The sequence below is a fragment of the Rhagoletis pomonella genome, unplaced genomic scaffold, assembly GCF_013731165.1.
Source record: "Rhagoletis pomonella isolate Grant_MI unplaced genomic scaffold, Rhpom_1.0 Rhpom_scaffold_00004, whole genome shotgun sequence".
NCBI classification, from domain to species: domain Eukaryota; kingdom Metazoa; phylum Arthropoda; class Insecta; order Diptera; family Tephritidae; genus Rhagoletis; species Rhagoletis pomonella.
In genome coordinates this window covers 16,895,415-16,949,392 of record NW_023458558.1, presented here as the reverse complement: position 1 = coordinate 16,949,392, position 53,978 = coordinate 16,895,415, and the positions used below count along the sequence as shown (strand labels likewise).

General features: G+C 35.5%; 5 protein-coding genes across 8 annotated transcripts in view; 2 read left to right on the top strand and 3 right to left on the bottom strand.

Annotated features, from left to right (window-relative positions):
* Nucleotides 1-4,441: 4,441 nt before the first annotated feature.
* On the bottom strand, nucleotides 4,442-9,373 carry LOC118737130. The gene is made up of 3 exons (XM_036467435.1): nucleotides 8,931-9,373; nucleotides 5,517-5,699; nucleotides 4,442-5,442 (listed from the first exon to the last, which is right to left on the bottom strand). The coding sequence occupies exons 1-3, from the start codon at nucleotides 9,353-9,355 to the stop codon at nucleotides 4,578-4,580; spliced, it is 1,473 nt and encodes a 490-aa protein (XP_036323328.1). The 5' UTR covers nucleotides 9,356-9,373; the 3' UTR covers nucleotides 4,442-4,577.
* A 4,595-nt stretch (nucleotides 9,374-13,968) lies between these two features.
* On the bottom strand, nucleotides 13,969-16,512 carry LOC118737129 (organic cation transporter protein-like). The gene has a single exon (XM_036467434.1). The coding sequence runs from the start codon at nucleotides 16,384-16,386 to the stop codon at nucleotides 14,674-14,676; it is 1,713 nt and encodes a 570-aa protein (XP_036323327.1). The 5' UTR covers nucleotides 16,387-16,512; the 3' UTR covers nucleotides 13,969-14,673.
* A 12,743-nt stretch (nucleotides 16,513-29,255) lies between these two features.
* On the bottom strand, nucleotides 29,256-32,822 carry LOC118737128 (organic cation transporter-like protein). The gene has a single exon (XM_036467433.1). It carries the CDS (start codon nucleotides 31,305-31,307, stop codon nucleotides 29,487-29,489), a length of 1,821 nt encoding a protein of 606 aa, XP_036323326.1. The 5' UTR covers nucleotides 31,308-32,822; the 3' UTR covers nucleotides 29,256-29,486.
* Nucleotides 32,823-41,131: 8,309 nt separating this feature from the next.
* On the top strand, nucleotides 41,132-43,413 carry LOC118737127 (ferrochelatase, mitochondrial). Its single transcript, XM_036467432.1, has 6 exons — nucleotides 41,132-41,297; nucleotides 41,386-41,785; nucleotides 41,841-41,942; nucleotides 42,007-42,328; nucleotides 42,388-42,504; nucleotides 42,565-43,413. Exons 1-6 carry the CDS (start codon nucleotides 41,270-41,272, stop codon nucleotides 42,757-42,759), a joined length of 1,164 nt encoding a protein of 387 aa, XP_036323325.1. The 5' UTR covers nucleotides 41,132-41,269; the 3' UTR covers nucleotides 42,760-43,413.
* A 1,078-nt stretch (nucleotides 43,414-44,491) lies between these two features.
* The window catches only part of LOC118737126 (solute carrier family 52, riboflavin transporter, member 3-A), a 16,367-nt gene continuing 6,880 nt past the window's right edge, over nucleotides 44,492-53,978 (top strand). The window contains exons 1-3 of one of the 4 annotated variants that reach the window (XM_036467428.1): nucleotides 44,492-44,732; nucleotides 44,906-45,158; nucleotides 45,215-45,518. In XM_036467428.1, coding sequence (XP_036323321.1) covers nucleotides 45,238-45,518 — 281 coding nt within the window. In that variant the 5' untranslated portion in view covers nucleotides 44,492-44,732; nucleotides 44,906-45,158; nucleotides 45,215-45,237. Of the gene's footprint in view, nucleotides 45,159-45,214; nucleotides 45,519-53,978 lie in introns of those variants that run through there. The other 3 variants (XM_036467429.1, XM_036467427.1, XM_036467431.1) reach the window with 3 other exon arrangements.

Below are 53,978 nucleotides of genomic sequence, written 5' to 3'. Positions count from 1 at the left end.
TACATACATACATACATACATGCATAACAATTATGTATGTACATTGCTTTGTATGCATTTCAGTATTTATGTATATTCATTGAGTTTTTAATTGGTATAAAGATAATAAAAATTGTATTATTTCAACTACAAAAATATGCAATTTCATTTTAATTGAAAGGTATTGTGCCATTTCCATAAGGAATAATATAAGGAAATGGATAAGGAACAAGAGTTTACGAGATGAGCTTAGCTTAGCGGCTGGCGTTACCGACTCTGCACATCGATGATGCAGGTTCGATTGCAGAGCCTCGAGAAAGTCTGATAAGGGATGTGGGGATATTCGAAATAACAGCTATAACTTCTACCGCTGAGACTTTGTTGCTTTTTCCTAAAAACAAATCGTTATATAAAGTTCAATAACACTGACGAAATAACTACGCTACCATGATACAAAAAAGAAGGTTGTTTCAATAAACAGCTTTTGACGGCTAACATTTTTGGAAGTTTCATAAATTGTGAGTATTCTCAACGGCCTTACCACTTTGATAATATTAAAACAATAAATCGGAGTATTTTCTTTCCCTCATTTATAATATTTCAAATCAAAAATCATTATCAGTGCTTGGTAAATTTTTTTACTTACGTGGTTCGCACCTTTTTTATTAAAAATATATAAAATATGTAATGTTATAGGAGACTTCATTGAAATTGTTCTTTTTATTTCAGAAGAAAAATCGTGAGAGCATTATGTTATTTTTTCATTTTCTTATTTTGAATGCAATCTTACGATTTAAAAACCTAAATCTAAAGAATGCTCTTTCTAAATAAATTTTTTTATAATCACCAATTCCATGTGAATAAATTGTTCTCATAACTTAACATGCAAAACTAAATCAAATTGGGAAAAATTGTTTTTGTTTTGCTTTATTATTTTGGGAATATTTGTTCACATAAAATTCGTGATTCGTGATGAAACTCGTGAAAATTTACTTTTACTTTCGCTGAAAAATCGTCAATTTCCCTTAAAAAAATCGTCATTTCAGTCAAAAAAAACGTCAAATTTGTGTTTATTATACTTTTTAAGTAAATAAAAATTACAAACGAAATTAACTAAATTAAAATTTCATACCGTTTACTTAAATTTATTTTTGAATAAATCGAGTAAAATGTCTGATATTTAAGAAAAAGCAATTGCTTATTTTTTATTCATATGGCCCAATGCTCGCAATCCCGTACTCTATCAAAAAAAATAAACCCAAAAATAAGCAAACATCAAAACCACAAAATATAGGTTATAATTAACATATTTGCCGTGTGAACAATAATTTAACGACTAAGTACATATATTAAGCAAAATAATATATTTCAAGCATTTGTGATATTTAATTCAACAATATTTTTTTATCATTTTACACAAATTCACGATCAGTGCCACACGGCAACACTCGATTAGTTTGACAGCACTTGTAGAAGAAATAAAAATTGCTAGTGCAGCACGAGCAAGTTGAAATATATTTCCGAAATCGATTTTCGCTCTTGCAGTTGCAGTCACACTTTGCAACTTTTATTTCTGAAACTGATTTCCGAAAAGTGACAGAAAGATTTTTCTGGCTGTTCACACATCGAAATAAAATTTCTTTCTCAGTTTGACAGCGAATTGCATGCGAAAGTCGGAAATATTGCCACGTCTGACAGGCTCTTAGCTTTTCCAGTAAAAAATTGCAGCGAGAGCGAGAGAAAACTAGCAAAAAAGTTATTGAACACAAAACTAGTAAAAAATTGCAAGTGAACATTTGTTGCACTGTTTTGACAGTCTGCTGTAAATATTTTACTATTTATAACTCAGTTTTAAACTCTTTGCTTTACACATAAGCACTTAAACAGTCCAGTACAACATTAATATTTTGATTTCCACTCATTTTACTTTTGTTTACGCTTAACCAATTCAACAAATGGCAACTGTTGACATTCATTCTTCTTCTTCTGTTAGCTAATTTCTGCTAGTAAAAATTTCACTGGCAAGAATTTAAGGGCGGTATTGTCACTTGCGAAGCGAATGAATTTGGCGAAGCGAACGGTTTGGCGAAGCGAATGGATTGGCGGACGCAACTTAAATATGCATTAAGAGTGTTCGCTTTTACCAGCTTGTGCAAGTTCTTCGCATCGCGCACACTTTTAATACCTTCTCTACCTTTTAATTCGCTTCGCCAAACCGTTCGCTTCGCCAAATTCATTCGTTTCGCAAGTGACAATACCGCCCTAAAAAGCTCTCCCGTGTTATTACGCTCTCTATTCAGGGCTCTCTTGCACATTTTTGGGTTATTATACACTTTTCCAGAAAAAATTTGCAGGTTCCAGTACAAATAAGTACTGACTCTTACTATACAAACCTAAGATTAGCCAACCGCGTCCATGGGGTCAAACGTAACACACGACAGCTCGGTTTAGTGAATGGCGCGATATAATTGCACACTTACGGCACTTCTCATTTGACGCTGTAGATGACGTTCCCTGTCTCAGTCGTTCAGTAGCTGCGTGTCCTTTTGATTCTTCCCGCCAATCGCGACTGTGTAAGCCAATCTTTAATATTCTGACGGCGGCATAATTTCCCCAGAATACTAAAAGTACAACATCAAAGAATTCGAATTACCATATTCGAAGCAATCGAGCCATAACCGCGAAAGAGACGTAAGCTCTAAATGTTTTTATTTGACATTTTGTTTCAAAATTCCATAATTTTTCCACAAAAAAATAGATTCTTTATATCCATCTATTGTAAATGGTACCGCAAAAAATTTACAAGGCAAACAAACACACCAAAAAAGTAGCACAAAGTGTAAAGTATTATTATATAAATAATTCTATGGTAAATAAGCTGGTTTAAATTAAATAATTAAGTAAAATTTATTTTTGTTTTAAACTACCACTATGCACTATTATCCCCACCTTTTGCGAAATTCAGCTACCATTTTAGGAAGTGTGATTGAATTCTTTCCCTTAAAAAAAAAAAACACTTTTCGTAGAAAATGCTGTAGAAGTTTTAAGAAGCAGCAGGTATACGCGCTAAACATTGTTGACGGTTTTCGCTACTCCAGCTTGTGGAAATCGTCAGATTATATACATCCCGTTATCCTTGAGTTGTTTTCTTCATAATAAAAAAAAATTGGCCGTGCTCGAGAATGTCAAGGTAACTTTTTGTTTGCAAGTTTGCGAACCCTCCTAATCCCTTGCGTCACGCTAAAATCATCAGATTATTAAAATTACCAATTTTTAGCATGTAAGTAACCACCATTCCTTAATCTGACGCGCTCGAGTAAATCCGACTATAAATTTTTTTTACTATTCTGATCAGCTGCCCTCAAGGCGCATCCATATAAGGCGGTACCAATTGCATATAAGTAAAAGTCCCGTGTATTTTGTTATTGCTTTTTGGTACATCAGGATGTCAAAACGAAATGAAATAGGAGATAATTTTCGCCATTTCGTTTTGTTAACATCCTGAAGTTACACCATTTCGCCTTGGATGACATTCTGCTGTACTGGTGTAGGGACAAAAATATCATATCGGCTGTGCATGTAACACCACCATGTATAGATGCGCCTTGGCTGCCTTATGCGCGCGGCTCTACACAAATGGCTTACTGCCATCCCTAAATTGGCGCGTCAAGCGCCAAACAACTGTCAAAAATCCTCATGCCCATACAATTTGTATGAAGCATCCCACAATAACGCGGCGCTAACGCCGAGCAAATGGAATTTTCATTTTTGACAGGGCGTTACGTGTTGAAGTTGGATGCGGAAGACGGAAAGAAAGAGAAAGGACAAAAAAGTGAAAGAGGAAACGGGAATAAAAACGAGAGGATCTGAGAAAACGTCAAAAATTACGACGCGTTGATTTGGGGATAGCGCGCGCTGACACTCGTCGACAATGGATAACGCAACGCTTAGCGCTCCAATTTAGGGACGGCAGTTAGATTTGGTAGAGGTACTCAACAGGCTGCAGTGTATCTCCCATATGTTAATCTGACTAGTACGCGTTCAACGCTATAGGCCGAAGTAGCTCCAACCCAACAAACATAATAAATAAGAATTTAGCTCAAATAAATATTTAGACCAGTAAAACTAGATCAATTTGGTAGGAAAATTTAAAAAAATTGGTGACAGCGATTTTTTGATTCAGTTTACTTCTATTTGACACGTAGATCATGGATCCACAGTCTTGCCCCTAAATTTCATTTGGCAACATTCCGCCATCTTGGATTTTATTTTTTTGTGTGGTTTTTGCGATTTGCAAGCTTAGTTTGCATTGTCATTGACCTCGTGTGTATCGTTGTGTCTATAAAGATCTGAAGAAGAAATGCAAAAATATAGTACATACAGTCCAATTAGATTGGAGAAATTAAAATTTGCCCATTTTTCGCATGGTAGTTTTTTTTTGCACATTTTAATATTAAAAGTGGCGATTCAGTTTATAAAAGAATTTCATTGAAGAACAATTCTATGCGCAAAAACTTTTGGGCCAAACCTTATCCAAGTAAATCGTCCTATCGGCCGTAGTAGATATTTATTATATGTAAAAATGTTCAATTAGCATTTTAGTTAAACCTTTTGTAGGCGAGCTGCAACGCTACCAACACGCTCGACGCGTACAAGGTATAGTAGCCGACGTTGAAGAGATTGAGTCCACTCATCCATAACTGTAGCATACCAACATCTTTAATGTTTGGACAATTTTGGCAATGTAAGTCGGCGACATCCATCCATGTCACTTTTTGCGGTCTCACTAGTAGCAGCGCATTCATTGCTGCCCGTAGTCCACTTTGCACTGCACCACCTAAGAAGCCACGATAACAGGTAGCCGCAGCGGCTGATGACGACCATATGATGCGATTCCAGGGCGTGGTGAAGGGCACATGACCCATCGCGCTTAGCAGGAATGTGTGCTGACTGTAGCTGATTGGCGCTTTCATCTCTTCACCGAAGTGTTGGGCTAAAGCATTCAACACAGTTGCTCGAACCAATGAGTCCATGGCACTATCATGCATCGTCATGCCCACATAAACGCTAGGCCGGTACTCGTGGCCCACTATGAATGGTTCATTTTTTAAGAAATCGCCTGAGTATCCAGCCTTCCGCCAGTGACCATCGGTGTAACACGCTATGAAGCTGGTTACGTATTTCGCGGCATCCGATTTTTGGTTAATCACATTGCGTATTTCCATGGGTACTGGTGGGGAGATATTTATATGCTGCAAATGGTTCAAGGGAATCGCCAAGATAAGAGCTTCAGTTGTATGGACGTGCTGCGCAGAGTCATGCACCTCGACGTAGTCTTTGTAATGGCAGATGGCTTTAACCTGCCGCGAGGGAAGGATTTCTGTGTTTTGCAATGTTTGTTTAAGTTTCTTGATTAGTCGAGCGCTGTCGAATTCCAACAAAGTATTCGGACATTCCAAGTAGCTGAAATGACAGCATTTGAATATACATACTTGTCTATAAATAAGGACCAAGGTCTTATGTAAATACATACATACATATTCATTATGTTTTGTACGCCACCGCAACCGTAGCATAGGTTCATGAATTCTTTGTAGCTAATATCATCCGCCTTTAAACCGCAAACTAGTTCCACTAGATTCGTCATGAATTTTCGAGACTCATTGAAAAATAACCGGTTATTTATGTGTTTACCCATCTTCGTGGAGTCCCTCCTTATACTAAAATTATCCATTGAGAGCAGCGCGGAGGATTAAACAGAGTTTATTAACATATGTTACTGTAAATCATAGAAAGAGCTCTTAACAAGCTATGAATGTACATAAATACATATCGTCGTTTAAAGTAGGAAACCGCGTAACTGACATTTGCTGCCAAAAATTGGATTTGCTCACACAAGCTCTTGAGTCAATCCTTGTCCATTCGTCCTGAAATATACTAGCCAGAAATGCGATTGCTTTATAAAAAAGAGAACCATTTTAAAATATGAGTGCTTTTACTCTCTAGAAAATAATTTATGCAACTTCATATACGCGGTTTCGCATTTTGTTGATACGCGGTTTTGTACTTTGAACGACGATAATGTTCATATGTGGCCCTTAAGAATCAAGTGAACGATTTTTTTCAATCTCACCTTCTCAATCGGTAATACCACGGTCACAGATATCACATATACATTTGGCCCCGATTGGAGACGGTTAAGGCGTGTCGCACAGGGGGCAAAGTACAGTTTCCTCTATAGAGACTCAAAAAATTAAAACTAATTTTTTTTTAACGAATACCCCAAATCGATACTACCATAGTCGAGTATATAACATATAAATTTTGGTCCCGATTGGAATCGGTTAAGAAGTATTCATAGGGTAATCTGAACTTTGACCCCTGTGCGACACGGCGTAACCGAGTTCAATCGGGACCAAAATTTATATGTGATATCTTGGACTATGGTTGTATCGATTTTGGGTATTAGATGAAAAAATTTTTTAAAATTTTTTTTAATTTTTTAAGTCTCCATAGAGGAATCTGAACTGTGACCTCTGTGCGACACGCCTTAACGTCCTCCAATCGGGATCACAATTTATATGTGATATCTTCGACTATAGTACCATCGACGTAGTGGTTGAGGCTTATAGCCCACTTATGCATACTTAGCTTTGCATGAAAGTTGTCACATAAGAATCTGTTAAACGAGCTTTGCGTGTAAGCGGTTACCCAACGCATACATGTGAAGTGCTATGAGTTGGGCAACCGCTTATACGCAAAACTCGTTTAACAGATTCTTTATGTGACAACTCTCATGCTAAGCCAAGTATACATAACTGAGCTATTAGGAAATCTGATGTAAAAATTTGGTTCCTACATTTAAGTACCACCCACCATGTATATTACATATATTTTACATGTTGTTAGGTAGTGAAATTAGTTTCTGCGTAGAACACAAACTCAAGTTTTGAATTTTCATATACTCCCATGGTAAAAATGAATACATATCTTGTTCTAGTGAGATACTGGTAATCGAAACAGCGACGAAATTTTTACACAACATAGAAGAAGAGATAACGATAATATCTCTATACTTAGCTCAATATATGTAATTTTTTGATTATGACACTATTGAAGTAAATGAGCGACCTAAAAAATCAATCAGTACCTCGGGCAGCTTGCGAGTTATGTTCCTGGAAAATGCCATGTAAAGCGAAACCGTGTTGAACGATACAAGAAACCAGTATAATAAAATTATAGTTTAAAAAACTAAAACCTCCCTATTATAATTGCTATTCGTACTGTCATCAGGTATGTAGCTTGAGAATAGAAATCGCTGCCTCTTTTAGGCGCATCAATATTACATAGTTACATCCCGAGTTAATAAAAGGAAGGTAAAATAAAAAAAAGAGACAAACCGGTTTCGGCGTTGTGCCATCTTCAGTGTCATTTTTCGTTCTGAACGGTTAAATGTTTCAATTCGATTCAAGAATGTGTTTACATGTGTGTGTACAAATAACATGGTTTGACTTTGAACGAATTGAAGCATCGTATAAATAAGGTAAATTATGACTATTAGTTATGGCCAAGGTGTATTAAACAAGGTGTGGTTGACAACTCAGTGAGGCTCTATTTTAAGGTACTATAACGTGTCAAAAAATATAAACAAATGACACACTCTTCTTCTAAAGATACAATTTCTACTAATAATAGACAACATTTTATGTGTAATTTTGCTCAATGCTATAAATTTGGTATGTAAAAGTAAACAAACAGTGTTTGATTTTGCACACATTAATTTAAACAAAATTTGTTTAAAGCAAATTTTCAAACATTTGATGTGTAAACTATGAAATTGTGAACATTAAGGGCCAAGGCGGTTTGACAGTAATCAACGGTTAACATCGTTATCGACGTTTTTGGCGTTTTGATTCCATTTGAGGAAACTGGTTACCGATCTTCATATGCTCAAATTTAAACACAAATTATTTAGAGTGTATATCGCTCATCAAATATTGCTTGTGCAAAGTCCAACTTTGTGGAGATGTAACTATTTCACAAAGGTCACCGGTAATGATTTTTGAACTGATTAATATTTGGGCTTATAATTCGAAAACCGGAACACTTAAATGAAGCCCGGGACATTTTAAGGTTGGACCGGGACACCGGGACAAATAGTGTAAAACCGGGATATGTCCGGGAAAACCGGGACGTCTGGCAGCCCTAATTGCCAATACCAGAATTTCGACAAATATTCATAGCTGAATTGCTGAATAATTTGACTGCGTTACCAACGTACCTAGAAACGCGATGGAAGGAAGTAACTTCTTTTGGTAATACAAGTTTCCGGTTACAAAATCATCGGAAAGGTGCAGAATAAGCTTTTTAGTAAAAAACAGTAAAGAACTTTAAGAGCCCCCGCACACTGCATACTTTATCGGGCGCCAACTATCTAGTCAGGTTGGGCTGTAGGTGCGCACACTGCAGACTGAATCGGTGTACTTAGGTACTTATACTTATACGGGAATACTACTACAAGTATAGCCCAAAATACTACAGCGCAGTGGAAGTGGCAGTGACAGTTTCTAAAATCAGCTGTTACTGCTAATATTGGCAGTCACTGTCACAGCAAACACAATACAGCGTTGTCAGTGACTGCGTTTTTTGACATTCCCTTTTGTGGGTGTTACATTTTTGTTGTTGCGTTTAGTGACATCAACAGAGTTTGCTGCGATGAATACAGTGGCAGTGAATTTAGAATTTGGCCTAAACTGAGCAGTACTGCCAGCTGCCACTGCCGTATTGTGAGTCGCTTCATTGGACACCACACTCTCTAAAAAACAGCTGATTTCGAAAAACTGCCGCTGCCACTGCCACTGCGCTATTGTATTTTGGCCTTATACATTTAGTTCTTTTAAGTGTGACCTAACCTTTGAGGGATTTACTAATTTTTGTATGAATATATCTACCTAAAGCGACCAGGTTTGAAGAAAGGTGTTTTCAACTGCAGCTCATTGATGTAACGTTGCAATTCGTATTTGGCAAAGTACGAGGTTACTCCAGAATCCAGTTCCCAACAACGAGGCAAAGTTGAATCCACAATTGTCCGTTGCTGCATAGGCACTTCTAGACGTTGAAGTAATAGGTGCATGTGAGTTTGGGTTTCTTCCAACCATTTGGCACCGATTTCTCCCATAGGCAATTGTACCAGATTACCACCAATAACGTCACTTGCCTCTAGTATTCTTATTTGTAACGAGGGATCTTTTTCCAGGAGGCGGTATGCTGTGACCAACCCGGATGCGCCTGCACCCACAATTATTATATCCATCTTTGCAGAACGTTCGGGAGGTCCGAGACGCAATTCACAGTCCTCTTCCATATTGGTATACATATCTGCATATGGAAGTTTTAAAGCTTAAAAATTAATAATATCAAATTTTAGTCAGTATCTGTGTGAAATTTAAAATTGACAAACAAAGATATATGTATGTATGTATATATATGGATATGTGTGTAACTGTACAATGGATTCTCGATAACTGGTAAGCTCGGCAAGTCAAAATCGCGATAACGTCCCAATTTGCCACTGGGCGAAGACGACGTCGCTCTGGCGAAACCGTTTTGGTGAACTCGAAACGACGTCGTTACGACGTCGGCCTGGTGAAGTCGTTTGGGTGAACTCGAAACGAAGTCGTTTTTTCCATACAAAATTCAACGTCGTCCGACGTCGTTTACTCTCCTCGAATCGAAGTCGGTGCGACGTTGGTCTGGTGAAGTCGTTTGGGTGAACTCGAAACGAATTCGTTTCTTCGAACCCACAAGTTTTTTGAGGAACCTTCGGTCTGGGTTGGACAAGTTCCACGCCCACATTATTATATATCTAAGTCATTGATTTGGATAGTAAACCGTTTTTATTATGACAATTTTTTATTATGACAGAATCCACAATGTACACTTGTACTCAGAAAATTAAGCCGCCTACATTTTTTTTTCAGTATTCATAATATTCTTCATATTATTTTATATTTTTTTATATATTTTTTTTTATAAAGGTACAGTTCACTCTTGTGGGTATGAAGTTTTTTTTTAATTTGGTATAAAACTGTACTTTTACTTTAAATTTGGTATAAATTTTGAGCATCGTTTTGCAATTCGCTGGTATATCGTTTTTGCGGCGTGCAGGGGAGTCGTTTTTGCGGCCCGCCGGCGAAGTGTGCTTTTCATCCGACGGCGAAAAAAATTGTTCACCAAAACGAGTCGGAAACGACGTCGTTACGTTTTCCCTGTTGTAATCGTTTTGCCTGTTGTAATCTCGAATCTCTTTGAAGGTCGCTCTACAATTTCGAGTTAAAAAAGTTTCATGAACACATAGATTCTTTAACGCTCACGCTCGTGACGTATCTGACTACGGAACCTTTCTAAGTTACACAGATTGGCGGTTGTTTTGACTAGCACGGAAATAACCTTTCCACATTTGCTTGTGTACCTAGACATGTACTTTCGCATTTGTTGGAATTCATATTAGCTATGTGAATATTAAATAATCAAATTTATCAACTTAACAAAATTTTATAATTTTTATCTTCCAACTAAACCTTTTAGTCGGGCCTGCACATACATGTATATATGTCAATATATATAATCATATAAAACCTTATATAACAAATACGAAAATTTCTGCTGAAAATCAAAAATGTGACCGTGTTTGAAATCGGCACTTGCCGCTTTGAACTTCGCGTATTCTGACTCGGGTCTTGCTTCAGAAGGCTAGTCAACTAGTGGCACCATGACTTAAGGCGATATTTTTGGACTTTGTGAGGCTGAGCTATGTGCCGGTACTATGGAGGGAAGCGAGGGTTGTCTTCATACCCAAGTCAGAAAAGAGCAACCCAGTTTTCTCTAAGGAGTACAGGCCCATAAGTCTGACCTCATTCCTCCTAAAAAAGCTGGAAAAAAATTCTTGACACTCACATCAGGGACACTGCAGCCAGGCATCTTTGCTATGGCCCAACATGCGTACACTAAGGGCAAGTCGACGGAGAATGCACTACACGCGTTAGTACAACACATCGATAAGTTTCTAGAGTACAAGGAATATGCTCTAGGGGTATTTCCGGACATTTCTGGACCATTCAATAATGTCTCAAGTGAAGCTATTTATGAATAGCATCGAATCAATTGGCGCAGAACCTGCTATTTCGCTGTGGATTAAACTTTTTTAGGCTACAGGAAATTAAGAGCGGAGTGGAACAACGCAAGGCTAAAGAGACGGGCATGCAGAGGCATACCGCAAGATGGTGTACTCTCACCATAATTATGGCCACTAACGGTCAACAAATTACTAAAGGAATTCGAGGGGAAAGCGCCCAAGCTAGTGGCGTATGCAGACGACATAGCCGTAGTAGTAACAGGGAACTACCTAGACCCTATCAGCAATGTAATGAACAGCGCCTTGAAAGTCATTGACCAATTGGCATCTCAAGCGGGTCTAGGGGTTAACGCAGACAAAACAGACCTTATAATACTCTTAACAAGAAGATATAAGGTCCCAGTGTGGACACCCCCGAGGCTAGATAGCATCAAGCTGTCAGTAAGCTGCCGTGGAAGCGTATGCATGTAAACTAATGCTGGGAGTCACTTGGGGTCTGTCACCTGCTCTGATGCATGGATGCTACACAGCAATAGTCAGACCATTACTGCTCGGGTTCAGCGAATCGCAGCACTATGCACCACGGGAGCGCTGAGGTCCACTCCAACGGCAGCTCTTGAAATTAACAGTTTAGCGCCTATTGACTGGCTTGGACAGGTCGGTACAGGAAGGGTAGTGAGCGGGAGACCAGGGAAATCTTGGAGCATCTTCTCTGCCGAATGCTTGGGAGCCTACCAATTCGAGAAGTTAGAGGACATCTCAAAAGTAGGGCTGAAATTTCTACTTTAATTCTCCGAACAGATTAACCTAACCTAACCTATATACATACATACATATGTATGTAGTTACTTACCCACGGTTTTATAGCCTCGAATCCAACAGTCCTATGCTCTGAATTATTAATTGAAAAATCTGTTTTCTTCGGAATCGATAATAGTTGAGAAAATCCGTTTGTTTAATTTCATTGCTTCAAAAAACCGCTTATGTTCACAACAAACTGACTGGCGTAAATGAAAATAGCACATGACAGATTATGATTTTTTAAACTTACTAAATAAAAGCGTTGAGTGAAACGTTTTCTGCCGCCTAGCGTTAACGCCGCTTTGTGTTGGCGTTAGCGTTGCCAAATTTTGGCTATGTGAACGGTTGTATTGGAATTCATGTATTCGTAGTCAGCTGTTGAAGCGACGCCAACTCCAACGCAACGCGAAAGGTGTATGTCAGGCACGCCCAACGCCGGCAGAACTCCATAAGCAAGTGCCCTGCGCTGGCAGAATTCTATAGTCAAGTGCCCTGCGCTGGGCATGCTTGGTGTATGTGAACGGGCCTTTACTTACCTTTGCTTATCAAATTGCTTTATGGTCTGATTAGGTATAATTCGCATAACTTCGCATAAGTTTTAAACTGTCATTTTGTATGTACTCCATTACCCAGAAATTAGCGTATCTTGTAAAAACTTAGCGATCTGTTGAGTTTAGCTTTTGCCTCTTATTTCCTTAAGTAATATTTCAATTGCAGTATGCATAACCACACCTTTAGGCACTGTTTTAATTTATATCCTTTTCATGTTTTCTTTTTTATGCGTTTGTACGTAAACAAATTTTCGATCAGCTGTACCAAAAACTTGCAAATTTTTGCTAGTTTAGCGTTCGCGTACTTTTCAAATATTTCTCTCCTTGAGAAAGAACACGTGGAAATTCACTAGAATTTCTATACATTTTGTTTATAGTTATGTGGTACATATTTTTAGGCCTAGTTTTTCTGCATAAACACCCTCAGTCTATTTATGAATGTATGAAATTCCCTTTACCAAAAAATTTTAATTGAATAACGCTACTTATTTAATTAAGCAAAGGGGGTTTTTCTTTTTAGCCCCGGTTTCGAGTCAATGGCAAATAAGAAAACGGGTTCCCAATTTTGAAATTAAGAAAAACCGGTTTTATTTTAAATACATATTTTTCATAAAGTGATAATACTTACGGTTAGTCCAAACCATGGTAAATATTACAATAAAACTATCAATAATATGTATAGTGTTTATTAAAAAAAAAAAACAGCAAAACAAATTAAGTTCAAAATATTTTAAAACAAAAGTAAAATACCTAATTTTTAATGAAAGATTCACGTTTGGTTTTTATTGTTCGTTTCACATTTTAAAATCGAATAAATTTTCCTACGTGTACGGCCAAGCTTCTTCTCCAATATTAATTTTTAAAAATTAATTTTCAGCTGAAATTTCATTTACGAAATAATTGATTCTTTTTAAACATATATGTATGTATGTAATTATGTATGTGCTTGTATACTTACTTACAATGGGCAAATAATATTCAACTAAGATGTTTGCATAGTTCTTATAGTTTAGAAAAGAAAAACTTAAAAAATAGACTTGTGCGATTACAATCGTTCAAAAATATTTTTTAGAGACGTAACAACATCGTAAATGAAATGGAAAACGTCGTGACTAATATTTTAATTTTTTTCCATAAAATGGTTTGGGGAGTTGTAATTCGATGAAATCCAACATATAAATCAAAAAGTGAATTTTGAATTTTTTTATTAGTTATAACTTTTTGCATTTCAACGATGATGTTTCTTACGTGTTTTTGCATTTCAGATGACGATATGTACATATACATATGTGTGAGTGTGTGCGCAAATTTCTAAATGCAATAATGTTTGTATATCGTCGTTTAAAGTATAAAACCGCGTATCGTCGTTTTGCAAAACCGCGTAACTGAAATTTGTTGCCAAAAATTGGATTTGCTCACCGAAGTTCCTCATCCATTCGTCCTGAACTATACTAGCCAGAAATATGCGATTGCTTTATAAAAAAGAGAACCATTTTGAAATATGAGTGTTTTTACTCTCTAGAAAATAATTTATGCAACCTCACATACGCGGTTTCGCATTTTATTGATACGCCGTTTTGTACTTTAAACGACGATATGTATGTATGTATGTATGTACAATAAACCGTATGTATCACAATGATAATGTAATCGCCCATGTTAGAGTAATTATATTTGCTTATAGATAGTTTTCAGAATTTTTAAACCTTTATTATTAGGGCTGTTTTAGTACGTTGCCGAAAAAAATTTTTATACTCCTGAAGCACTTTTATTGAAAGTGTTCAAAATCGATTGGCACAATTTGAACATAATTTTGTGATACGGTTTACTGTACCATATAAACCTAGCCTTGGTCATGTAGTATCAAATAAAAGGGTTTGATTACATATTGAACATAGAAACGGTAAATAATGACAAAATTCATGTATGTTAATATTTCAGCGGTGGGTCAGAATAATGATTAAGTCGACATACATTATATTCGAAAATAGTTTTGAGATGAAAAGTATCCTATACATTGTAAATGAGATAATTTTTGTTAGCACTTTTTCCTTTATCCCACAAAATGCGTGAAAGCTAAAATAACAATTTTAGATAGAGCCTTTCTATATTAGGGTAACGATATGTATATCTAAAAGATTTAACTTATTTAAATAAAGATGTGCTACAAATTTAATAATGCATAGGAAAACTTTGGCAATATCATCATCATTTAGCATTGCCGTTTGTGGCGCTATTTGTCTTCTCTTGTGGCACGATTCTTGTCAGCTCCTCTCCGCCAGCTTCAGCAACGTCATCGTTTCGAGTGCGCTTTCCGAAAAGCTCACCATCTGCAATCGTTTCTGGCATTGGTTTGTTGAGCGTCTCCGGCAGCATCAACGACAAGAGACCAGCAAGGAAAGCCAAGGCGCCACATATAACCAAAGGCAAAGGACGCCATACTTCGCCGAGTAAATTTAGGTAAGGCGCTAAAATACCGCCCACTCGCGCCACCATGGACGAGGCTCCCAAGCCAACATTGCGCACCACTGTAGGAAATTGTTCCGCTGAGAAAATGTATATGGTGCCGTACGAGGCGGTTATAGCCAATTTGCCGACCATAGCAAAAGTAATAATGATCCAGTTCTTATCGGCAGGTACAGCTATGGTCAGCAGTAGAGCAACACCTGCAACCAGCATACAGCCACAAAGAATTGTGCGTCGACCCCAGCGATTAAGTGTGAACAGAAGGAATGAGTATCCTGGAATTTCGACAGCTCCCGAAATCATAAAGTTAAGTAGTACATTGCCGCCGAGATTGTTTGTGTTCCATGATAGACCATAGTAGACACCACTGTTAACAAACCAATCGAAGAGAATTAGCAGTGTTTTTCGTCTCAAATTTGGATACCTAAGAAGATCGAAAACAGTTGGTGCTTTCTCTTCAGCGCTGCCGGGTGAGTTGTTCTTTTCTTGTTTCTCTCTTTCTGCTGCTTCCTCAATTAGATTGTCGTACACCTCACTAGGTATGTTCACTCGATTTATATGTGCGGCCTTCTCAATAACAAAGATTGCCTCCTCCTTTCTACCCTTGGAGAGCAGCCACCTGGCCGATTCCGGAATGACCCAATGATAACACATGAAAAGTAACCCCGGAAGAGTGAGTGCTATTTGTAGCCAACGCCAGTCGTGAATGAAGTAAGCAAAGCCCGCTGTCAACATGAATCCAACTGAGAAGAACATTTGCATGGCCACCCCGGCGAAGAGGCGATACGAGGAGCCCACCATTTCCATAGCAATGACATACGCCACCAAAAAGACACCGGATGTTGTTGCGCCAACAACCATACGTGAAATCGTGTAGGTAAAGTACTCAGGAGCAACCCCAGCCAACACGCCAAAGACGACTTGTATGACCAAAGAAGCGAAGAAAATCGGTTTTCGCCCATACTTGTCTGACATCTGGCCGAATACAATACTGCCCAGCAGCACACCAAACATGAAGAGGCTATCACTGGTGGCTGTCAACAAGCCACGAGCACACACCATATCCCATTCAGTTACGGCGCTGTTCGCATATTTGGAGCGGTCGTAGACATAGTGACTACATTTGGTAGTGCCATTTTCGGTCGCCGGCCACATTGCTGATTCCAGATAGTCCGTTGTATAATCGACATTATAGTACTCGCATTTTTGGAATTTGCCAGTAATTGAGTCGTACGGATAAGTGAGATTCCAATACAATGCCGGAAAAGAATCGTAAGTTGCATTCAAATTATTCTCAAATGGCAACACACAGCGAAATTCTGGGCGCGCCAAAAGGAAGACACCAGCAAGCTTATGGAATGCGCATGAAATGGCGGGTAAACAGAGTAGAAAATAAATTTGTTTTTGATATTTGCCAAAATCGCCTAGATAATTAATGACGTCATCGTAGCCCATTGTATCAGCTGGTTTCTATGTATCTATATATGTTTGTAAATATGTATACACATCCAGTCATATATATATATATTAGAAATTTAAGAATGCGTTCAAATTGCTTCTGGCATATCCAATTAAAATGCGACAAATAATTTAATATTGCATTTTATTTGTTTCTAGCACAAATACTTATTTATATACGTATGTATGTATGAGCGATGGCGTGGTAAATACATATGTACATATGTTAAAGATTTCGACCTTCAGACAACGCGGTTGATTTAAATGGCAGCGAATGGAAACAAAATTAGCACGCAAATACAGCGACGAGCTTGACAAAACTGACAACAAGCTCACAACAACTCCAGTAATGTGTCTATTCGACGGGGGTTACAAATCAAGCCCCACTGCTGAAATCTAAAGGACACTCCTCCTTGGGATTGGTGGCTGCTTGAATGCTTTACACCTTGCTTGTTACCAGCGCTGGGTATCTGCTTCGATATTGCGAATTTAGTTCGCGGTCTAAAAATTTGGCCTCTGTTGGGCTTCTGATGTGGCCTTTTCGTTTTGTGCTCACTCAGCTTTTTCGCCTTTTTTTGTTTATTATCAAAAGTTTATAACCTACACACGTGTGCAAAAAGAATCGTTCACTGGTTTTTGTTGATCTACATACATATTTATGTCGTTGTTTTCATTAGTTGATAATACAGCTTTTAGCCGCAAGTGAACGCATGCCCATGTGTACACACATACTTATGTAGATATGTACCCAGTCGGAAAAGTAGTAATGCATTACATGTGTGATAAATAATATAATGTATTTCTGATGCATTTTCGATAATATTACTGCTAACTATGTAATCAGCATTCTAATGTATTCAAAATGTTCCAAAAATTTCATATTAAAACACATTAATTTCTCGATACTAGGTGATGCATAGTTGAATGCCCCACTTTTCTAAGGACATCGCCCTGGGAAAAAAATGCATTTTCGAATGTGAAAAGCGCTGTTTTACTGATTATTTTTTACTACTACTATACTAAATACATTACATTTTCCCACTGGGTATGCATTGGCGTATGAGTATGGTTATCACACTGAACTAATTGCACGTTGCGTATACGTCACCTCCTCACAAGACACATCCAAAGTCTGTAATACGCATAAGTATGTATGTACAAATGTATTTCTTGTCAATATATAAATATGTAATTCACGACTGTATAGTCCTTTATTCCTTTTTATTGATTCCATGTGTGTATACATACATATGTATGTACCATCAAACAAACAATATTTATTTACTGGGCGATTTTATCTACAAACACCTCTGGACAAGTAGTAGTACAATGCTTTCAAAAAAATTTCGGAATTACGATTTTTCTATTCGCGCGCACCTTCGCCTCAAAATTTACAGCGATCTAAGTGAATCCATTCGCGATCTCGACCAATGGAATACTAACTGCTAGTTCTATAAGCGTTTTCCCAAAAGCTATCGGATGCCGTTTAAGTACAATAAATCACTGCAAAAGTTCTGTGCGTCATTTCTCGCTTCTCATTTTCGACCTCCCATTCGCTTCCGATGGCGGCAACAGGCATCTAAGTTGCTCAATGGTGCATGTTTGCTTTACCACAAAACTCTCATTCGCTCAATGTGAACAAACAACTGACAAAGTTTTACTCAAACTACACAGACCTTTCGTAGTCGACAGCACGTGCATTCATACATGCATATTCAATGTATGTATGTATGTATATATCCATTAGGGTGTCCCAGTTTTTTTTTAAATCGATGTGCATACTCCCTAATTTTCCCATGGCCGGCAAAATTATAGTATTTAGTTTCACTTTCTTAAATAGTGGTTTTTATTTATTTTTTTAATGTAAAATAAAATAAAATTAAATAGAATAAAATAAAATAGAATACAATGAAATAAAATATATGAATAAAAAAACCTAAAAGAAAACAAGTAAAAAAGTCTAAGTTCGAGCAAAGCCGAACATTAAATATCGGAAAACTACCGTGACATGGTAAGCGGGTTTTACCCATGCTTCAAATATGTACAGATGTTCGGTTAAACTTGTGAGATAAAGTTATATATGTAGCTATAAGTGGGCGGTGCAACGTCAATTTAGCGAAATTCCATAATAATCTTTATTTTTCACGAATTTGTTGTAAGCAGGACTTCGGAGCGGAGCAAAGGAGCAAGGAGCAATGGATTTTAGCTGGCGCTAAAAGAATCACTTGCTCCTTAGCTCCTTGATGAAAAAGTTTCAGTTAATAAATTTACTTAATTTTTGTTATTTTTGCCATTGAAAACGTTAAAGCGTTAAATAAATTTCCATTATATTTATGTTTCTTGGCAAATTTACACGTCGATTTGAGCGGCGGAGAAAAAACGATGACTTAACATCTCATTTTATTTACTAGACAACATACATTGGGATCATATAAGTATGTATGTACGTATGTCAACCCATAAAATTACATATGTACGTATATTTATATACATACATATATTTATTTATATATTGAGCATTAACCACCAAAAAAACGTAAGCGAAATTTGTTTGCTTTAATTTTCGTCTGGATGCAAAGTACTCTCCTCTCAGAGCATATCGTCACTAAAGGCGCGAGCTCAAAAGTTGACGGCGTAAAAAAGACGCATAAAAAAATTTCAGCGTCAAAGACTCTTAACATACTTCGCGCCAAAATTTTTTATAAGCATCTTTTTTCGCAAAATTTTTTTGAAACGCTTTTTTTCGCCGTCAAAACACTAGTGCGCATTTTTTCGTGACGTAGTGCCGATATATGTAGATGCATTTCAACATAAAAAAAAAAATATTTAAAAATATGTGTTTTGACTCGATTTGTAAATAAATAAATAAACAAGTAATTTTTAAGCAAAAAACACAACCGGCTTTAATTCTTATATAGAAATTTAGGAGCACCGTTGATTTCTTCGTAATCCAATGATCGGATCTCATGTTGATTTCGTTTCTCCCAAAATATGTTGCCCTTGTGAGACATTTTCAGAAACGAACACAAAATTTTCTCATCGTTTACCTTTATTTTAGAACCGAACAGGAAAAGATAAAGGCGCAATCAAAAGGCGGCATATTTTAGTAGAAACGAATCCACCATAAGCCAAACTATGGAACCATCCTTGAGGTACCACCTTTCCGATAAAAAAAAAATATTATCGAAATCGGTTCACGTGGTTCAAACTTTATGAGAAAATACATAAATAAAAGTATTCCGACGAATTGATAAAGTTAAGTTAAATAGCTGTTTTGTAAGTAAAATTGCCTCAAAGTATATATGCCAATCCTATTTCTAAATGCAGTTTTTTTTTTATTAATTTTGGAAAAAGTCTCTATGTGTTGATAAATATGTACTTACTTACCTTTATTAGACTACTCCAGACATTGCTAGAAGTTGACATGGTGCTAAAAACGAAGTGAGAAATGTCAAATATGAGCAAATCCTACGAGTTGTTACATTCTTCGACAAGAACATGATTTTGGTCGAAAATGGTGGTGCACCTATCTTAGAAAATGCATTATCTTCAGTTTTGCATTAAGAACAAGATTCCATCGCGAAATTGTGTTTAAATGAAAACTTAAAGATATGCTAAAAAAGTACTCATATATCCGTAGTTGCGTATGTAACGTATACGCCCCGTGGCACCATCGGAAGTCATCTAACAAGTTTATTCGCGCACCTTAACTTTAAATTCATATTACTTAAAAATGATTAAATATTGCCTTTTAAGATTTTTACACAGTCTTCCTTATGCTTATATGTACATATATTTTTATTTTGTCATGTATGTATATAACAATTTTAGAGTGCACCAATAAAAATTGTAAAAAATGGAATTTTATTTTCTCAAATCATAGTCATCTTTTACTCATTGTATTTTTTTTTCAGGAATGTAGGAATGTTCTATTAAAAGTCGTTTGTATATTGAATTCTCCCAAAATTTCAAGCAAGAAGTTATATTAGAATTCAAAATACTAAGTTATTTGGGAATTTGTTTACCTTTAATATTTAATAAGAAAGTAAGTAAGTAAAAAAAAACAAATATATTAAGCTGTTTCGCTCCTTTAAGCTACCGGCTATGTTCCAGCCACAACCACAACAAGTACGAAAAATTTGTGTTCCTTTTGCCAAACTGTTTCCGAGCACTAACAATACATACAATACGTTTCAATTGCAGCTGAGTACAAACTAAACGAATTGTTAGTTCTTTTGCTCACTTGCATGGTTTCGATTAGGAATGGGCGCGGAATATCGGGACCCATGGTACTGATTTTAAAATGGCAGGGATAGGCGGTATCGGGAAGGTCTTTAAAAATTTTTCGGGCGGGACGGCATCAAAAAAATTATTTCCCGACACTCCCGATAAAACCCGCGTCCACCGCAAATTCAGAAAATCTTCATGACATCATACCAACATAAGCATCTTCACTGTATGAAAACTATGTACAATAAAACCAGTTTATCCGGTTTTTTCTTAATTTCAAAATCGGTAACCCGTTTTTTTTTCCAAATTGCAATTTTTCGAATAACTCGAAAATCAGTTTTTGAAAAAAGGGGAATAATCGAACACCCTAATAAACACACATACGTACATACATATGTACGTATATACCAACGAATGATTGATAAAAAATTGTGTCATTGCCTTCATTAAACGGAATCAATTCGCTCATCCTCAATTTATCATTTAAAATTTATTTGCATGTTACAGACTAGTAAATACTGTTATATAATGATCAGGTAAATTTGAATTTTAATATTTACGAGTACTAGTAAGTTCCAATTTTTGCCAGATGCTCCATATGCTGGCTATTAAAAATTATTTAATTAGTTTAGGTCAACAGACAGTATCGTGTATACATACATTCATATGGCTAATGACTTACAAGGGCAACATTTACATTTTCTCATATCTATCTACATATGTATCTATCTTCTATCTATGCATAGTATAAAGGAAATTTCGAGATTCTTTGTAAGCGCTAATCAAGAAAACTACTGAACGTATTTGGACGAAATTTTCTCTTATCTATACGATAGGAAATCGATAGGAGAAGAACCATTGGTATTTAGAATATTTATAGGGTTGCCACCTGTCCAACTATACTATAAGATCCGCACCGTTCGTTGCATTACAGAAAATGAGGAGTCAAATGAAAGGGATTAGCCTTAAGTAATGCTTTATTGCTTTGAATAGGGTTGCCACCTATTAAGAAAATTACTATATTCAATCATAATAAGCGTAGGCATCAGTTTTTCACCGTTACTGTCAAATGAAAAGACTTAGCCTCTGGCTGTGCAATAATGTATGTATTATTTTTCTGAGTAGGATTGCCACCTGTTTAAAAGCTGCACCTTTGGATTAAAAAATTAGATACCTAATGAAAGGGTATCGCCTTCGCTTGTACAAAAATTTAACAAAGTGTGATTGACAAGGTACTAAATATAGTGTCGATATCTATAACCAACGATTCAAAATTAATAACATTTTTTTCAATTTGACATTATGCGATAGTTCTTATGGCAGCAATGTCAAATTCAATTACACTTTGTTAAATATATTTCGGCTGTGCCTACGCATTGTATAATAGCAAAATAAAATCTTTATTTGATTCTATTTTTAAGTACGTACATACATATGTATGTATGCATGTAAATACTCGTATTTACTCAAGAAAGAATTGCTTGCCGGCATTCAGGGTAATTGATGAACTAATTGTGAGCATACATTCTTATTAAGCGCCACTTAACAACAATCTTATGAATGGACGTACATACAAACATAAACACTAATTGGTGTATGGTCGCCTCTGTGCATATGCATATACGTATGTATGTACATATTAAGGGCGTTCTTATTCGCTTGGGCAAGCTCTCACAAAAGACAGGAAGGGTGCATTCCAAAATGTCATAATACAAAGCATCTGTCTCTTTTACAAAGATCTAAACCGCAGTAGAAGAAAAAGTCCAACTTGCGCAACATAGTTGAAAACTAAGATCTAATCGTCGTTGCGCCCATTTGGCATTACAATCTGCCGAGGTTTAGAAATAAAAGAGACTGATGCTTTGTATTTTGACGTTTTGGAATGCACCCGAAATTACACAAAAGCACGGAAACGCAAACAAATTTTCTTCCCCGAAACTAAACGTTCAACCAAGAAAGTAAATTTCATTAATAAATTTTAACAAAATATTTTATATTATCATTTACGCTTCATGCAATTTAAGAATTCCATGAACAAGGAGCCCGCACGTTTGCGGGCAAATGAATGAATGAAACACAAATTGCTTTCAACTGTCCAAGAACCGCAAAATTCATGCTGTGCCCGTGGGCCCTCGCGTATTTAATTTTTCCCGCTTCCGGAAACATACGTACAATGGGTTTTTTAATTTGAGTACAACATGACAATGTGTTTCTTACAGATGTTTTCAAAAGATTTTCAAAACGTGGATATGGTTGTAAAGATAATTTAAATACCTTTCATTTGAAGTATAAATAAAATAAAATAAATATAAATGAAAAAATAAACAACAAAATTATAGCTTTGTTTTATATAGGAAATGAAGGTTTCTCTTAAAATACTTAAATATACGTAATTAACTATCTTAAAAGATACATTTTTTCCAAATTTTCACAATTTTTCAAAATTTTCAATTTTTTATTGTTTTGTTCGATCGTCGATAACGATGTTTAACCGCAGATTAGTGTTAACCGGACATTGAGTAACCGGCCCTTAGACGTATTCGCACACAGCCTTAGCTTATCATTAAACATCGTTACTACCCTCTAGTCAGTGATGGAAAAGTAGGCACAATAGTGCCATTTTTGGCACTTTCATTCACAATGGCACTTTTGGCACAATTTATTCAGTTTTGGCACAATCATAAATTATAGAAATTTAGCCAGTATGTATATAACAAACAATCATATATTATTGATAGAATCGAAAAGTGAAAATTAAAATCACTTAAAAATTAAAACAAGTAATTTTTAAGCAAAAAACAAACCCGACTTCAATTCTCATATAAAAATTTAGGATTATCGTTAATTTATTCATGATTCAATGATCGAATTTTAACCAAATTAGTATGGGACCACCTGTGAGGTAACACCTTTCCTTAAAAAAAAATTGAATTATAGAAATCGGTTAACGTGGTCCAAAGTTATGCGGTAACATACATAAAAAATAAAAATAAAATATTCCGTCGAATTGATAACCTTTCTTTTTGTGAAGTCAGTTAGTAAGGCCCACTATATAAAATTAATAAAAATTATTCAATGTAAAGAAGAATAGTCAAAACTGGTCAAAATGTCGCACTGCCTTTATTCCGCATAGGTATATTGTGTTTTTTTTTAATTTATTGTATGTAATTTTTTAAAGGCAAGTACAAACTTAGAGCTATGACAACCGAAGTCTTAAGCTTTATATTGTGTTATTTTACTATGATTTTACTCTAATAATTCAATAATGTACATTAAAAGTACTATTTATAAAAATACATACGTGGTTCTTAAAAAGCCGTAAAAGAAAGCAATTTCAATTTTGTGGCACTTTCATTTCCTTTTTGGCACAATTTTTTCAGACCATTGGGCACATTTCGAAATTTTGGAATTCCATCCCTGCCTACAGTACTGCTGGAGTCAATCGCTACTTTTGAACCGCTACTGCACCAACTCCTAGGTAACTACTCTATTAACCCGTTGTAGTGCACATGGTAGTGCAGAGTTGAACCAGTCGGAAGCAGAATCGCGACAAACTATGACAGAGGGCGCCCATAAATCACGCAAATTACTACTTTAGTAACTCCCGGTAGTGCAGAGAGAGCCGATGGTGACTACCGCCCAGGACATTGCCCTGTAAAAGTAATCCATGAAATACACTGCAAGTAGTCGGTCGATAATTGACGGAGTTTATCGGGTAGCTACCGATTCATCAGTCCTGTAGTCGTTCCCCCGTACTGCAGGGTACGTTACCGGTTGCTTGTTATATGCATGTGAGCGACAAATTTGACGGAAGTCAGAGCACCTTTTCGCTTAGGGCAGTCGTAAAAACGGCCCTTAAAAAGCATCGTTGGTCGCGAGTTCAAGTCGTGGTGCAGGCAGTTGTAAGTTTCAGATTTAATGAATTTAAACTGTTGCGTGCCGCTGACAATATTTTTTTTTTATAAAATATGTAACAAACATGGGCGCCATAGTCCAGCCACTAAGTCGAAACTAATAAAGTTGCAAGTTAAATTTAAGTACCAACTTAAAATTCACTTCTATTCATAGTCGCATTTCAGACTTCTACTAAGTAGTTTTAACTTAGTTTTACGATATTGCAAAACGAGTGTGAAAATGTATCGATTTTTCTTTACGATATTTTGGAAAAATTAAATTTTTATTAATATAGATGTCAAGTTTGATCATCCGTTTAAGTAATTTTTACTTTCATTGCATGTTTATGCAACAGAATAAGGTATAAGTTTCTTGTTAATTGTGTGAAATAGCCAGATGACCAGACCGCAATGATGTGAAGTCGATGTTTATCGAAAGCATGCTGTGAAAACACATATCTATATGTTATGCACTAATTTGCTTTAAAAGAACAAGCTTGAAATTGACTTAATATTTGAGCATCTATATATGTAAATCATTCCAATTATAAAATTGTGATGCAGCCTTATTCGAATTGTAATACGCATTTAATTTCATCTTCCAATTCAAATAGATCGCTCTTTGTAAATTTCAATTGGAGATCATTCAATATTATCAAAATCACGCTCTGCCAACTTAATTTTTACATATTTCGTCTTTTTTCCTTAATTTAATAAAATACTTCTTCCTAGTTACGACTTAATTGCAGCTGCAGCCGAAAATAAATTTTAAGTTGGTACTTAGCCGGAAAAGTCGAAACTAAGGTGACTATGAATAGCTTTAGTTGTAACTTAGGATAGTTTCGACTATCTAGTGGTGAACTAAATATGACTATGAATATGCGCCATGGAGTCTGTAAAAGAAAAGAAAAAACAAAAAGATATCCAAAAACTACCACCTCCAATGACATCGCCGTGTAAAACTGGACATTTGAATGGATTGCATGGGTGTTGAGCTAGAAATAGTACTGTCGGCAAAAGGTCTAGTTCTACGCTAATTCTGAGCTAGTCAGACTTTCTGCAGGGTGTTTATTTGTAAACGCATGTTTAAGTGTATGTGTACGTGTTTATTTATATGTATATCTGTACTGTAATGTTTTCAGACGGTACTAGTTGTGACTGCCAATATAGGAGTATTACATATATGGATCTAAGTTCCGAGTAGAGTGGATAGCCATTAAGTGAAATGGAATAGCGGTAGAAAAACTCTAATGGGATTTTGTACTAGTGAAACCGCGTGGCGTTAAAACGCCCAAAATAGAATTTCAAAATCGTAAAAAATATTCCAAATGTTAGTCAGATTTATAAGCTATCTGAATGCCATACTTCATCTAAAATTGTGCAGCCTGCTCTCCGGTAACGCAGGTTTTTAATTTCATCAAATTTCAAATCATCTTATACCGATAAAAAAAGAGTTCTTAATTAAAAATATAAAACTACACGCTAAGGTCTTCAATTTGACCGCCTATTCGAAAAACTTTTAATGACTATCACAAAAAATTACTTCTCGTGTAATATACATACATACATATATATTGGCTAAGGTCTTTACGGCGCAAATCTAATGACTATCACAAATACAATAATATACATATATAAATATATACTTAACTAGTTACATGACTTTTCGAAAAGGTGGTAAGCCTAATCAAAGATATTTTAAAACTATAGCTTTCATAATTCTCTTTCGATTGACCTCTATATCTTAATATTAATATAATTTTTTATAAGTTAATTAAATTAGAGCTTTCAAACGGGTGGCAGCCCTCTTCACAAGTATTTTCAAGCTAAAACCTTGTTAACTCTTCTTGGTCTGATATTGCGATATATACTTTTTAGTGATGTTTAAACATGTGGCAACCCTGCTAAATATATTTCAGAAATAAAGATGTTTCGACCCCCTTCAATTGATACCGATATTTTAATAATTCATTTAACTTAGTAAATAATTTGAATTTAACTTTTTAAACAGGGGGCTACTCTCGTCGAACACCTCAAAAATATTCTTGCTATCCAAACTAAAGATGTCTTAACACTCTTTCGTTTGACATCCATATTTTGATATTTCATATCTGGTTCATCCTCTTCCTGGCGGATTCGTGAATAACAATACCTACAAGGTTTGATAACATATTCTCTCCAGGTGGGCCTGAAGTTGAGTCATTATTAAAAAAATTCAAACTTGGCTCATATTTGAAATGTGCATGTGTGTAGCGCAAAATATGTAAATACAGTGAAACCTCCCTTGGGCGGACACTCACCGTCAGTCATTTTTTGTCCGCCCAAGAGAGGTGTCCGCTTAATGGAGGGGAAGCCTATTTTAGAACTTTTTAATGTTTTAATTAATTGAATAGTCACTATTTCTTATTTGAATAAAAGATATTGATATTACATCATTCAAACAAAAATGTGCATGTATTTTTTCAAAAGTGCACATTTCATTTATGTGCGTAAGTACATATTCAGTAATAACAAAATAAAAATAAATATTACATTTTAGTCCATAAACTACATAAAATCATAGATTCATTACATAAAAAACTGGGAAATTGTCGATTGACGCAAGTTTTATTTTAAATTTTTTTCAGTGTCAGTACCTTTTTCATCAATAGTTTTCATGTTTTTATCAGTCTCCAAGGGTTTCTGACAATTCAAATAACGAACCTAAACCACTGCGCAAACCAAACTAAATGTGTGCATAACAATCACATTTTGTGCGGGAAGTCCCCTTTTTCCATTTAGTAGTCCGCTTATGAGGAGTTCGCGTCCGCTCAACGGAGGTTTTTGTTTGATTTGTTATGAAAAGAAATATTAATGTCCGTTGATAAGAGGTTCGCGTCCGCCCAATAGAGTTTTTGTGTCAATTTTATGCAAAATAACTGCCGCGTCCGGCCAAGAGAGTGTCCGCTTAAGAGAGAGTAATTTGTTCCGAAATTTATACTTAAAACTTGGTATAGGGAAAAATGTCCGCCCAAGGGAGGTGTCCGTTAGGAGAGGTTTCACTGTAATTAGGCAAAAAATAAAAATTAGCCCAGTCATGTTAGCTCAATAACAAGGGGAAAGCTTACAATAATTCGCATAAAGCTGAAAATTGTTACGAGTGTTGCGAATACCATTATGAATGAAATGCCAAAAGTCCCCATCGATCCCACGTCTACAAAAAAATGTATTCAAGGTCAAAGGTCACATAAATTGCCTTCTCGCATTTTACAGCCAAATCGTGTGGTTTATCATGAAAATAGGTGAGACGAAAGTGTAGATCATTTTCTATAAAAACTGTTACAGTGAAACACGCTTGAATGAACACGAATACGTGCTATAAAAGCTCTTCGGGAAGACCTCTAAGAGTAGCAAAAGAAGAAGCCCTTCAATTTGTGCCAATCCATGCAAAAAAAGGAGAAAGCAATGTAGAGTGGAAGACCTTGATTCCCAGGAAGGCCTTTTAACTCCTGAAATTATCTACTGGGCACTTACATATCGCCGTTATGAATAAAAACGGCATTGATTAGCCATTTTTGGATGCATGTTTTTTACATTTTTCAATCATTGCTGCCAGGTACTTATTTACTAAATTACATACTTATGATGTATCCGTGATATTCTCTGAGAGGTAAAGCTTCAAAGACCTTGTACTAAATACTTACTGCAGATTTTACTGTGCATATGAACTTCTGAGCTCAGTCGGAAAAATGAAAAACGCTTTCGGTCATTGCTTTTTCGATAATACTACAGACAAAAAGCGATTATGCAAATAAAACTTTAATTTTGCTGCTTGCCAAGGTAAAGCTCTACCCAGAATTGAAGTGGACGACGGTACAGCGGTCGACGGTTACCCGCTGTCAAAGTTAAAACTCCCAAAGACGTGTGGAATGGCTCATAACTGCGGCGGTAGCGTTTTTTCCGCCGACGTTTGTAGGTTGATTTAAATTTTTTTCTATTTTTATCGCCCAGCGGGGACGGCACAATGTTCATTGAGTGTCGATTGTAGTAATTTTTATTATTTTCACAAGTCTGCCAATTTTTATCTTGCAGGAAGTTGCAGGAAAAATGTTCCCGTACTCCAAATTCTTCCGAAATCCTGTAAACGAGAGTGATTTTTGGAGAGTTGTGTAGAGAAAGAAGTTGCAAGATTTTACCCGAACTTTTTCTTCTGTTAAAATCAAGAAAAGTGTTAAGCGATCAGTGGTTGACGTTTTTACCAGAAAAATTCTTTTTTTTTTGTTCGCGTACTTTTTGTTGTTACTCACTTTTTATGCTCACTTCAGAGTAATTTTGCTGTTTGACATTTTTACAGGATTTTACACGAAATGTATGGATCAGAGCTAATAAAAGGTTTGCTCAAAAAACAGTTTTCTCGCTCCCGTTGACAAAATCGACTCCCTTAGCAATGTATGTGTGTGTCAAAACTCGAATGTCTCTAATGAGCAAACCTTTAATTATTGAATCATGATCGTGCACCGCAGTTGTGTTTACTCTGACGGATTTCACTGCGGCAACTGTAAAGCTATTCACTTACCGCCAACCGCTTTACCGTCGTCCGCTGTAATTAGGGTAAGAGCTTGAATCATATATTTTTTTTTATTCCTAACTCTATGTAATATTTAGCCTTTTCATTTGTATTTCGTCCCATTTTCGGCTCAATTTTAAATTTGTGTACTATTCCTGGTAATTAGTAAAAGTTTGAATGTCACAAATTCCGTTTATTTTGTTTTAATTCAAATATGTATTTATTATTTATAAATTAGTGTTGAGAATTTATACATTTTTCCAAATGCATATTAACATGAATGCAATGTAAGGTGTGTACATTTATCACAATACGTAAGGATTTGAAAAAAAAATCGTTGCAAATTATAGCTTTAATAGGTATGGTAGGTAATCCGTTCAAAGACTTAGTCAATATGCCTCAATAAACTAAAATACCTTAATCCCCACTCAACTTTCCATTTTGTTTTGTCCATTTGCCGCTTGACTACGATTTCCATTCAACGGTGTATTTTCCATATTATCTAAAGTAACAGCCCTGCTGCAGTTAGTTCTACGATTTTCCGCTTTCCCGAAGTTCTCGCCGTCATCAATGGTTTCAAGTGTAGGTTTGTTAAGCGTTTCAGGAAGCAGCAAGGACATTAGTCCGCCCATAAATACAGCGCTTCCAAACATGATGAGCGGCAGCGGTCGCCATACGTTGCTTAACATATTGATAAATGGCGCTAATATGCCACCAATGCGCGCCACCATGGAAGAGGCACCTAGGCCAACATTTCTCACCACTGTGGGAAACTGCTCTGCAGAGAAAATGTAAACTGTACCATACGAGGCAGTGATAGCCAGCTTTCCTATCATTGCCAGCAAAATCATTAGCCAGTTCGCCTCCTTGGGCACAGCAATGGTGAGTAGAAGCGCACATCCGGCCACAAGCATACAGCCACAAAGTATGGTACGCCGCCCCCACCGATTGAGAGTAAATAGCAAGAAAGTGAAGGCGGGAATTTCAACCGCGCCAGATATGACGAAATTCAGCAACATATTGTCACCCAATGAGTTCGTATTCCACGAAAGTCCGTAGTAGGTGCCACTATTCACAAACCAATCAAAAAAAATTAAAAGCGTTTTTCGACGCAGATTTGGATTGCGTAACAGATCAAATACTGAAACGGGCTTAACAGGGTTCTGCAGCGTGTCTTCGGGATTCGTTGTTTCGGATTTCGTCTCTTCTATGCCATCACTATCATTTAGTAATCGATCAATTGTGTCTATGTCTAAGTGCACTTTGTTGAAGCGAGCCGCCTTTTGAATGTTCGCAATTGCGGCTTCTTTCCGGTTATTCGAAATCAGCCAACGGGCTGACTCTGGTATAATCCAATAGTAGCCAAGAAACAATAGCCCCGGAATTGAAACGGCTATTTGCAGTGTACGCCATTCATGAATGAAGTAAGCGAAGACAGCAGTTAACATAAAGCCCATAGAGAAAAACATCATTAGAAACATGCCAGCATATAAACGTTTTTTCGGTCCAACCATCTCCATAGCAATCACATAGGCAACGAGGAATACGCCAGACGTTGTAGCACCAATGATGAAACGTGCAGCCGTGTATGTAAGATAATTGGGTGCCAGTCCTGCCAATATGCCAAATGTTACTTGAAAAAGTAGCGATGTAAAGAAGACTGGCCTGCGACCAAACTTATCGGACAACTGTCCAAAAGCAATACTGCCAACCAGCACACCCAGCATGAATATGGCATCACTTGTGGCTACCAGATAGCTGCGATCACAAACCATATTCCATTCGGTGACGGCGCTGTTGCCAACCTTCGAGCGGTCATAAACGTAGCTGCTGCAAGGAACGGTGCGATTAGCGTCTAAACGACGGTCTCGCAAACTAGCATTAAGTCCCAGAGTGTTGTTGTCAACTAGCTGGTAGAGTTTATGATCAATGTCAAAATAGCTGCAAAACTCGTAATGTCCTATTTCCGGATCAGCTGTATCCGAGGGAAAGAACAAGCGCCACAGGTTAGCTGGCAAATTGAAGTCGGTAGCGTTGTGTAGTAGTTGGTCAGTGTCGTTATTTCCAATGCCAACATTCGCCACATTCTCAAATGGAAGCTGGCAGCGGAAACTCGGTTTGGCAAATATAAATGCACGTGACATTTTGTGAAAGGCGCAAGAGACTGCAGTGAGACATAGCAGGAAAAATATTAGACGTTGATATTTGCCAAAATCTCCCAGATGAACAAGCACATCATCGTAACCCATTTCTGAGATTGTTTATTTACAAACGCTTTTCTATGCGGTTACGCTTGGCTAAAAGTAGTCTCAAATACAATTTGTTTATGTTTAAACTTCTCCTCAAAATATAAAACTCTCTTGGAAATTTAGGATGGAATGCTATTTGAGCATACTCTCAGTGTGGAGCTCTCAGCGCTCGTCCGAAAGTTTACGCTCTGAAAGTGGTTCTGCAACCACGTCACTGGCGAACTGTTGAGTGTGGCGCTACGCAGACGAATCACCTCATTTTCGTTATGTGCCCATGCAAAATGCTGCTAATATACATACAAATATATATATTTATGTATGTATGTGTTCCCGGTGCTAATATTTTATATATGTATGTATGTATGTTGTATTATTTTAGCCGTAGACCGATTAGTGAGTGTTGGTAGGTAGCCTGTTGTCGGTCGGGCCAATGGCAGAAAAATTCACGTGCGATTCGTTTTCAATAGTAACTTTTAGTTTACACTAACTTTAAAGTTGCAAGTTGGACAACTAGATAACTATATGTATATATACATACATATGTACGTACACATGCACTGATGTTTGAGTGCCTAAATTACAAATTCTGAATGCTTTTACGTCGAAAAGTGTTTCTTTATACTTCGCATCGTGCTTTTTCTGTTTTTTTAGCTCACTATTTTCTACGGTTCAAAATTACCATATGCCGGCGTTTTATCTTTTTTTTCAAATTTTGTTGGAGATAATCACTCCGCTGCTCCTGCTGGACTTTTTTCTTGTTTTTTTTAGTGCGCCTACATATGTATGTATGTATGTGCCTAAATATTTTTAAAATTTGCCAAATTTTTATTGAAATACCGTCGTTTTCGTGCGGGCGCTTCGCAGTATCGACCTGGGTGGTTAGAACTCGAAAATGTGACTGACGAATTTTTTTATTTTCGAGTTGGACGTAGAATCGCTACATACAAACATACAAATACATACATACAAACCTACATATGTACGAGTACTTTCAGTTTACAAATATTCAATAGCGTTGTCGATAGGCCATGAGCACAAGCTGGAGTGAACTGAAAGCGTTAATACATGTCCATGTGGTATGTATGAACATTTGTATGTATCTACATACATTAGGGTGTCCCATTACATAATTATTTCTGTTTGACCTAAGTAACGTATACATATTAAGAATAGGGGTTCAATCCGCATATGCGAATAGTGTAAAAATAAGTCCATCTCATGGTCGTCGGGCGGATCCTCATTTGTAAATGATGAGGGCGGATTAGGGTCCTTCTGCTTCATTTGTTGCAAAGGATCGGGTCCGGACCTTGCATGCGCTAGCCCCATTTCGTAGAGTTACTTGGTCTTCCTTTCTTCTGATTCTCCTTTGTCGGAAGATGGTCGATACTCGGTACGTTTTTTTGAAGTACTTGGCTCTTTAGCAGGTCATCAAGTTGGTCATGGACTTGGTTTGATCTTGGCCCTTCCGCGTGGCATCAAGCGGATCCTGTGACCATCCGCAGCTGTTCGCTGGGGGGTGGGGGGTGGTGAGCTTAAGACTAGAGGACACACGACTATCGGTGTTTGTGTTGCAGGCTTCATAGTATTAATGTTAGGGGATGCGTTACACCCGTTATGTGTCTTCCATCTGGGCTTCCTAGGTCATGGGAGGGCTCTGCAAAGTATATTTCGCTAAGTATCCATAATTTGTCTAACGACTGGCGGATTAATAAATGTTACCCATTAACTCCGGTAGCCACCGGAAATCCGAAGCACTCTATTCGAGACTGTGTTTTTTGGAACTATTCAAACCAATTTTATTTTGGACACGGCTCCTATGGCACCCTGATCTGACCCTGAAAGTACAAGAAAATGGGTTTGGATAGGTGAATTCCTAAGGTGATTAAGATTAAAAAAAGAGTACATGTGATTTGAAAATTGTTTATGCACCTTTCAATATAATGAAAACTTAAAAACGTAATTTACTACAACTGAGATTTATTATCGCACAAATGTCAAATATTTAGTTTATGGTAATCTCAGTATAAGTCCTTAGCTAAAAGTTAAACTTAAATTCAGTGTGTACGTCTAATTGAAGAGTAAAAATATGGAAGTTCGTTAAAAACAAATTGTGGGACATCCTAATAATCATGCATATACAAACATACAAACATACACATACATATGTATGTATGTTTTTATGATATGTATACTGTGTACATTAGGGTGGTCCTTAAAAAATCAAATGAGCGAGTTTTTCAGTCTCACCCTTTCAATCGGTAATGCCACGGTCACAGATATCACACACAAATTTTGGCCCCGATTGGCAATGTTCAGATTCTGCTATAGAGACTCAAAAAATTAAAATGAAGTTTTTTCATCTAATACCCAAGATCAATACTACCACAAATTTTGGTACCGAATGGAGTCGGTTAAAGCCTGTAGCAATGGAGTCCAAGGCCAGGTGCTCCATGGAGACTCAAAAAATTAAAAATATTTGTTGCATTTAATACCCAAAAACTACTTAAGTCGAAAATATCAAATAAAAATTTTGGTCCCGACTGGAGTCGGTTTAGACGTCTCCATAAGGTAATCTGAATTTTGCCCCTGTGCGCCACGCCTTAACCGACTCCAATCGGTGCCAAAATTTATATGTGATATTTTCGACTAAAGTAGTATCGATTATGGGTATTAGATGAAAAAATAATAATTTTAATTTTTTGAGTCTCCATAGAGGAATCTGAAATTTGCCCCCTGTGCGACAGACGATAACCGTCTCCAATCGGGTATAAAATTTATGTGTGATATCTTCGACTATAGTAGCATCGACGTAGGGGTTGAGGCTTAGGAAATTTGATATAAAAACTTGGTTCCTACATTTAAGGACCACCCTAATGTACATATATGAAGTTTCACAGACAATCTACCTTGCAGTGAGCAGACAACATTTTCAATATCGTTGTTTGTTTGCAAATTGGATATTAGTACAATGCGTTGGAAAACTTTGCTTTCACGGCAATAATTACTTCTTTCAACAAGCATGGCTTATAACTCATCAGAGAGCTGCCGACACACATACATACTTATGTACATACATACATACATGTATATCGTCGTTTCAAGTACAAAACCGCGTACCAAGAGAATGCAAAACCTCATATTTGTAGTTGCCAAAATTTTACAGGAGAGAGTAAAGCCTATCTTATTTCAGTACGGTCTCTCTTTTATCCCTAATAATCTCTACCTTCTATATCTAAATATCGATATTTTTGTATAAATGGATATGGCTTGATGTCAGGAGCTTCCAGTAAGCAAATCTCATTTTTGGCACAAATGTCAGTTACGAGGTTTTGCAGAACCACGATACGCGTTAGAGAAATTGTATAGAGCGAACCAACTCGAGCGAGTAACGAAGAGCTGCGATTCGTTATATCACAAACATAAGCGTGCACATACAAATACAAGTAGCGCCTTGGTCACCCCTATTTCCACTCGGTGACTGATCCCACCCTTGAGGTTTTCCAGTTGGATAACATATACATATGTACATATGTATGCATGTATGTACGTAAAAACGCCTTTATTCAAACGCAGCCTTGATTATGAAAATAGCAGTGTCCCCACCAGTGTTGAAAGTTTGAAGGATTTTATGACTAAAAAGGGCGGATGGGATTTTTTGTCGAAAAACGCGATTTTTATTATTATTATTACCTCCCTTTTATTAGCTCGGGATGTAACTATGTAATATTGATGCGCCTAAAAGATGCAGAGATTTCTATTCTCAAGTAATAGAGAGGTTTTAGTTTTTTAAACTATAATTTTATTTGCATATCATACCAAGCAATAAGATTTAGTGAGTAATTGATAAAAAAGAAACAGTTCATTTATTTGAAATTAATTTTAATAGCAAGTTTTTGAGTTATACAGAAAGTAAAGGAAGACGTGTGGTATGGGGAATTCGTGAAGTTGTATATTTGGAAATTTTTAGAAAAATTTCGAATCAATGCTTCTTTTTTCAAATGTCTTGAGTTTCTAGATTCTGAAGTTTTTTTAAATGAATGTAAAATAATTAATTGCAAGTCTTTAGAAAGCAAAGCGGTATACACAGATGTTGACCAGTTTGATTTAAACGATGAATGAAAAATAAATCTGAGTGCTTTTGTTATCAAAAAAAAGTAAAATTAGCGATGTACAAACCTTTGGGAGGTAGTCGTTAAAATAGGGCAGTAAATGGAGATTTCTTATATGGAAATTTAATGGAATTATATAGTTTAGCAATATCTTTCCATAATTCTTATGCTAACTGCCAACGAATTTTTTCACTGCTTACTGAGATCAAAACGAAAAAAAGATAATCATAATAAGCGAATAAGATTAAGAGATGTCAGATCGAAATAAAAAAAAAATCGTTGGAGGAAGGAATCGTCAAAAAGTAAATAAATTTCTCAAGATCGATTCATATATTTTGTCAAATAACGTATTTTACTTAGCTCTTATAAAGAAACAAAATACAGCGATCTGACAAAACTTTGATTGTACATAAGCAATTTTTAAAATATACATACATACATACATACATTATCCATAACGGTTTCAATATCTACAGTTTTGAAAAAAATATAAGAGGTAAGGTGTTTCTATACTAAAGGCTGGTTTTCACTATGTCAAATTCAGTGGTATTTGACATAGTGAAAATCAGTCTTAAGACAATGATGTGATCATTTAACAGAAACCAGATTTCCACCGGGCAACGAAATGACAAAAAATTTATACCATTTTAAAAATGCAATGTGGAGACAAACACAATGACAGGGGTAGTGTTTAACGCCCAACAGAGTGGTTAAAAAAATTTCATCTAATACCTAGTGAAAACTCAATGCTAGCACTATTTATGAAAATTGTAAAAGTTTTTCGAAATTTTGTTTGTTTTTTAACACAAATGAGAAAAAGGTCTACGTTTTACTTCAAAATTAACTTCTATTCTAAGAAGTTTAATGGAACTTACGTATATGTATATATTTTGTTTTCAATGCTGACGTTTTTTAGTTTTTTAATTTGTTTTCGCTGACTGTATATATTTACTTACCAACCAGATTTCCACCGGGCAACGAAATTACACTATTTGGAGTTTTTGTTGTAGTATTAGCCATAATTTTGTATAGAGTTATTTTCAAGAGGCTTCCCTAAGGAGCCCTATAGTCGGATGGGAAAGGTCATTGAATTCCTTGGTCTTTACTTTCTCATATATTTTGTTTGTATCAGCCAAAAGTTCAAATTTCTCTAAATTTTTATGGATTTTCCGGGGCAAACCGTAGATCCATATGCATCAATTGAACAAAAATCGAATGTCGATTCTCGAATTTTTCGAATCGATTCACGGATCGAGTTGGGACTAAAAAATTAAATAGCAGGGGCTCAATTAATTCGATCTTCGATTTAATTGGTGTTAAACGGCATCTTCAATAAGCATTAAATACAATATTAGTGCAATTTTTTTACCAATATATTTTGCTAGTCAATTGCCAATATGAAGAGATTCGATGATTTCCCCCCACGTTTGTTGATAAAAATTGCGGATTGGCATCCGCTTGGCAGCGAATTGGAAATTGAAGCGTGTCTGATGGTATCATTTGTATCCGCGATAATATAACGGTTTCTCCCTTAAAATTTCCATTCAAAATTGTTGCTTCAATAACATTTCCAGTGATGCCTTTGATGATCGAACGTGTGCCGTTGCATAATCTAGTTTTTATATATATTAAGATAAGCACGTTGCGTTCGAAACTATCCTATATTTTAAGTTCGAACCAACAATACACATCCATAAAATTTCATTGAAATCGGTCAAGCGGTTCCGGAGATTAGCGTAAACGAACACAGTGACACGGCGTATGAGTAATTTCATGAGTCATTTCATTTCATGTTTAATTCATTTATTATAAAACATAACATTAGATCTTCTGCTTTGGAACTAAAACGTAACTAAATTTTTTTTATATGAGAAGGTCTTTGAAGGACCTCGGCAGGACTTGGAATCGACGCGATAAATTCAAGTTTACCGATAAATTTCAATGATTTGATACACATTGATAGTTCGATGAATTTCAAAAACACTAAAATCCGATAGCTCAACAAAATTCTTTAACTCGACCAATTTCGATAACCATGAAATTCGAGGGCTCGATAAATTTCGATAACTCAAAAATATAAATTCTTTGGATACCTTTATAAATTTTTACTTTTGACAGCTCCACATTTTTCGAAAACTCGTTACACTCAGTTAACACGATAAAATTCGATAAGCAGTGATAAATCGATAAGCTTCTATAACCTTGAAATTTCGATAAATCGATATATTTTGAAAATTCCATAAATTTCGAATCGTTGAACCAACCAATTTCAGTAGGTCAATAATTATCGATAACTCTGTAAGTTGAAAGAACTCCATGCATTACGACACCTCGATACATTTCGTTAAGTCTATAAATAATGATAATTCAATAAATATCGATAACTTGATACATTTCTTTAACTTGACAAATTTCGTTAATCCCACACGTTTTTATAGCTCGATAACTATCCGTAAGCTTGGACAACTAAGATTTTCTGTCTATAAATTTCGAGAACACAATAAACATTGATCAGTTTGAATAATTCGATACGTTGCGATAACTTAATAAGCATGGATAAATTTCGATAATTATAAACTTCGATGATTAGATAAATTTCGGTTACTTTTATGGCTGATTTTATTTCGATTCCTATCGGAGAATTTCACTTCAGTTACTCTAATTCTTATGTATTTCTCATTGTCTCCATTTTCGCCTTTATCTCAATTTTCGTCTTTATCTTCACTTTTGCCTTTTTTGTCTTCATCGTTATCACTTGTTTCTTCATCTTCATATTTATCTTTATTTCAAAGTTTGATTTCATTTCCAAGCAAAACAAAATGCGAAACAGCTTAAATTGAACAGGTTGCAAAAACAACCATACACAAATATGAAAATTTTTAAACGACAATTTTCAACCAATTTCGAAACTATAAAACTCCTCATCTACAGAAAATTACCTTTCCAACGGTAGTTTTGGTTTTGAAATCGGTAAATTTACCTTGGTCTTCATCTTTGTTTTTATCTTTCACATCTTTGCTTATATCCTTTTATTTTTCTATTCACGTATATGAGATGAGGTCCGATGACATGATAAGATGTAACGTGATTTTATGTGATGTGATAGGATGTAATGTCATGTGTTGTCATATCCTCTGATGTAATGTCATATGATGTGATACCATATGATGTCATATCATGTGATGCGACGTCATGTAATGCCATGTCATGTCATACGACGTCATATCATGTGATGTCAAGTCATGTGATGTCATGCCATATAGTGTGATGTCATATCATATGATGTCATGTCACGTGATATCGTGTGATGTGATGTCATATTATGTGATGTAATATCATGTGATGTCTCTTCATATCATGTGATATAATGTGATGTGATGTCATGTAATGTGATCACATTTCATGTTCCGATTATTATATCGATAACCGTGTTGATAATTATGTCGATAAAAATACCGATAACAGTATCCAGAAACATATAGAAAAATACAACGATTGCTAAATCGATTAATTAATCGATAAATATAGTATCAGTATCGATTATTTTACATATCGATAACAATATAAATTACTAAATCGATAACAAAATCAATTATTTAATCGATTATTATACCAATAACAATATCCATTATTGTATCGATAACAATATCCATTATTTTATTGATTATTATATCGATTACAATAGCGGTTTTTTAATCAATAACAGTATCGATAACAATATCGATTATTTTATCGATAACAATATCGATTATTATATCGATAAAAATATCGAGTTTTTTATCGATAACAATATCGATCATCATCCTCATCCTTTTCTTCATATTTATCTTTATTTTTGCATATTCCTCTTCACTTTTACCTTAAAGTGTTTAGATTTACTTTGATCTTAGTTTTTGCTTGTACCTCTAGGCATCTTTGTTTTTATTCTCAAACCGCTAAACCGCTGAGAACCATTTCCATGTGTATTATTCCCCTTGAATTTGACAATTTTCTCCCAACTAACCAACTGCCGCTAAAGAAGTTTCACTTCATAAATTCAAGAAATTATCTTACCCTTTCAGTTACCCTAATTCTTATGCGACGGTTTTGGCCGTAACTAACACTTCCTGAATCGCAAACAGTGTTGCCAGAGCTTTTTGGACCAACCGGCTAAATTGGCAAAAAAACGGCTAAACTGTTTCAATTAAATTTCACATATTTTATTTAAATAAATCATAAGTAGAAAGACTAGTTCTTGGAGAGAAGTAGCAAATTCAAGCTGGAAAAAATTATAACAAACATTTTATGAAGAAAATCCCCGTTACGGCCTTCTTTAGAAAAAATAGATTCGTTTAAAATAAAAATAAGCGAAATCGGCCCAATTTTATATGACCCTACCTCCGTGATAAAGCTAGTAGCCATTTCTAACAGATTTTGGATCGCTTAGTCAAAAATGGAAACCTAAATATTTGAATTTTAAGAAAACAACGTAAATAGCAAAATCGGCCAAACCGGCTAATTTTTTTTTTACAAAACGGCTAACAAATCGGCCTCCGACTAAACCGAAATTTCTCCGGCTGTTTGCTATCGAAACTGGCCAAATTTGGCCGGAAAATGGCTGAACTGACAACTGATAGTATTTTCCATAACATACTGCCATCTTATCTCTATCAGTCTTGGCTAAAATTCAATGGAAAATTCCGAAAATAAGCAGAAAACCCAAGTCAATACAGTTAGTGGATGAAATTCATTCATTTTATTCGCGTATTTTTTTTTTTGCGTTTATATTCATTACCCTATAAACACGAAAAAAATATTTCTCCAACCTTAAAGAAATTCATAGTTCTCAAGTTGATATCCAACATCAGTCTCCAACTCATCTCTAACCTACGCGCAGATACGTAAAAAGTGAAGAGAAACGAATTTTTAGTTATCAAGTGAAGAACTAAAGCTATATAAAGAGCAAAATTACCAACAAAAAATAAATAATCTGCAAAGTATCCTCAAATAATCTTAAAAGAAAATAAAACGCGAAGTGAATCAAGTGGCAAGCTTACTGTCGGACTGTATACTGTGAAGTGAATTATTGTAATACGATATTGAATAACTACATAATACCAAAAGGGTAATAAAATGAAAAAATAATATTTTAATTCTTCTAACTATGTATGTCGTTTCATTCATAAAGGTATAAGGTATTTTATTATTTCAATTTCAGTATTTCAATGATATGTTTGAGACTAATTGGAGAACTATATTGGAGTTCAAGTTGAGAACTAGCCCTCTTTGTTGAGAACGCTATGATCCTCCACTTGAGGTACTGTTGAGAAACAATGCTGGAGATTTGAGGAATACCTTAGTTCTCAACTTAACCTCCAGTTGAGCTCAAACCTAAATGTTTGTTGGGTATTTTATAATACATTTTAGTATAAATATTCCGGCCTCTCGGCAACACTTAAGTTTACGAGGTAGTTTGCGCATCAAATTTGCCTCGTAAATTTACGAGGGGCTCGTAAATAGAGCTCCAAAAAAAGTATGACAGTTTTTTTTACTTATCTCGTAAATTTACGAGGTTTACGAGGCTTTTACGAATTTAAGGGAAGACCCCTAATGTAAAGTTAGCAACAAACTAAATTTTCTTCTATGGAGTTCCAGCTTTATGCTTGCAGAAATTCGCCTTGCTTGAGGTGAATCTATATGAATTCGCCTTGCTTTTTTTATCATCCAAGGCGAATACATATGAATTATCATCGCAAAATAATTGCAAGTTGCAACGCCGGCAAATAATAGAAATACAAATTTTGCCAGCAAATTTGATGACTTGAGGATCTACACGTTTTATTTTCAGCAAATTGTTTCATTTAAATTGCAATAATGTTACTTAAAGGAGGGTTACTGGCAAGTGAGTAAAACGTATATTTACAACATATATAGTACATGTGTATAAGAGGGAATGTGCCATTTGTGCTAATATATTTGTAATATATTAGCAAATGCAGTGAAGTCTCTAATGAAACCCGCATCCATGCGATTTACTGCCACCGCCAGCAATGTAAAGACCGCTATTCTTATGTTAAATATGGGTGGCCCGCAGCATACGGATCAAGTCCATGAATACTTGTTACGCATTATGACTGATCGAGATATGATACAGTTGCCTGTACAAAGCCAATTAGGTCCTTGGATTGCACAACGGCGAACCCCCGAAGTACAAAAAAAGTACAAAGAAATTGGTGGGGGCTCGCCTATTTTAAAATGGACAGATTTACAAGGAGAACTAATGTGTAAGGAGTTAGATCGCATATCTCCAGAAACTGCACCACATAAGCATTATGTGGGTTTTCGGTATGTTAATCCACTTACAGAAGATACGCTGGTGCAGATTGAAAAGTATAGTAATGTATTATGCCTAAAAATATGTTCACTAACACTATTTATCGTACAGGGAAGCGCCCGAAAGAGTAGTGTTGTTCTCGCAATATCCGCAGTATAGCTGTGCAACATCTGGCTCCAGCTTTAATTCCATTTTTGCCCACTACCAGCAACAGTTCGTATTTTGATTGAAAATTAATCCTAAACAAATGTACTTTCCTTTTGTTTATTTTTTGTAGTTCCCTTCCAAAAAATACAAGATTTAGTGTGATTGACCGTTGGTCAACTCATCCTCTATTAATTAAAACATTCGCCGATCGCATACGAGAGGAATTAAAGAAATTTGGTGAGACAAAACGGAACGATGTTGTTATCCTTTTCACTGCACATTCACTGCCATTGAAAGCTGTCAATCGGGGTGACCCATACCCATCAGAGGTGGGCGCCAGCGTGCATTTGGTTATGCAAGAACTAGGGAAATCGAATCCATATACTTTAGCTTGGCAGTCGAAAGTGGGGCCTTTACCGTGGTTGGCGCCGGCTACCGATGACACCATTAGAGTAAAGATATATTCAATTCTATCATAATTACCACCAAAACTTTTTTGTATCTCCTTCAGGCTTACGTAAAACAGGGTCGTAAGAATTTTATCTTAGTTCCAATTGCATTCGTGAATGAGCACATTGAAACTTTACATGAATTGGACATCGAATATTGCGATGAATTGGCTAAAGAGGTAAGTAAGCAAACGTATGCAAAAATGATTGACTGAGTTAATTATTTTTTTTTCATTTAGGTAGGTGTGGAGGAGATAAGGCGTGCTGCTGCACCAAATGATCACCCACTTTTCATTAAGGCCTTAAGTTCAATAGTAGCGGAACATCTAAATGATAAACAAACTGTAAACCCTAAGTTTTTGATGCGTTGTCCAATGTGCGTTAATCCGCGGTGCAGAGATAGCAAAGATTGGTATAGACAAGTGTGCGCTTAATAAGCCTTCAAGCTTAGTTATAACGGAATTATGAAAAGTTCATATCAGCCCGTTTAAAATAAGTGTCACAAATGTTGATATAAGAGACTATTTCTGATGTTGCCTTGAGTACCTTGATTATAAGAAAATGTTACTGTTAAATTTGATTAAAATGCCTTCATTAAAATCGCGATACGCTAGAAATCACTATACTCAAAGATAAAATTCGACTTTGATTTAATATTTGTTTTGTTTAGCACCATACATGACCCGCAACCAGCACGAATCTGCACCTAATTTGGTACACACATTGTGCTTGACCTCCTTAAGTATCATCTAATTTTTAAAATTGGTAAAAGGCAAACTTCTTCATACTAAAAATTCGCTGGCATCATTGGCTCGATTGCGTCATTGGAACAAGTCTAGAATACCAGCTGTTTAGTTAGAAGAAAACCAAAAATGCGGATCGATAGAACTTTTTCATTTATTTCAATCTAAATATAAGAGGTTAAAGTTCAACTTTTAAATTTTGTATATGTATGTATATCTCGGAAACTACTCGAATGATTGGAAAAATATTGATGTAAATCTGTAGATAATCTAAATACCTTTTATGCGACGTATATACCATAACCATGTTTAAAACCAATTTTAGAAAAAGGACAATTAAAAAAATGTCCATAAAAAGTATATACATACATACAAATGTATATCAACACTATTTTGTAAAATTTAGTTTTATTGAGTTGGTGCATAAATATTTCTATAAAAACCGCACAACTTTCTCTTTCTTCTGACATACCTAATTCTAATTTTGACAGGGCGTTCTAATTCGACGACGCGGGTGTTTTAATTTTGAAAGCGCGAATTTCGCTGTAGTAAGTTCGCCGTTCGTAGGAGTTGTGTTTCACTTCTCACCCAGGCATAATAGCTGACACACAATACCGGCGAACGGCGAACTCTGCACAGCAAAATTCGCGATTTCACAATTAGAACACCCGCAGCATATGAAAATTAAGGCAACCCAAGCGAAATGTGAAGTCCGCTCGGCGGCGTTTCGTGACGATATATTGATTTCTGTCGCCCCGCTGGGTATTTTATTTTTGCTGATACCATTTCGTCGCATTTATAATTTGGGTAAAAATATTTAGAAAAAAAGAAGCCAAATGAGAAAATGATAAATAATATAAATGATAAACAAAGGGAAATTCCCACAATTTATTTTACTTTAAGCCAGATTTAACCAACCGATAAGTATATTGTTCAACCAACAAATAATATTTCGTGTTATAATGTTTTTTCTATAACTTGGAATACAAAAAGGTAATACGGTCACCTTTGGCTTCGCCATTTTACTTTGGCTGTATTCAATTTCATTTGCTTGCGGGTCAAGGCGAATTTATATAATTTTGACAATAGAAGTATTCGCCATCAACACCACCTTGTACCAGAGAACATTTGTTAAATGTTCTCTGTTACTAGCTCAGCTGATTTTGTGTATGTGTTTCGCCGCACTTCTTCTGATATCAAATTGAAAAATTTTGTTTGAATTTCTACACACGCTCTTACAGATTTTGACAGTTTATGCCGCCAAAGCAAAAACAAAATTCATGTAAATGTTTGTTTTTGTACTCCTGCTATCACCTTATATTAATTCGCCTTGAACACCACCTTGCATAAATTCGCCTTGTCTTGAACACCACCTTTTATAAATTCGCCTTGGATGTGTATATTTATAAATATATGTATAAATTCGCCTTGCAGCAGCTGTTTTTGTTTATTATTCGATTTGTGATTTTGATTATTCGATTTGGTATAAAAGATTGTGAACCGAATAAAATGAATAAATTGGCCTCGGATAAATGTAATTTGCAAAACATCTGTGGAAAAATTAAAGGCAAGACAGTAAATGGTTTCGGAAAGATAAACCCCCTGACAAGTAAAATTTAAAAGTCGCACTCGATTTCTATTTTTCGATCATTCATAAGTCCAAGGTTTGCTAATTTAATTTAACTGCTGGTCATATCCATCGCTCGAAGCCTTCTAAACGTATTTTTGATTGGGAATTTTCGGGCATCTTTAAGTAACCGGCTAAATACAATTCCTTCAATCGAACGGGGAAGTTACATTTGTGAACTTACTGTTCTTTTTTGGCTATCGTTCAAAGGTTACATCACGGGTGCTGTGTTTTAAGAAGAATGAATATGAAATTTGACTGCTTCCTTCTGAACAGATCAACTCACTGATTTTAAGTAGTAAAGCAACATTGTATGTTACTTATTATCATACGTTTATATTGATAATGTAATGTACATATAAAAGGTAATCTTATCTCGGTCAGAATAAACAAAATCCATTTAGTCACAAAGAGAGGCAGTTGCAGCTTCATTAAATAACAGCGAAGAGAATTTTTCATTTACGTATGTATGCAATAATGAACAATTGTGTTGTCGTTAATCTTACTAACTACTATTAGCCTACATATAAAGCGTTCTGATAATGTGTGAGTATGGTGATACCGACAAGTCTGCATATATTCAGGAGTGGACGGATCTTAATGACTACCATCGGCCAGAACAACAAAAACAATTACTGCCATCGACGACACAATTGCAATACCATTGTAGAAATGATAATAACGAGAGGGAACCTGAAAACACCTCGAGGTGCTTTGGTGAGGAAGCAGCACTTTCAGTGTGTTTGACATCGCAGTCAGAGCGGTTGGTGGCTTCACGTTTAACTGGAGGTTACGATCTTGGCAGCAACTACTTATTAGGCAGGTAAGTATTTTGTTTTACATTGCATTATGCGTATACTAAAAAAATTGACCTGTAGCGAGCTTTTCAACGGTTTTGTTCTCTATATACCTCTTTGGAATATTGTTTGTTATTATTTCTAAATTATGTACACGTATGCATGATTCATGTACATATTATTAACCAAAATGATTCCGGTTTAACCAAAACTATATAGCTTCCATGAGAGTTTTGTTAGCGTATACCTTTTAAATACACGTGTGACCCCATAGCACATTTATGTATATATAGTACTTATTGTATGGCTATAAGAATTATTTGTCTTGCAACAAGTCTAACGTAATATAATACTTATAAAAAAGCAAATATAATATATTATGTAAGAGAAACGGTTGTAAGCACCAATGCTTAAAAGAAAAGATTTTATGGAACCAAAGTAATCGGTTCCATAATTGTAGAACCGTTTATAAGAAACATCCTCTTACAAGTCTGTAGTAGTCTATCTACATGAGTCTAAATAATATGTATACAGTGAAACCTTCCATAACCGAACACTCACGGTTCCACAGTTTTTGCCCCCCTATAGGGCTGTCCGGTCATAGGAGTTGAGCCACAAATCTGAAAGTAATTTTTTAAGTTTTTATTAATGAACACAGGTTAAACGATTTACAATTTGCCTTTTGTGTCCTTTTAGAAGCTAAAGAAGAAACTTTGATGATGTTTAACATGCACTTACTTATGTGTGAAGATATCGCTCATTTACTTTAATAGTGTCATAACTGCAAAAAACCAAACTCCAGAAAAGCGACTTTAAAGTTTTAATTTACATATACTTCCATAGTAAAAATTTATACATATTTTGTTCTACTGAACTACTGGTAATCGATACATCTATGAAACATGCATTCAAGAAGAGTTGGGCATAATTTCTGCGTACTTAACAAAAATTGTATTTTTTGGATTGACATATACACATGTACATATGTACATATACACATGTACATATGTATATACACTTTTCAATCAATACATATCAATTATAGTTACGGTGACCAGACTTCTGTGGCCAAATATCGGGACATTGCAAGAGCATCCGAACATACAATTTTGTTTTTCGAACAAAAATGCTTAATCTAGTTTTATTTAAAGCAAAACAAAGAGAAAAAAAAATTAAAAATGTTTATTATTTTTTTATGAAAATATAACCTACTATCTAAAAAAACGTGTTGGCAAAAGCTTGGACTTACCGTTGATTTTTGTCAATTTTTTGTTCCCGCATTTTCTTCGCAATGAGCAACACCTCCCACAAAATTTACCAAATATCAACGGTAAGTCCTAGCTACTTAAAATTTGCACTTTGAATTGAATAGGTTACAAAACTGCATACTCAGAATGTTTCTAAGAAATTTAATAAAAAAGCTCAAAATTTTGATGATCCACGATTTTTTTGAGGGTATTGGAATTATTTATATATTATTAATAAGGATGCTGGCTATGTTTATGGCTCACTTATGTATATTTATTCCTTTTTATTTATTTGTTTATTGTTTTTGGGCCAGAGCGCAGGGAGAGTCACTAAAAATCTGGACTTAATCATCACAAATATGAAAAATCGGGACACTTATACGTCCCGACTTTTAAAAAATATTCAGCGGAACAATTTTCTCAAAATTGGTACTGTCCCGCCAAAATCGGTACGAATGGTCACCGTAATTATAGTACATATGTATATCCCAACAAGCATTTCAGTAAATGTTTTTAAAAATAACTTCAAGTAAGTTTGCAATAATAAGCGTTAAATAAGCGTTTTTAATATTAGGTTTATTTAAAGTTGTTTTCAAATAAGCCTTTAATAAGTGTTAAGGGCGAATGTTTATAAATCACTTAAACACAAAAATGAAATGCAAATGTTAACGAAATGAAGCTGTAAATATAAAATTTTTCCAATTGTGACGTGTTTACGTTCTTTAAAGTATATTTTAATTATGAAAAAAATTAAATCAATGCGATAAAAATAGGCAGAAGTGTCGCGTTCAAAAAGTGAAAAAAGATTGTAAATAAATTATAAATTTGCTTATGAATAGTGAAGTCCGCGGAGAACAAATTTAACATAATGCTAATTCCAATCCAGGACCCGCTGCGCTAATCGGTGGAACATTCGAGCCTTCAAATGATTAAAAATGTATTACATATTTATAAGAAAACTTTGTACATGAGAATGGCATCGATGAAGCGGAATATACAGCTGCATCCAAGTCGTTTTTTCAATTTGCCAATAACCGCAAGTAATTAAAAGCTGCACAACGCAACTAGATATAATAACTAACTTTTTTATGCTTAATGTTTGTGTATTATCGTGAATTTATATGCTAAACTAGCGACAAAACTTTCTCCCTTTGGCTAATGAAAATGATCGATTAAGAGAAGCGATCAGATACAGGTGACAGAGCTGTTAATTACTCAAGATCATAATTGACATAGAACGTTTTGCAGTATCGATATGTATGTATGGTATATACAGGGTTCTGCAACAAGGGCGGGTAGATGTTGAGCGATGTATGTATAATATATGAGTTATTAATGAAATATTGTTTAAATAAAGGATTACAAAAACGTTTACATAAAGCTTTATTTTGAAAATTTTTAGTAAACAACTTTTTTTAACCTTTATTATAAGTTTACATTTATACGCTCATAAAAAACTTTTCTTTTGAACATTTATTATAAGTTTACATTTCTACACTTATAAGATTTCATTTCAATTATATTAAGCTTACTTTCAAGCGTTTTATAAACAAAAAATCAACGTTTTTTAAGCTTTCGCTTAATATTTTTAATTGTAAACTTAAAAAAAAATCTTCAGGTTTATTTTGCTTGTTGGGTTTCGATCAATTGAATAAAATTAAATCGAGAGACTGATGAGTAAATAAAAATGAAATCAATCACAATCCGACTCCTTTTCTCATATTACATGCTACAACACTGCATGCTTACGTTATGTATCGTAAGATTATGTTATATCAAACAAGGCTTATGATTGCCATGATGCCGCATGCCAAATTTCTAGAAAGCTATGCGATTACATAAAAATGTAACATGTTAATAATACAGGCCAACAAAGATTAACTTTTTTTTGGTAGCAGAAACACTAATATACATTTCCAAAGGATTTTGGTGTGCTATATCCGAATATGGTCTTATAATATATCCCCTCAGGTTTGTTATGTAGCTGCAGGTTGGTTGCAAGGTCGAGTAGCGAGTCGGCATGATCGCGATCCCAGGCATAGCTCATCGGATGGGGTGGGTCTTTCGCTCTCGCCTCACTAGCGCTACCTTAACCAAAAAGTTGAAGTTCATATGCCGAATATGTGGCAGAATGAAGCAAAAGAAAAAAATTAAAAAAAAAGGAACGAAAGTACGAAAAGAGACGAAAGAAAAGTACAGTGCTGTCAGGCGGAGTCTAGCCACCCTCTTCAGCGTTCAACCGACGCGAAGCCATGGGCGTTGTGTTGACTCCTCTCACCTTACAACGCCCCCTTAACCTGAACATGTCCGTCAGTCAGTCATACAGTCATCCTAAGTCGAAACATACATATGTATGTATGTAGCAACGTGTATGTCAAATAGAATTAACTGAGATAGCGAAGAAAATGATAAAGGGGCAGCAAAAAAAAAAACATTTACATTCATTTTGGTGATTTGAATGCACTGTTTTCCGTCATATTTGAGGTCATGTAGTATTACTCTTAATCTTTTAAATGCCGTCGAGTTTTCTCAATTATTATTTTTTTTCGAGATATCGCATTTTGTAAGTAATGTGTGGTACGAAGGTTCGAAAAAGGATATTGAAATTTCAATATGCGACATCTCCGCGAAAGAAAAATATATTTGGACAAACTCCAAAAAGGGGAAGATTTGTTTTTTAGATACTTTAAGTAGTTTTCTGTGAAACAAATTTATTTGCGATGCTACATAACCTAAAATATGTACAAAAAAAAAACTTTTTTGGGGCATTTAGGTTGGAATATCTCACAAACCTGACGTGATAGAGAAAGCAGGAATTTGTGCTTGTGCATAAACGCACTAGGCACACTAAAAGCTCAGTTAGTCTAGACTTAATAAATAACATAGTAATAATAAATAACACAAAGAGTGATGTACAAACAATCTTCTTTAAAAATATGCATACTTTTAAAAAATATTTGTATTAACACATTTTGCAATAGGACTGCGCAATTAATAAATTTATTATACTTCATATTAATTAATTAATCGCACAATCCGATTTTAAGCCCTCGGCACTAAAAATAAAATAAAAAGCTATAATAAGGCGAGATCAGCTATTTCCACAATTTCTTTAACATCGTCTATAGTGCCTGAATCATTGAGGTGGTTCACGCTTGCCTGGTTATTAGGTTATCTGGTTAAAAATTATTATTATGTAGTGTATTTTATAGCTGTAAACTGAATAAAAAATATAACCACTTAACCACATAAGCTGATAACCAGGCAAGCGTGAACATCCTCATTTACTTTTGTGTTGTAATATATTGAGCTATTCAACCTTGATAACATATTGTTTGATATTGGAAACGTGTTGCAGCAGAAACTATAAGCCTTCATATAAAATTTTATTCGAATTATTGAATTAAAGCTTTCCAATCTCAGCCTATTTCGAATCTTAGTTTTTGTTGAATTCATTACGGTAAACACGCGCTCAACAAAAGCATTTGAGTGCCGCAAGGATAATAATGTGAATTTATTTATATTTCCAATTATTTTAGTGCCTGTTGCGGGTTTCAATAAGTAAGCAATTATCCAAAATTCTTCAGAGTCGGATGGAATGCCGTTCTGGAAAAGTTAAAAGATTTTAATATTCAGTTCCGCTAAAGCATCGTTCACTCAAAATCGGTACGCGTTCCAGCAACTTCTGTACAGCAATTGTTGAAATGTTTTAAAAAGTTGCAATGCAGATCGTTAGACAATAGATCTACCACTATGAGGTTTAAATTTCATAGTACTGGCTTTTTGTTTGACAGTTTTATTCGCGTCGGAAGTTGCTGCTCAAAAAATAATGTTGAACAAATTCGTTGAAAATCCGACATTTTCGAGATCAAAAATCAAATTAAAATTAAATATACCAAAAACTTATAATTATCCTCCAAAAATCAATGAATAGATTCCTTCTGCTTAAACTAACGGGGTGAGCTAATCATTAAAAGACATCATTTCGCACCAGCTTAAGGATAAGGCTCTTTACCTGAAATAGGAAAAAAAACGGCTTATCAGAAGAAGATCGTGCGAGAGAATTGGAAAACGGTTATCCACAGTTCAGCAAATGCAAGCTATGGCAAGACTTAAACCTTATCGAGTTATAATATATAAAATTCTGTTAGATTAAATACATTTTATAACAAAAACCGCACCCGTTTACATTACCCCAATATTCACACTAAATGTGGTTGTTGTTGTTGTTGTTGTAGCGGCTACAACAACCCCGCCCAGATCGGTTGGTATCTCAGTCGTTGTCATCAAGTTCCACTAACGGCAACCCTAGGAAGCGTGCAGCTTCTGTGGGATCTGTCCACAGGGACAAGGCCGTTAGGGTTGTCGGGTTTTCCGGGCATGCGAAGAAATGGTTCCAGTCATGTGGGGTCTCTCCGCATGCCGGACATTCGTTCGGCACATCCTCATTCAGCCTACTCAAGTAGGAGTTTAACCTGCTGCAGTAGCCGCAGCGAAGTTGAGCGAGTGTAGTGCGTGTCTCCCGAGGCACGTATTTTATATTAATGACTAATAAAGCATGTTTAAAACTGGACTTCGGTCAACTCCCACGTTAAAAGTTTCAAGCTTAAAAGAAACAGGGTGATATCCTCTTACAACTAAATCTATAGAAGTTGACACAGCTGTCAAAAGGCTATGAAATAACAAGAGAATCGAGGCAGTCTCATTAAAACTCGGTCAGACTCCACAATGGGTCATATGACCCCAGAAATATGCTGGAAGGAGCGCTTGTACAAAGTGTTATTTCATTGCATCCTTTACTTTGGACCTTTTGTAAAGTGTTGGTGGGTTTTTATGAAAACTAATTATTCACAGGTAACTTTAAATCGGTTTGAAGCGAATGATGTGAATAAAGTTCTGGAAGTCATCAATTTACAAATATGACCTATTTAAGTCAAATCGAAAAATACATGGTATTTTTATAAAACAAAATTAGTAGAGGCCCCTATTATGAGTTGCATTCGATTTTCGACTGTGGTCGAAAGTGCTCAGCGAACGAATTTTCATTTGGTATTATGGCGCTCATTCGATGAAGAATAGCGCTATTGTGAATTTCGCTCGTTTAGGTTGTTCACAATAGTATATTTTTCACCGCTGAGAAGCTTTGTTTACAAATTGAGCAAACTAAATAGTGTGCTTATACATATTTATGTAAATTTGTTGTAATTAAAATGAAGTAAAAAAGAAAGGAAGTTTATAAAAACGTGGTAAAATGAGTACAACGAGTTCTGGTTCAACGATTCGTCAGAGGATGAGAGCTTAGTAAACTGGCCAGGAGTAGCAAATGTTTAAGAGAGTTTAAGTTTATTAGTCTTTCGAATATATTTTGATATAAAATATATTTAAGAAATTTGTCTACAGATTCATTAAAAAGTTCCGACCATCTAAAGAGGCGTTTGTGAGCCAAATCTATTTAAAATATTTTAAAACTATCAACAGCGCTACGATTTTGTTCTCAGAGATCGTGCCAACAGAGTATTGGGATTTTCTTTCACAAGTAAATCCAGCCTTTCGAGCTTGTGTTTAGTATTCACGATGTTAGAACTGCATGAAATTAACAAAAATTGTTTGAAATTAGTGTAAAGCCGCCAAAATGTAAGAAAACATATACAAAATCATACATTTTTCACAATTTTCTAACACTTCGCTACACCATCGAAAGCAAAATTCTGTTCGACAGAAAATTCGATACTCAACGAAAATTTCGACACGCTTGCATAGCTCATAATACGAATTTCACTTTCGATCTTCGATCTTCGATAGCCAGCGAAGATCGAAAATCGAATGTAGCTCATAATAAGGGCCAGAGATGTGCGGGCCGTGGAAAAACATAAACTAAAGATAGTTTAGTAGAGCAGGTTGACTACACAAGTCTCTAGAACGGGTGTTCAGAAAATTTTTATCATTATCAAAGAAATTGTTATTTATTTATTTATCCAAGCAAAATATGAAACTCTCGCTAACATGTATTATAACGGAATGTTTTCTCTTTATTCTAACATATTAAATATTATTTTCTAAAATCCTATTAAAAAGATATAACCCATTTCATGCGTACCGATTTTGAGTGAACAATGCTTTACTTCTCTTTCTTTCAAAGTCAAATTAGTCATTACGCGCAATATCAGCCAATCTGGACACTCTGGTCGCCATGCATAATAGGGTCGTTTTTAGTTCACGCTTGCGTGTGGTAGTGCCTGGCTCTGCTGGTCACACTGCTATTGGCGATGCCGGTTAATAACAATGCAATAATAGTTTCGTTCCCCAACTTTTCTATATAAAATGTATGTAAAATTGTCAAAATGCAAAATTGCAAAATTGCAGAGAAAAACAAAAAAGTACGAAACGCTTTTTGGATAAAAACTGGTAAAACTGTCCAATACACCATAGACGTAGTTTTTTGTTTACATAGCTGTTTTTATCATTCGGTGATTTACTAAATTATATGCAAATACACAGGCAAATTAACAAAAATGCTTACTAAACCCGATATTTCTTCTATTATATTATATTTCTATTTTATATTTGTTATTTTTTTATAAAAGTATAGCTCATTATCTAACAAACATCATTTAAATTCATATTTCTAACTTTGTGCAAAAATTATAAAAATTCTGCGAAATTGCATTGAAATTTTTCGACTTTTTAATCAGATTTTTTAGAATTAACGCATTTTCTTCCCTACAAAGTATGTATGTTCGACAATTTTTTTTTTTGTATGGAAAAAAGGGCGTAATATATTCAGAATAAAAATTATCAAAAATCAACGCGATTTTTTCGAACTTCAAACTTGCATTTTATCCTATTAAAATTTAATGGGCTATAAACCCGGGGGGAGGGGGGTGGCGTGGAATAACACAAACGGCCATAACGCATACTTGTGTTATTTCCCAATTGAATGTGAAATAACACAAATTTGCTTAATTTCATTTCTCGTTGAGCAATACCACCAACTTTTAAACTTAACAATTGAGTAATAAAGCAAAATAGTGCACATATGTATGTAGGTATTCACCCAGTTACATTTGACAAAAAGTAGTACAGGAACAAGTTAAATGGACGCATTTGTAAGTATACAATTTTGAAGATGCCCAGCGTCGCGGCGGTCCGCGTTCGCGCTCGCGTCCCCCGCCCCCTCCCCTCATTTCACAGTTATGTATTGGTGGCATTATAACCGTTTAGAAAAAAGAAAAATGTATG

What these genes read in the sequence shown, in the direction of transcription:
- LOC118737130 (XM_036467435.1), bottom strand. Translation starts at nt 9,355, where the DNA reads ATGTATACCAATATGGAAGAGGACTGTGAATTGCGTCTCGGACCTCCC. An exon ending in TTCAAACCTGGTCGCTTTAG is followed by an intron (nt 5,700 to 8,930) that starts GTAGATATATTC and finishes GGATAATTTTAG; the next exon opens with TATAAGGAGGGACTCCACGA. An exon ending in GTACAAAACATAATGAATAT is followed by an intron (nt 5,443 to 5,516) that starts GTATGTATGTAT and finishes CTGTCATTTCAG; the next exon opens with CTACTTGGAATGTCCGAATA.
- LOC118737129 (XM_036467434.1), bottom strand. Translation starts at nt 16,386, where the DNA reads ATGGGCTACGATGACGTCATTAATTATCTAGGCGATTTTGGCAAATAT.
- LOC118737128 (XM_036467433.1), bottom strand. Translation starts at nt 31,307, where the DNA reads ATGGGTTACGATGATGTGCTTGTTCATCTGGGAGATTTTGGCAAATAT.
- LOC118737127 (XM_036467432.1), top strand. Translation starts at nt 41,270, where the DNA reads ATGTTACTTAAAGGAGGGTTACTGGCAA. An exon ending in TAAAGGAGGGTTACTGGCAA is followed by an intron (nt 41,298 to 41,385) that starts GTGAGTAAAACG and finishes GTAATATATTAG; the next exon opens with CAAATGCAGTGAAGTCTCTA. An exon ending in TTTGCCCACTACCAGCAACA is followed by an intron (nt 41,943 to 42,006) that starts GTTCGTATTTTG and finishes TATTTTTTGTAG; the next exon opens with TTCCCTTCCAAAAAATACAA.